The sequence below is a fragment of the Dama dama genome, chromosome 9, assembly GCF_033118175.1.
Source record: "Dama dama isolate Ldn47 chromosome 9, ASM3311817v1, whole genome shotgun sequence".
NCBI lineage: Eukaryota > Metazoa > Chordata > Mammalia > Artiodactyla > Cervidae > Dama > Dama dama.
The window spans coordinates 23,465,972-23,519,010 of record NC_083689.1 but is presented as its reverse complement, the minus strand read 5'-3'; the positions used below and the strand labels follow the sequence as shown (position 1 = coordinate 23,519,010).

General features: G+C 53.4%; 3 protein-coding genes and 1 non-coding gene across 5 annotated transcripts; 1 reads left to right on the top strand and 3 right to left on the bottom strand.

The window, feature by feature from the left end:
* The first annotated feature begins 3,938 nt into the window (after positions 1 to 3,938).
* Positions 3,939 to 8,423, top strand: NMRK2 (nicotinamide riboside kinase 2). Its single transcript, XM_061149299.1, has 7 exons — positions 3,939 to 4,126; positions 5,923 to 6,013; positions 6,520 to 6,568; positions 6,656 to 6,812; positions 7,329 to 7,400; positions 7,754 to 7,860; positions 8,128 to 8,423. The coding sequence occupies exons 1-7, from the start codon at positions 4,101 to 4,103 to the stop codon at positions 8,211 to 8,213; spliced, it is 588 nt and encodes a 195-aa protein (XP_061005282.1). The 5' UTR covers positions 3,939 to 4,100; the 3' UTR covers positions 8,214 to 8,423.
* Positions 8,424 to 19,147: 10,724 nt separating this feature from the next.
* DAPK3 (death associated protein kinase 3) lies at positions 19,148 to 32,310 on the bottom strand. Of its 2 annotated transcripts, none has more exons than XM_061150675.1 (9): positions 32,211 to 32,310; positions 31,044 to 31,198; positions 24,866 to 25,226; positions 24,487 to 24,616; positions 24,185 to 24,233; positions 23,568 to 23,594; positions 22,321 to 22,473; positions 21,567 to 21,612; positions 19,148 to 21,098 (listed from the first exon to the last, which is right to left on the bottom strand). In XM_061150675.1, the coding sequence occupies exons 2-9, from the start codon at positions 31,103 to 31,105 to the stop codon at positions 20,562 to 20,564; spliced, it is 1,365 nt and encodes a 454-aa protein (XP_061006658.1). In that variant the 5' UTR covers positions 31,106 to 31,198; positions 32,211 to 32,310; the 3' UTR covers positions 19,148 to 20,561. The 2 variants fall into 2 exon arrangements, with proteins under 2 accessions (XP_061006658.1, XP_061006657.1); XM_061150674.1 differs by having other exon boundaries at positions 32,190 to 32,286.
* A 2,121-nt stretch (positions 32,311 to 34,431) lies between these two features.
* EEF2 (eukaryotic translation elongation factor 2) lies at positions 34,432 to 43,360 on the bottom strand. The gene is made up of 15 exons (XM_061150673.1): positions 43,239 to 43,360; positions 41,985 to 42,199; positions 40,962 to 41,143; positions 40,659 to 40,870; positions 40,030 to 40,208; positions 39,825 to 39,930; positions 39,198 to 39,311; positions 38,954 to 39,092; positions 38,639 to 38,834; positions 37,750 to 38,008; positions 37,300 to 37,407; positions 36,190 to 36,543; positions 35,857 to 36,039; positions 35,636 to 35,768; positions 34,432 to 35,157 (listed from the first exon to the last, which is right to left on the bottom strand). The coding sequence occupies exons 1-15, from the start codon at positions 43,239 to 43,241 to the stop codon at positions 34,964 to 34,966; spliced, it is 2,577 nt and encodes an 858-aa protein (XP_061006656.1). The 5' UTR covers positions 43,242 to 43,360; the 3' UTR covers positions 34,432 to 34,963.
* Positions 40,284 to 40,348, bottom strand: LOC133063021 (small nucleolar RNA SNORD37). Its single transcript, XR_009694331.1, has one exon. It is a non-coding gene; the product is annotated as a small nucleolar RNA SNORD37 (small nucleolar RNA).
* Positions 43,361 to 53,039: the final 9,679 nt, after the last annotated feature.

Genomic DNA, 53,039 nt, shown 5'->3' with positions numbered 1-53,039 from the left:
ACCATTTAACAAAAACAAGAGAAGAAACAAAGTGCAAAGATAGACCAATGACCTTTAATGGAGCAGAGAGTGAAAAAGAACAGTCCACCTTCATAAACCTCCTTCCATCCTGTTCAGGTGTAGGACAAAGAAAACTACCCATGATGACCTAAAACAGGCTAAAAATCCTCCTTTATCTGTGGGTAAAGCTAGATTTTTCTTCCTGTGAGTACATGCTAAGTCACTTCAGTCATGTCTGACTCTTTGTGACCCAACGGACTGTAGCCTGCCAGGCTCCTCTGTCCATGGGATTCTGCAGGCAAGAAGATTGGCGTGGGTTGCCATGCCCTCCTCCAGGGGACCTTCCCAACCCAGGGACGGAACCCACGTCTCTTATGGCTCCTGCATTGGCAGATAGATTCTTTACCACTAGCGCCACCTGGGAAGCCCTTTCTCCTGTATATCGACCAAAACAACTATGGAAACCGGCTGAACCACAAGCAGATGCGAGAATCCTTCTAAACCAGACATTAAAGTGATTTGGGCCCTAAAATCACTGTGGATGGTGACTGCTATCATGAAATTAGAAGACGATTGCTTTTTGGCAAGAAAACTATGGCAAATCTAGGCAAAGTGTTAAAAAGCAAAGACATCACTTTGCCAACAAAGGTCCATACAGTCAAAGCAAAGGTTTTTCCAGTAGTTACATATAGATGTGAGAATTGGGCCATAAAGAAGGTAGAGCACCGAAGAATTGATGCATTTGAACTCTGGTGCTGGAGAAGACTTTTGAGAGTCCCTTGGACTGCAAGGAGATCAAAGCAATCCATCCTAAAGGAAATCAACCCTGAATACTCATTGGAAGGACTGATGCTGAAGCTGAAGCTCCAATACTTTGGCGACCTGATGTAAAGCGCTGACTCACTGGAAAAAACACTGATGTTGGGAAAGATTGAAGACAGGAGGAGAAGGGGGCGACAGAGGATGAAGTGGTTGGATGGCATCACTGACTCAATGAACATGAACTTGGCAAACTCCGGGAAATAATGAAGGACAGGAAGGCCTGGCATGCTGAAGTTCATGGCGTTGCAAAGAATCGGACACGACTTGGCAACTGAACACACACAGAGAGAATATCACTCTTTAACCTAAAAAAAAGTTTTTTATTTAAACAATATAAATTTATTCTCTGACAGTTCTGGAGGTGAGGAGTCTGACACAGGTCTCACAGAGCTAAGATCAAGATAGGGGCAGGACTGGTCCCACAGGAGGCTCCAGGGAAGAACTGACTCCTGCCTTTTCTGGCTTCTAGAGCTGCCACATCCCTGGCTCATGGTTCCTCCTCCATCTTCACAGACAGCAGCAGGTTATCTTTCTGACCCTCCTGCTGTAGCAATGTGTCCTATCTCTCTGACTGTAGCTGGAAAGGTTCTCAGCTTTTTTGTTGTTGTCAACTGAGGCGAAAGTCACATAATATGCAGCTAACCGTTATTGTAAAGTATACCATTAGGTGACACTTAGTGCGTTCACAGTGCTCTGAAAATATCACCTCTATCTAATTCCAGAACATTCTCCTCACCTCAGAAGAACACCCTACAAGTAATCACCCATCATTTGCCCTCTCCCAGGCCCTGGTAACCACTAGTGGCGTCTCTGTGGATCGGCCTGTTCTGGACGTTTCCCATCAGTGGAATCACACCCTGTGTGTCCTTCTGTGTCTGCTTCTCTTACTGAGCATCATGTCCTCAGGGTCCGTCCACGTGGTAGCAAGTGTCAGGGCTTCTCCCCTTCTCATAGCAGAATAATAGTCCGTGGGAGAATGGATCAGTGTGTATATCCATTTATCTGCTAATAGACAGTTATTTCCACCTTTTGGCTCCTATGAGTCATGTTGCTATAAACATTCATGGACAAGCATCTGTGGAGACATGTGTTTTCATTTCTCTTGGGTTGACACTTTGAAGTGAAATTGGGTCCAAAAAAACTGCCAACTGTTTTCCACAGAGACTGCCCCACTTCCCATGCCCACCAGCAACACGCAAGACTGACATCTCTGTCCATCCTCACTGACATACACATAGTCCATCTCTTTGACTATGGCCATCCTAGTGGGTGTGAGTGGTATCTCACTGTGGGTTATTGATTCATTTTTTGGGTTGCGGGTTGCAGCTTGCAGCGTCTTAGTCCCCTGACCTGCAGTTGACCCGCACCCTTGGCAGTGAAACCCAGAGTCCAGACCACTGGCCCACCAAGGAATTCCCTCACTGTGGTTTCCATTTGCATCTCCCTGGTAAGCAGTGATGCCGAGCATCTTTTCATGTGCTTGTTGGCCATGAGTATATCTTCTTTGAAGAAATGTCTATTCAGAGTCTGCCCATTTTTAAATTGGGTCATTTGTCTTTTTGTTGCTGACTTGTAAGAGTTCTCTATATATTCTAATAACCCCTTACCATATGTATGACTTGTAAATATTTTCTCCCATCCCCTGCATTGTCTTTTCACTTTCTTAATAATGTCATTCAATACAAAAAAGTTTTAAATTTTATCTAGCCCCCTCCCTGAATTTTTAAAAAACTATTATTTTTCATTAAAAATATCATATTTGTGGACTTCCCTGATGACTCAGTGGATAAGAATCCACCTGCCAGTGGAAGGGACACAGGTTCCTCCCTGGTCTGGGAAGATCCCACATTTCTTGGAGCAACTAAGCCTGTGTGCCACGACTAAAGTCCAGGCACTCCAGAGCCCAAAGGCCACAACTACTGAGCCCACGTGCTGCAACTACGGATGCCTGCGAGCCTAGAGCCTGTGCTCTGAAACAAGAGAAGCCACACACCATAACCAAGAGTAGCCCCTGCTGCTCACGGCAACTACAGAAAGTCCAAGAAAAGCAACAAAGGCAGCCCCAAATCAACAAAATTATAAATATATATGTATATTACATTTATGTGACCATGTAGTTTTATCATTTTTAAAAGTTAAAAAGGCTTTAATCTTTCTCAGTTTTAAGTTACAGTGTGGTAAATATTATCCATGACAATAACTCATTTATTTATTTCTTTACTGAGGCCACACCTTGAGTGGCTTGCGAGATCCTAGCTCCCGGACCAGGGATCAAACTCATGCCCCCTTCACTGGAAGGACAGAGTCTTAACCACTGGACCACCAGGGAAGACCCAACAGTAATCCATTTAAACCAAAGCTCCCTGGGATCCTCAGTAGTTCTCAAGAGTGAGAAAGGGGGTCCTGAAAGCAAAAGGTCTCCTCTGGTGGGGAGTCAGGGTCTGGGATACAGTCCCAGCTGGTCAGTAAGGTATGTGTGTTGTGGGGTGGGGGGGATCCACAGACCCATGCCTCCCCCACCCTACCCCGGCCAGCTTCTGAGAGGCCAGAGGCTAAACCCAATGACGCCAGGCTTCACGTGGGCCCCCATAGAACGGGCCCCTGGTGTCACGCTGAGATTTTCCCGTGGCCAGGGTCACCTGAACGAAGCTATCTTGGGATTCACCGCTCTGGACCTTAAGCCCATCTTGGCAGCAACCCCCTTAGAAAAGGAAGTCCCCTGCTGTGTGGAGCCCCTGCGGCTGGCTGGCCGGCTGCTGTGGCTGGAGACCGGGCCCAGGGGGGAGGTATGAGTTCCTTTCTTGAGCCACCAGAACGGGCCTTAATGTCAGGGTCAGGCGAGGGGACACACCGGCCTGGATATTTTTAGGGAGGGAAGGTGTGTGGCCCGTTATCTGTCCCCTGGGCAGCCTGGCCAGGAAGGGGAGGAGGGAAGGAGTAGGAGGAGGGGAGAGGGAGCGGGGTGACATCCACCCGCACCCCCCTGCCTGGCCGACCCGTGACTAATTTAGGCAAAAGGCAACGTGGAGCTATTTCCATCCAGAGGGAACAGGTGCAGCGCCCAACCCCCACCCTGCCCGCCCACTTCACCGCGCAGCCGCGCTCCCCGTAGGCGCTGGGCCGCCTCCCTCCGGGCGGCCTCCGGGCTGCCCCAGCCTATAAAGGCCCGGGGTTTTCTCAATGAAGCCGGGACGCACTGCGGGGTCGGGCCCAGCCGGGCACCCGGGAGTCAGGAGTCAGCTTGCCAACCGCGGTCCCCGCCGCCCCTCCGCGCCGAGATGAAGTACATCGTGGGCATCGGAGGGTGAGCGGCCCGGGAGCGCGCGGAGGAGGGAGAGGCCGGCTGGGCGCGCCCCTGTGCGGTCCGAGCCGGCGGCCTGGGCAGGAGGCCAGGGGAATGAATGGAGGGCTGCCTGGCGCCTGGTGTCGCAGGGACCAGATGCCCAAGGTCGAAGTGCTGGGAGGGGGTTTCTGCCCTCTATTGGGAAATTCCCCACTGTAAGTCCCTTCCCCACCCCGCACCCAGACTGGGCTAGACTCCCTGGGGATAGAAGACTTTATAAAGCTTAGGCAGGTCTTCCGTGAAGCGCTGGGGGAGTGGGGATGGGGAGACGCCAACCCCAGAGGCTCCTGGGCCGGTGGGGTGGGGGCCTCAGAGTGGTACTCTACTGTGTGGCACCTGCCTCTAGAAGCTCCTTCTGCTGACCTCAGGCAGGGACCTTGCTTTCCTGGGGGTTGTGGCCTTTTAGGACTACGCCTGGGAAGCATTTAGCAGAAGCCAGGCTGGCTTGGAGCTCCAATCTGGGAGGTTGCCCTGGATCCACCCTGCGTTTGCTTTAGTGCTCCATTACGCTCTTGAAATCCCTAACAGAATAAGACAAGGGTCCCCCTTTCTGTAGCCGGCCCTGAGGGCATGGTGAGCCTGTCAGCAACAACTCAGATTAACCTCAGGCATGTTCTAACCTGTTCCCCTTCATGTATGGAGGTCTCCTTTCCCACCAGCTCTTTTAAAAGCTGCAACTCCCTCCTTCCACACTCAGCTTTCCACTCCTGATTCCTGGGGCAGGGACAGCCAGGTCAAAGGGACACTCACGTCCAGGAAGGCCTGACAGGCACCCTTCTGTGTCCTTTGACAGCCCCAGTCTGGAGTCCTTAGGGTGACCATCGTCCTGCTTTTCCTGGGACTGAAGGATCCCGAGGATTTGGGACTTTGGGCACTAAAACCAGAGATAGCCCGGGCAGATGAGATTGAGCAGGTCACCCTGCTTTGCCCATTGTTTTTTGAGGATTTTATTTTATTTTTGCCACACCACATGGCTTGTGGGATATTAGTTCTCCACCCAGGGATCAAACTAAGGCTCTCAGCAGAGAAAGCATGGAGTCCTAACCACCAGGGAATTCCCACCCATTGTCCTAAGGTGACTGCCTCTTCCCAGGTTTGCAGTTTTCCACTTAGCACTTGCTTTAATAGTCTGGCTTTTTTTTAAAAGGCCTGCAGAGGCTAGGTCACACGTGGGCCTCAGTTTCCTGGTCTGTAAGACCAGCTCCCAGCCCCACCTCCTGGGTTTGCGGTCACACTGAATGAGTCCGAACACAGAAAGCAGTGCTTCCATGACCCCAGCTGAGACTGCGTGTTAACCTGTCAGCTTGTTTTCACATCCTCTGCGCTTTTCTCTGTTTCTCCCCACCGGCAAGTGCAGGCCTGTGCCTGGCCCAAGTGGGCAGTGGGCAGCAGGCTGCGGGGCGGCCCAGGTTGGCCACTCAGAACCCCTCCCCTGACTTTCTGTTGCTGTTGGTCAGCTGCTCGGTTGTGTCCTGTTCTTTTCAACCCCACGGACTGCAGCATGCCAGCCTTCCTTGTCCTTCACTGTCTTCCGGAGTTTGCTCAAACCCATCGAGCAATCTGAGTCAGTTCACTGAGTCAGTGATGCTATCCAACCCTCTCATCCCCTGACTTTAGATGAATAGAACTTTAGATGAATACCCTCTTAGCACTACAGCCTTGTGCTTTAGGTTTTAGTCTGATCCTGGGGGCCCCTCAGACCCAGACAGGCCCACAGAAGGGACCCAGGCAACCTCACAAGTATGCTCTGCCCACAGCATGACCAACGGCGGCAAGACTACCCTGACCAACAACCTCCTCAAGGCGCTGCCCAACTGCTGTGTGATCCACCAGGATGACTTCTTCAAGGTGGCTGCCCTGGCCAGGGGCAGGGGAGGGAGGCGGCCTGAGAAGGAGCCTCAGGGCAGGCAGACCGCTCAGGGGCGCCCTGAGGCTGACGTTCTCAATTACTGACACCTACTATGTGCCTGGCACGTTCTCAGGGCACAGATGGGGAAACTGCAATTCCCAGAGGGGATGTGTCACCTGGGCGGTGCCCTTTATCCTCTGCACCTCCACTTTCCTGTCTGCAAAATGGGCTCTGAGCCCACCCTCGTTGCTTTGTGGAGGGTGAGGGGCAACTTTACTATGGATGTAACTGGTCCCCACTCCTGATCCCAGTAGTCATGAAGTTGGGGAGGGGGTTCTGAGTGCCTTGCCTGGGACCTCAGAGCCTGTGACTCTCAGCTGCAGGGGGACGGGGCAAGCAGGTGCCCCCGGACCCTCATAGGGGGCTCTCCGGGCGCTGTTCCCCCAGGGTGGGGTGAGGTGGGAAGGCGGGCACTGAGCCCGCGGCTTGGGCTCCTCTGTTTCAGCCCCAAGACCAAATAGCAGTTGGGGAGGACGGCTTCAAACAGTGGGACGGTAAGAATGGACGGCGGCAGCCCTGCGCCCCTGCCCACAGTACCCCCCGGCCCCCACCCCACCAACTCCCTGTCTCCCACCCCCCAGTGCTGGAGTCCCTGGACATGGAGGCCATGCTGAGCACCGTGCAGGCCTGGGTGAGCAGCCCCCAGAAGTTTGCCCGCGCCCACGGGGTCAGCGTCCGACTGGATGCCTCAGACACCCACATCCTCATTCTGGAAGGCTTCCTGCTTTACAGCTACAAGTGAGCATCTCTGGATATGGGCCCCAGGCAATGCAGGCCCTCCTAGGTCACCGGGTCTCTATTTCGACAGACAGAACACTAAGGCCTGGGGGTGTGGAAGGCTTGGGATCGGGGCAGTGGGAGTAGGGGGGCGGGGGCAGGCCTCAGAGTCGGACCCAAGGGTCTAGGGGCAAAAACCCATACCTCCTGGGGGAACTGAGTCTTCTGTCTTGTACCTCAGCTTCCTCAGACAGAGCAGGCTGGGCGGGATCCCCAACCTTGCTGGGTGGCCCTGGGCAAGACACTGTACCTCTCTGGGCCCCCGAATTGGGAGAAAGGGATGACTCCACCCTCAGAGTAGGGGGGTGCAGTGGGCATAGCAGGAGACTGGCCACTGCTGGTCCCCCCGCTCATCCCTAACTTAATCAGCCCAGACCCCTCTCCCCACCCAACCTTTGTCACCCAGGAACATCCCTGGAGGCTCTGGGGTTGTGTGCTCTGGCCCACGGGCGCTGACCATATCCTCCCCCCTGCCAGGCCCCTGCTGGACTTGTACAGCCGAAGGTACTTCCTGACCGTCCCCTATGAAGAGTGCAAGTGGAGGAGAAGGTGAGCCTGGGGGGCCCTGTCTGCGTCCCCGGGGGGACCAGGAAATGGGTTATGCCCACCAGATACACGGCCACCCTGAAGCTGCAGACTGCTTGGCAGCAGGCACTTGGGTGGCCGATGCTGGGTTCCAGAGGCCCACAGCCTGGGGTCTGGATAGCATGACCCATCCCTGCCCTGCCATGGGCATCTCCCAGGCCCACTGGGAAAAATGCTGGAAGTTGGAGCACCCAACACGGGGCCCCTGACTCCGTGGGGTCCCCGTTCCTGACCCAGTTCCCGCAGCCCAAGCTCTACACTGGCACCACCCTCAGGTGACCTGCGTGTCGCTCATTCTTGCCCATCTCCCTCCCCAGTACGCGAAGCTACGCGGTCCCTGATCCCCCTGGCCTCTTCGATGGCCACGTGTGGCCTATGTACCAGAAATATAAGCGGGAGATGGAGGCCAACGGTGTGGAAGTGGGTAAGTCCCTGAGTGAGATGAGGCCGGCCCCTCCCCGCCGGGACCTGGTGGGAAACCTGGAAGGCCTTCCTCGAGTCTCGCCAGCAGTCTCTCTTGCTTTGGGGCCCAGAGGCTGGCCTGTCCCAGCTGCCTAACTCTGCGGGTCCGCTTCCTCCTGACCCAGCAGTCCGCCAGCCCTGCTGTGAGCTGGTTGGCAGCAGCCCCAGGGAGCTGGCCCTCCCTTGGCTGAGCCCCATGGGCCTCTGACTACGGCCTTTCCAACTGCAGTGTACCTGGATGGCATGAAACCCCGCGAGGAGCTTTTCCACCAGGTCCTGGAAGACATTCAGAACTCACTCCTGAACCGCTCCTAGCGAGGCCCAAGAGGAGGGGCCCAGCCCCCACTGCAGGGACCCACACACAGCTCCGGCCACAGCGCGGCCAGCGGGTGGCGCTGCAGCCGGACACCGCATGACCATTCCCGTCGGGAAGTCTTGTACATATGAGAGTGGACGCCCCGCTCACAGCCCAGCAGCTTGGGGCCCACGATGCATCCATCCGTAACCTCGACGGCGGCTTACTTATTAAACCTGATCCTGTTTTTTAGCCATTGGGGTCCAGCCTGTTGTGTTTGAGGTGCCGAGAGGGCCCCTCCCGGCCCTTCTGCTCAGTGCACTGGTGACCTCCGGGGGTGACGCTGAGAGCTCCGGGCAGTGGCAGTCTCCACCTGGTGGACCCACGGCAGCGTGGCCCTGGGTGGCTGCTTGAGGGTCTTTGGGCCTATTTTCCTCAAAAGGGAAATTTCCTGCCAGCTTTCAGCACATGGCACAGCGCGGCCCAGAGCAGCGTCTGGGAGGTCAGCCCAGCCTGAGGGTGCCCCTGGCTCTTGGCTGAGCCCCACCCTCACTGCACCCCGGCACCTCCCCCATGATGGGAGCTGATACTACTCATGATCCAGGAGGCTCCTAAGGACACTCTCCGTGTTCCTGAGCCATCCCTAGAAGGCTAGTGGTTCAGTTTATCGTGTACACCCATTTCACAGACGGGTCTGTGGAGATCCGCAGAAAGGGCTGGTTCACAGTGGGTCGGTCCTGTAAGTTCTGCCCTGCCCCATGTTTGGGGTCCCAGGCTCCTGGGAAATCGCTCACTTTCTGTATCCCAGCCGGAAGCCTCCTGCTCGGATGCTGCCCCTTCTCAACACAGTCTTCCTGCTAACAGAGATCACCCGGCATAGCGCTCACCACTGCCTTTTGCCCCTGCAGCCTCACGACCCAGCAGAGAGCAAGAGACAAAGAAGAGAGTGCTGAGCAGGTGGAAGGCAGCCCAGCTGGGGCGGGGGCTTCAGCTCAGGCCCAGTGCAGCCACTAGGAAGTTGACCAGCCATCCCCACGTACTGGGGACTTTCCTAGTGTTAGCACAGAAAGCCCTGTTTGCCCAGAAATCTCTCAGAACCGAGATGATTGGTCCCCGTACTTTTAGTCTTTCTAGGGGCAGTGCAGCAAAGGTGAAGGAGCCCACAGTTCGGGGGTCAGAAGGGCCTGGTGTCCGTCCCTCCCTGGCTGTCGGGCAACTGTGTACCTAGTGGCTCAGAACACCGAGTCCTGAGACATTTGAGCGGGATTTGAACCTGTTAAGTGTCTCCTCGCTTCAAATCATCAAAACCAAAGAGCAAATGACACTATTCTGGGCTGAATTGTGTACCCTCACATTCATATGTTGAAGCCCTGACCCTTAGGGCCGCAGAATGTGACTGGGTCATGAAGGTGGGTCTTAATCCAGTATGACTGGTGTCCATACAAGGAGAAGTTGGAGGACTTCCCTGGTGGTCCAGTGACTGAGACTCTGAGCACCCAATGCAGGGGGCCTGGGTTTGATCCCTGGTCAGGGAAATAAAACCCACGTGCCAAATACATACACAGCCAAATATATACATAAATACAAATTTAAAAATAAAGTCTTCTAGGGACTTCCCTGGTGGTCCAGTGGTGAAGACTCTGTGCTTCCACTGCAGGGGGCGTGGGTTCAATTCCTGGTTGGAGAACTAAGATCCTGCATGTCATAAATAATTTTTTTTTAATTCACCAGGTCTTGATAAGAAAAAAAATCACCCAAAGTAACTTTTTTTTTTTGGCTATGCCACACTGCTTATGAGATCTTATTTTCCGAACTAAGGATTGAAGTTGGGTTCCTTGCAGTTAGAGTACCGAGTCCTACCAAATGGACTATCAGGGAATTTCCCAATGTGACTTTTATTCAGTGGAATTTTCGACATTTGTGACTTTAATAACAAAATGCATTAATGTCGGACTTCCCTGATGGTCCAGTGGTTGGGACTCCACACTTCCAGTGCAGGTGAAGTGGGATTAATCCCTGGTCAGGGGTCCCATATGTCACAGGGCTTGGCATGACCAAAAAGAAAAATAGCATAAAAATATTATTTTAAAAAATGGCATCATTGACTCAATGGACATGAGTTTGAGCAAACTCTTGGAGATGGTGAAGGACTCCCTTCTGGGAGAAGGGAAGCTTGGCAAGCTGCAGTCCATGGAGTTGCAGAGAGTCGGACACGACTTAGCGACTGAACAAGATTTTAAAAATGCGTTAATACTCATAACTCGCTAACAGCACAAAACTGTCCTGCTAATAAGTCAGGTGCTCAGTGTAATGGGTTAGAGTTACTGGGTATGTAGTACTTGGGTCAGCAAAGGATGGCCCCTGGGTCCAATCCAGCCCACTGTAGGTTTTTGCACATCCTTCAAGCTGAGAATGGCTTCACATGTTTAAATGGTTGTGGGGAAAAAAGTTAAGAGAATTAAATTTCGTGACATGCGTATATCACATGTATTCAAATTTCAGCATCTATAAATAAGGCTTTTCTGGCCTGCAGTCATGCCTATTCACGTGTGTGTCAGCTGTGGCTTCTTTCACACCACGTGGCCCAGCTGAGTGGCTGTAGCGGACCCTCCAGTCTGCACAGCTGGAATCAGTTACCTCCTGCAGCGGCTGCCCACACTGCAGTGTATGCGAGGGCTGGGGTAGAGGGCCGGGGAGCGGTCACTGTGTCCTGGAGGGCAGCAGGGAGCTGGGGCAGGGCCAAGAGGGAGTTTCAGCGGGCCTGCCAAGTCCTGCCCTTTGCCACAGGCACGGAGCACAGCGACGCTGATCCACCGGTCACCAGGCCCAAAATAACCCAGGAGGGGACAGGGACACGGGAGAGGTGGCTCTGGGGCAGCCTGAGCCCTGCCCGGTCACCAGACACCTTGGTCGTTATTAAAACAGTAGAGGTGGGGTGGGGGACCATCTCGACCCAGTGTGCACAGAACTTTCCGTGTTTCAGCACTGAGGGTTCCCCATGCTGGGGAAGCCCAGGTCCAGGCAAACTGAGAGTCTGCCCCCTGATGGGGGCCAGCCACCTGAAGGGGTGGGTTATCCTATGACCCGCTTCCCTAGGGCTCAGAGAGGAAAGGGACCTGCCCATGGTCGATCAGCAGAGTTCAGATTTGAACTCCAGTCTGGAAATGCCCACCAGGGCCTTCTCCAGCTGGGGAAGTATGCCAGGCTGCTCACACTTGCCCCAGATGGCCCTCCCACCCAAACCCCTGGAAGAATCTCTCAGTCCTTCTACAACTGTCTGACGGGCCCAGCAGATCAGCCCCAGCACAGGAAGGCTCCAGGCTCATCGTGGGCCCGGCCAGGCTAACTTGTGCCTTCCCCAGACAGAACCCCAAGACTAACCCAACACTCCCCTCCCATGTCCACCAAGCACCCCCTGTGTCAGTGCCAGGCCCTAGGATGGGAGGCCCCAAGACCAGGCAGCCTGGAGCATGAGTGGGCAGCCCTAGAACCCAGCTGCCTCAGCCCATCCTGGAGAGAGGCCCTGGGCAGGTAACGTGCCCCCTGGGCCTCACCTCCTGCCCTAGGCTTGGGAAGCCCACTGCTGCTGGGTCTGTGGCAGGTCTTGCCACCCTCCGTGATGGAGCCTGAGGCCCGCCTCACCTGTGGGACACCTGTCTGGTACTTGGGGAGTCTGGGAGAGCTCTCCTGTACTCTGGCAACCAGAATAACCTAGTCTTGTTTTCCAGATGAGGAAACTGAGGCTCCCAAGGGAGGAGTCCCTTGGCCCCAGGCGACAGGCAGGGTTCCAGGCCAGGCAGATGGGCTTGGGACATGACTGTACCCACAGTCCTGCAGGACCCATCACCACCAGGCTCCCCCAACCCCAGGCCCAGAGGAGCCCTTCCCAGCTCCTGGTGTCCCCACTTTCTCCCTCTGAGGTCCCTTCTGTGGCCATTCATTCTCCACCTGCCCCCATCATGGGGCTGGAGCAGACTCCCCTACCAGTACTACTGTTTATGTATTAGTTCTCTTTACGAATCTCATGTCAGCAGAGCCGAGGGGAGGCAACCTGGACTAAAGGTAGAGAACTGGCTCAAACCTCCACTCCCCAGCTTGGGGTGCCCCGAGTGGGACTTGCTGTGTGGGCCAGGCTAAGCACCCAGGATGGGGCAGACCCTGACACGCACCCACGTGATGCACTCACACCCATGTGCCCTTCATCCGGTGGCTGACACCCTCCTGGGCCAAGTCACCCCCACCCCCAGGAACTTGGCCTGGCCTGCCTGCCACCCCACTTCTTGGATCCCTACAGGGCCCCAGGCGCCAGGCAGCTCACCTCCAAGGGGGGACAATGTGCGTCCTCAGGATTGGTGGGGGTTGAGGGGGATGGGAGGGATTCCAGGGACCCCTCACTGGAATCTGGCTTCTCTGAGGCCACCCTGATTAGGAAGTCCCTCTGGGGATACCCTATCCCACCCCAGCCCACCGCAGACATATACATGGGCGGGTGACCTTCCATGCAAAGCGTCCCCAGGCAAGCCTCTGGCCGGTCACCCCACCAGAGCTCTGCCTGGGGGACCCTTCCCGAATGTCCTAACAGCCCTGGGAGGAGGAAGACAGCAGCAGAGGCCCAGGATGTGGGTGCGAGGCTGCAGAGCCTGCTCCCTGCCCCCCACCTTCCTCGTTCTATTTCAGGACGCCCCCACCCCAAGCACTTGCCACTCACATCAAGTAGCACTCAGCCGGCCCTCTTAATCAGCAATAACTCTGCCCGCCCCACCCGAGTCCCATCAGGGTCAGAGTGGTTGCATCTGAAGGTGGCCCCCACCTCAGGCATCCTGTCTGCCAGGCCACTGAGGGGGTGTCCTTGGGGCACACCCCGGGGTGGGGGGACAGCCAGTGCCTAAGCGAGGAGCAGGCTGACTGGGAGAAACAGGCAGCCACAGGCCCTCCACGGTGGCCCAGGAGTGCCCCCCAAGTCCACCCAGATGCCCGCATGGCCACCCATGGTCCGGTTTAAGCTTCTCTCAGCCTTCGAAAAGCCAGGGAGGGGAGGGGGCGGCGGAGGGTGCAGAGGCAGCTTGCCATCATACAAACAGGGCACACCTGTAAGTCCTCCCATCTGGGGACTCTCAAAATACAAAACCCCAGGGAGTGGGGTTCAGCCACCAGCTTCCCTAGTGGCTCGGATGGTAAAGAATCTGCCTGCAACGCAGGAGACCCGGGTTCAATTCCTGGGTCGGGAAGATACCCTGGAGAAGGGAATGGCTCTCTATTCCAGTATTCTTGCCTGGAGAATCCCATGGACAGAGGGGCCTGGCTGACTACAGTCCATGGGGTTGCAAATAGTCAGACAGGACTGAATGACGAACACACACGCACTGGGGGTGAGGTGGAGGACACTGGGGAGTTAGGGGTGGGGGTGGGTAGGGGGGATGCCGTGGGCTCCCTGAGGGGAGACAGCACCCCAGCCATAACTGCAGAATGCAGGCATCCTGGGGTCAACTGGCCAGGGAGGGGGCCCCGGCTCTGTCCCCTCAGGACAAGGAGAGTCCAGGAGGAGAAGGCCCAGCCCCCTCCTCCTCCTCCTCCCCTCCCCCTCCCTTGCCCCCTCTTCCAGCCTGGGCCGGTGAAGTGCCCCCGAGGCGAGGCTGTGTTCACACGTCCTTTGCGTGGGGTATGTCTTTCACCATTGTTCTGTGTCTCACTTTTCGGGCCACCGAGTGGGGCTGGGCAGAGGGACAGGGGGATGGTTTCAGTACTTACTTTTCTTTTTCTCTCTGTACAACGGGGGGGCTAAAGGTCTCGGGGGCTGAAGGAGCCTCCTGACGCTGGCAGGGCTGGCTTTATAGGCCACCCTGTGCCCCGGGCAGCCGCGCTGGTTATTAATAGCAGCTGCCGCCTCTTGCCCGAGTATGGTCAGGAGCACGGCAGCTGCGGGCATGCGGCCACCGGGCCAGGGCAGGTGGCATGGACAGACAGCCCTCTGCCCCCCAAGAGGCGGGCAGGACCCGGCGTAGGCTGGTGACGCCTGGGCCAAGCCCCCCAATCTAACACTACCCGCTTAGTGAGGGGGTGCCCAGGATGTGCTGGGCCCTGACACACCCCTTCCTCCATCCCCTGCCACCATTCTGGGCACCACTGTCTCTAAGGACAAAGCTGGCACACCAGAGGTACCCTGCCTGCCAAGAGCCAGGTCAGGGGCCATGTGAACCTAGGCCCAGCTGACTCATTTTGCAAATAGCATGTGGTTAATGGAGATGCTGGTGGGTGGCCTCAGTTAAGGCCCAATCTGGGACTTCCCTGGTGGTCCAGGGGTTAAGACTCCATGCTTCTATGGCAGAGGGAGTGAGGGTTCCATCCCTGGTCAGGAAACTAAGACCCCACATGCTGTGTGGGCAAAGAAAGGCCCAATCTCATGTGCTGGGAAAACCGGGAGGGCCCCAGTCACCCCTGATGAGGTCCACTGGCCCAACACCCGCCTTCTCAAGGGATTGAGTGATCGAATGGGCTCCTGCTGTCACTGCCCCACCAGCCCTCAGAATTATTCAAGCAAGTCAGCAACACCCTCCCACCTAGTCCTCTCATCACGAAAGCCTGCCCCCCACAGCCCCGGGTTCACCCTGCCCAAGTGCACCCCAAGTGCCCCAGGGGCCTGCGGCATCCTTCTTCCCAGAGCTGTGAGTCCACATGACTAATAAGGAACCATCCACTCCTCTGCCCATGTCAGACGTCCTGTGTCTAGCCACCCTTGACCCTACAGTGGGACCCCTGCTTTCTCCAATGGGTGACAAGGAGGGGATTGAAACACAAGTCACTGGGAATTCCCTGGCAGTCCAGTGGTTAGGACTCTGCACTCTCATTGCTGTGGCCCCAAGTTCAGTCCCTGGATGGTGAACTAAGATCCCCCAAGACACATGGCAAAAAAAAAAAAGAAAGGAGAAAAAGGAGTCACTCCTCCTGAAACCCAGGAGCCCCCAGGTGAGCAGCCCAGCCACAACCCACAGTTCTGTCCGTGCCCCACCTGGTCCACACTGGGGTGTGAACCCTGCCACCCCACCACCCTGGAGGGTCCACATTGCCTCAACTCCCTGCCCAATAGGTGGGCAGGAAGGTACACGGACGGGGCGGGCAACCACAGGACATTGCTGGATCCCCCTGTGCCAAGTCCTTGTCCTGGGGTGGCCTTGAAATCATCTCCCCTCAAGGGGATCCCCAAGGCCCCCACCCCTCCCCTGTCTTCCCCTAGGTCCAGCCCCTCCTGACCCTTCTCTGCTGGCCTCTGGTAGTGCCAGGAGGCTTCCTGACCTTTGGAGAACTTCTCTGCAGGGCCAGCTGTCAACCCTCCCCCGAAAGATGGAAGCCATGGGCCAGATTCAGGGAACAGTGAGAAAGCTCAGCCCAGGGCTGGAAATCGCCCCAGTGATGTGCCCACCCCAGCCCGAGGGAGCCAACGGAAGCAGATAGGGTAGGGGGGCTGAAGAAACGAACCAGGCACTGCTTTCTTGACATGAGAGAAGCCATTTCTGGTCTTAGTCGTTTCAGGATCTAAGCCTGGCCATGATGTTCATCCCAGAACAGGTCTCAATAATTAACGAGCTTAAAGAAATAAAGGGCTTCCCTGTTGGCTCAGACAGTAAAGAATCCGTCTGAAAAGGGAGAGACCTGGGTTTGATCCCTGGGTCCAGAAGATCCCCTAGAGAAGGGAAAGGCTACCCACTCCAGTATTCTTGACTAGAGAATTTCATGGACAGAGGAATATAGTGGGCTACAGTCCATGGGGTGGCAAAGAGTTGGACATGACTGAGTGACTAACACTTTCACTTAGGAACCAAAAGAATGCAGAGATGAAGGACTGTTTATCAAGCAAGAGAAGCAACAATGGCAAAGATCAGTCAAATGGCAAAGACACCTACCTCAGTTCTGGTAGTAAAGGTAAAGTTTAGCCTGAAGCACTTTTTTATTCACATTTTTACCTTTTTGGGGGGCACCTTACAGCACACAGGATCTTAGTTCTCTGACCAGTGATTGAACCTGGGCCCCTTGCAGTGGAAGTGCAGGACCCTAACCACTGGACTGCCAGGGAAATCCCCTGAAGCACCCTCTTGAGCTGTTTGGCCAAATTTAAACCACCCTTGAGGGCTAAACCATCAGATCAACTGGGACCTAAGGGGCGACAACACTGACCTTTTCTGACTTTTGTGACTTAAATCAAATAAAGCTTGGTCTCTGTCTAAGGCCCCAAATCGGAGCCCTCCCAGTCCCTCTCCCAGTGTGGCTCTAGAGGCACAATCATGACCCCTGTGCCTGCCACCATCTCTCTCTGCAGCTGGTGTCATGACATCTACTTGGAGAATTTGACCTGCCCGGGGACCACTCTGCTGGCCTGAGTTCTCGTGTACTCTGAGTTGCTCTGATTTAATTTGTTTCCACGGGGCGCTAGAAGTTCCCGCCCCCTCTCCTAGCGTCTCTGGTGGGAGCAGCCATCGCCATGGTGGTGCGGTAGGCGGTGAAGGGGATCTCTGGAGTTCAGGGTGCAGCCAGCAGCAGAACCCTAGCCTCCCTCACTTGCCATCCTCTGCACAAGCTTGGCTCTGAGATAAACACGGGCTTTCAGTGGCTTCCTTGCAACAAGCTTCACACACATGAGCCAACCGCTGGGCAGGTCCATTCTGAGGCCACCAGCTGAAGGGATGGGACTCACTACTCCCATGGTTTATACTCCCCATCCCCTCCCCGCCCCCACCTGCCCTGCTCAAGAAGCAGCATGGGTGTGTGCTAAGCCTCTTCAGTCATGTCCAGCTCTTTTCAGTACTATGGACTAGTCCACCAGGCTCCTCTGTCCATGGGATTCTCCAGGCAAGAAAACTGGAGTGGGTTGTCATTTCCTCCTCCAGGGGATCTTCCCAACCCAGGGATTGAACCCATGTCTCTTCTCCGGCATCGCAGGCAGATTCTTTACCACTGAGCCACCAGGGAAGCCCCTCAAAAAGCAGGCAAGAAGACAAAGCCAGACACAGGGAGCCCTGGTTCTGCAGACCTACTGGGAGCACGCTCCTTGTAGCACTCTGCACTAGCTTGCACCCTCCCCACCCCCCAGTCACACTCCTGGAAGAAAAGGGGCTGAGTGCATGGCAGAGGGACGGGGTGCTCAAAGAGGGGAAGTGAGAGTTGAGTTGCTCAGTGAACCAGTGGGAGGGGTGGGGGTTACTGTGCGCCTTCATCAGTGTGAGTCTGCTACCACAGACCTAGTGCCTTAAATCAACAGGTGTTGTCATCTCACAGTTGTGGGCCAGGAGTCTTGATTGGCCTACCTGGGTCCTCTGCTGAGGGTCCCTCAAGAGGCTGCAACCCAGGTGCCAGCCCAGGCTGGGCTTTATTCGAAGGCTGGACTGGGGAAGGACCCACGGCTAGGACCCCTCACACGGTTGGTGGGCTTCGCTGCCCGCTGGCTGTTACTTGCCACATGGGCCTGTCCAACACATGGACAAAGCTCACCACGTCAGTCAGCGATGAAGTCAGCTGGACGTCAGTCTGTGCAGCCTACCCACCAACGTGACCTCCAGCACCTCCACAGCGTCCTGTCGTCAGAAACCGCCAGGAGGCCAGCCTGCTCTCAAGGGAGTAGGGAGCAGGAGTGGGGGCTCCTTGGGGGCCCGCCTGCCAGACAAGGTAAATCACAGCAGGTCGGTCTGCAGGCTCTGCCGAGGGTCAGTGCTATCAGTGGATGACTGTGGGGACAGACACTGGCAGGTGCTTTGTGAACAGTGGTTCCCTGTGCCGTTGGCCAACAGATTGAGAGAGCAACTCAAGATGACCTGGGTCAGGGGGTAGAGGTCATCTCCAGAGCAAGGACCCTGAAGACGCTGGGGAATTTGCCCTCAGCACAGAAGTGCTCTGGATTCTGAAAGGGCAGGTGTGAGTCCAAAGGGGGCTGTGCATTCTATCCGGAAGCCTTAATCAGAAAGACTGGGACCATTATCTCCCTGACAGCCTAACTGGGTAAAGGTTGGCTAGCTGAATGCTATTCACTGGTGCCCCGGAGCCTGCAGGGGGCCTCTGGCTCGTCCCTCTTGGGGTCTGGAGGCCCTCCAGCACTGCATGAAAGCCCATTTCTTTTCCAGGTGGCACCCGCACTGGGAGCCCCTTTCCTGCCACAGGCTGACTGCATTTTGCAATGAATCACAGGGGGATGTGCTGCTCAGAGTCCTGTCTCAAAGGGCTAACACCAGGTGCCCGCTGTGGAGGACAATCACGGACCGACTGGAGAACCCTGAGTGGGTTCGACCATGCCACAGGCTGAAATCTACTGAGACTCTCAAAGTGGAAGTTGTTGATCAAAGACAAGTAATTCCCTGGTGGTCCAGTGGTTAGGGTCCTGTGCTTCCACTGCAGGGGACACGGGTTCAATCCCTGGTTGGGGAACTAAGATCTCCTATGCTGTGCTTCATGGCCACAAAAAAAGCAACACCCCCAAATAAAAAAAGGATGAAAAATAAATTTTACATAGTCTTCTCAATTTTTCTAAAATTGGTTTAAAAGAGGGGGAATAGGGAGATGCATGGAACAGAATGCTGACCAGGCCACTGGGAAGGAGGAAGTGGGTCAGAAGGACCCTCTTCGGAGCCACATTCCAGACCCAGAGTCTGGGTGACTGGGGGCAGGAGTGGCAAGGATACCTCCTCCACGCAGGCCCAGAGCAGGCAGGAGGCCCACGTGTGACCTGACAGCCTCTCAGGAGAAGCAGAGGGACAGGAAACCCCTCCAAGCCAACTCCAGTTGCCTGGATGCCTCCAGCTCTTCAGAAACATCCCCAGCTGAGCCCCAAAATAGGGGCAGCCTCCAAGACCCCCCAGGGCTGTGGGGGCCAGCAACGACAGAGGAAAGAAGACACAAGAGGCCACAGAGGCCGTGGTGCCAGCTAACTGCCAGGCAGGCCACCCCCATCCCAGCCAAGCAGAGAAGAGCAGGAGCCAGGGAAGCGGGTTTTATTTCCTTAAGGCTGGCAGCAGGCACATGCTCAGAGGCGTGTGTGTCATACAATGGTGCCTGTGAGAGGCACACAGTGGGCCCGCCCCGCCCCTTTATGCCAGCCCCACAGCCAGGCTCCAATGCCCTCCTCGGCCCCGCAGGTCTTGTGGCCTGAGCCCCACCGGGGCCACGACTGGAGTGCCACCCACCTTCTCACCCACTCCTCCCTGCATGTGTCCTTGGCTGGCCTCTGTTGCGAGGACTCCTCTAGGACTAAGGGCGGGGGGCTGCATAAGGGCCCCTGGATTAACACAACGGCAGCAGGGAGCTCCACGGGAGCTCAGCATGGCCACAGCTGGGGACCCAGGTTTTGCTGAAGCCTGGTTCTTAGGGTACATTCTCTAAACCGCGCTGCAGGGCAGCACCTAGTGGCACAGAGCAGCACTGCCACGGAGACGACCTAAGGACGCCTTCTCCAGCAGCTGCACGGAGCACAGCAAGGTGGGGCAGGCTGTAAGGGACCCTGGGGCTCCCCAGGCAGGCGATGCTGGAAACAAGGCCCCGAGCAGTTACTCCAGGGTGCCCACTAGACAGCTGCTGGTGCAAAGGCAGCACTGGCGAAGGGAGTATGATGGGGTGGGGCTGGGGATGAGGCGGGGTTGGGACCCTGCTGAAGGCTCTAAGCGTTGTCAGGGAACTGGAGAGAAGGGGAGGCCTCCAGAGAAGGCCTCGGCAAGAAGTGGAGATTCGGCCTTGTAGATACTTCCTTTACTGCACCCAGGCCCTGTGCCCACCACCACCACCCCCAATACAACCCCCAGACTGACATCTCCTCAAGGGCTGGGGGCACCGAGAAGGGCTGGAGGATCTGGAGAGCTGGATCAGAGGCCCTTCCACCACTGACTCTGGAGGAGTAGCTTCTCTTCTCCAGAGTGGAGGAGCCAGGGTGTCGAGCAGAGGCTCCCCCTCAGTTCTGAGCCCCATGCCATTCACAGACACCCCCCATGTCCCCACACCAAGATTCCACACACTTGGACCACATGGACAGCCTGAGGCTGCTGACCAGGCTCCGAACATGAAGGCTGCCAGCCCAACCCTGGGCAGGTGTGAGGCATGTGTGTCCACCATGGCCAGTTCCATCATGGATGTGCTGCCCCCTCCCAGAGGCCCTGAGCTGATGTTGCCATGGATGCCCCCAGAGTGGAGCTGCAAGAGGGAGGGAGGGGCTGGGCTGGGGGCACTCGGGCGCTGCAGAGAAGGCCCAGACCAGCCACCTCCTCTGGGGCAAAGCCGGGCCAAGCCCTCCCTAGGCCATGGATTCCAGGGCCCCATGGAGTACATCCTGCCTCCAGCTCCTGGGCCACATCAGGGTGACAGGGCCTCCCAGGGCCAAGGATGCCGCACCCTGGGCGGCCCTAGCGGAGGCTGCACTCCCCCTCCTGCAGCTTCTCCTGCTCCATGGCGCGCACCAGATCCTGCACGAACCGCATCTCGGAGGCCACTTGCTTGGCCAGTGCCTCGTAGCGGTTCTCCAGGCGGCTAAAGCGGCGCTTGAGCCCACTGGCCCCGAGCAGGGCACCCTTGGCCTCCTCCTGTGCCTGCCGCTGTAGCGCCTCCGTCTTGTGCAGCTCCTGGCGCAGCCGCCGCAGGTCCTGGCCTAGGCTCTCGTTCTCCTCACGGTACCAGGCCTCCTTCTCCTCGTAGATGGCTGTCAGCGCCTCTAGGTCCTCATGGAACAGGCGCCGGCTGTGCTCCAGCCCGCGCAGGCCCTCCTCAGCCGCCGCCACCTCCTCCAGCACCTTGGAGAAGCGCTCGAAGTTGATGTAGGTGTTGTTGGGGGGCATGCTCGAGTGCGACTTGATGGTGTATTCCTTGAGGCGTGCCGTCTTCAGGCGCCGCCGCTCTGGCTTCCGGCCGCTGTCCTCCCGCCGCACATTCCGCCGCCGGATGGCCTGCGGTGGGAGAGGAGGGGAGGAAAGGGCACCTTGGACTAGGGCCAGCAGGGCAGCCCCCCAGGGCCATGTCTGGCCCTCCGCTCACGTTATATTGACCCACAGCCCGGCCCATCTAACTACACATGGTCCTGGCGCTTTCCCACTGGTTGAGCTGAGACTTGATGGCAGACCACAAGGTAACACCAGAGACCACAGAGCCAAAAGTATTCACTCTCTGACCCTTGACTGAGGCTGCCAAACCTGACCTCGGCCTGGAGGTGAACACTTTGAGTTCTGGGGAGGGCACCCTGCTGTGTGCAGAGGAGCCATGGACTCCAGCCAACAGTTCAATGAGACAACTCTGACACTACATTGACATACACCCTATGCCCACAGCATCTGGGCCCACTCCCGTGGGGACCCTCGCCCATGCTGGGGGCTGGTCCCAACTGCCATGCCTATGTGGGGGCAGCCCCACCACCTCACCTTGATCCAGGAATGCTCCAGGCTCTGGGCGATGGTCATTCTCCTCCTGGAAGAGCCCCCAGAACTGGTTAGTTGCATGTGTGCCGCCTTCACTGTCCTCCCCACACAGAGCAGGAAGGGGTGGTCCACATGCTCCCCGCTGGGCTCTGGCTCTCAGCCCCACCTATGGCTGACTCAGGGCACCTCCCCTGGGCCACTAGCCTGAAACCTGGTCCCTGAAGTCACTGTGCAGCCCAGCAGCAAGTTCCTGAAATAACCGTGCCAGTAGAGGCACAATTAAGGTCTCCCACTCTGTTTGGCTGGCCATAAGGAGCCCATCAAGGGGCTTGGGAATGTGGACTCCAGGGTTTCCATGTTTTCTGCTGACAGCATTGACACCTAATGTTGGGGTCTCATAACTGAGACACCCAGATGAGGAGCCTGGGGAAGACTAGCCCACGGAAGCACCTCTGGGCGAATGAAAGCTCTGTGCTGCCAGCATATTTAGCTTTTTCTAGAGAAAAAACCAAACATTAATTTAGAATTTTATATGAAACCTCCTATCCTAAACACTGGCAACAAATGAAAAGCTTTGTAAGCAGCAGCTTCGAAAGAGGGCCAGCCTAGGCCTCCCTGTGCTATCTCCGCCCAGAACAGGAGCCACGGCCGACTCCCAGGTACAAGAGTGGCATCTCAGACACGTTACTTGTCCTCGGCCACAGTGCCCATTCTGGGGGACTTGCCTGGCCCACCCTGCCCGGCCCAGTGCTCCTACTTGGGGTCTTTAACAAGTAGCCGGCGGATGAAGTCCTTGGCCAGCTCGCTGGTGTTGCTGAAGTACTCCTCGTCAAAGTCGTAGTTCACAGCCGAGATGTTGGTCAGGGTCTCCTGCTTGGTTTCACCCAGGAACGGGGACGCGCCACTCAGGCTAGGAGACAGACACCAGGCTCAGGGGGGCAGACGGGCCTGCGGTCACTCCATGACCAGGTTGCTGCCCAGGCCAGCACCCAGCTCCGCTATGCCCATGGAGGGGGCAGATGGGAAGGAAGGCTGATGCCAGGCCCCCAGCCACCCTGCACAAATGCGCCCAGCCGCCAACCAGAGGCAGTGAAAATCCATTGCCCGGCCAGTGACGGGTGCTGAAATGAGTCAGCAAAATCTCTGCAAAACCTCAAAGTATCCCCATAAACTTAGTCTTAGGGGCTTGGTCTCAAAGCCCCTTCCCTGAAGCCCTTAGCAGTTAGAGGCAAAATGGCTAACTGGGGGTGGGGTGGGGGGGTTGCTGGGGGGTCCTGGCCGACACCGCAGACGTCAGGTGTCTTTCCAGCGTGCTGCGCTGAAGCCACACCACCAACCTGCACAGATCTGGGCGTGTGATGCTGTGACTTTTTAGGTGAGAAATATGTATAGCTGGTTTTCACTCCCAACTGCAGGCACACAAAACCCTTGTAACTTCCTAAAACCCAAGGCAGGAGCATCTATTGCTATATTTGGTCTTTGTTTCATTTCCTAACACAACTCCAGAGAATAGAGATAAAAGAAGTGTCTTTTCTTGCTCATGACAAGCCCCTTCCAGCCACACCTGAGTTGATAGCAATGAGGTGACTGTGGAAAGGCCCTAAGGAGAGGGCTGCCAGTTGGGGCAGAGCAGTGGGGTCAGAGGGATAAACTTTCATCCTGCCTCCAACCTCCAGAAAGTGGAGGGGCTGGAGGCTGAGTCCATCTCCGAAGGCCTGTGATTAACTCCACCACACCGAGGAGCTGCCAGCCCAAGGACGAGGGGACAACAGTCCCGGCCCAGAGCCTCGCATGGTTACTTCACACGGTGAGGCCCTGTCTTTGGAACTCTCCTGAACACACTCTCTCCTGCACACTCTCACGCAGCTGTCCATCCATCCAGAGTCCCTGAGCACTGCAACAGGTTAGCGCACTGAGGGTCCTGCATTCCACTTGTGACCCCTGCACAGAAGCCTCCCGACCCTCCTCCTGACCCAGCAAAGCCCTGGGAGGGCAGGTACTCACAGGATATAGGTGATGACGCCAATGCTCCTGGAGGAGAACACATAGAAGAGATGGGGTCAGCTCAGCCGCAGGCTCAGCACCCCAACCCCCAGAGTCCAAGACTGTCTAGCCAGGTGGGGGGCAGGCCTGTCCAGCCCCAGGGACCCTCTCCCTCCAGGGTCTGAACAGCCTCCACCAAGTCCCGCCTTCTGCTCCAAGGGTCTCAGGACTGAACACAGGCACCTCTGGCCATGGCTGCCTGTCCAGACTCAAAGTGGCCGGGGTGTGGGCAAGGTAGACACAGCACAAAGGCACCACAGACCATGCAGATGTGGAGCCTCTTGAGGCCTCCGTGGCTGAGGGCAGACCTGGCAAACTCTTTCTATTAATGTAATGGGTGAGACGGTGAGTGTTTCAGGCTTTTCAGGCTACAAACAGTCTCCGTCACACATTCATCTGTTTTTAACAACCCTTCAAAGATCTGAGAACCCTTCCTAGCTCACAGGCCTGGAGAGGTCAGCAACCCCTGTCCTAAGACAACAGTCTGTGCTGCCCCTGCCCCATGGCTCCAAGACCAGGAGGAGGTTTCCCTGAGGAGAAGCAACAAAGGCGGCCCTGGACCCACCACCCTCACTCACCACATGTCTGCTTCCAGACCCAGGGGCTCATAGTTGACGATTTCAGGAGCTGCAGAGACAGGGAGACAGGGTCAAGTGCCGGATGTGCCCAAGGGGGCACCCTGGACACGGCCCAGAGGAGTAGCAGAGGCCACAGACAGGGCCGGCTCTTGGCAGGGAAAGCCAAGGTGGTGACTGCCCCAGGCCTTGAGTCCTCGATGCTCAGCGCTAGGGCACGATGGGAAACCTGAGGTCTGGGGGGCCTGCCTCCCCCTAAGCCAGCTGGAAATGCTCCAGTGCCCCCAGGCCCACCCGATCCTCACCCACGAACTCTGGGGTCCCAAAGATGTTCTTGAACTCGTTCCCTGCCTCGATCTTGTGGGCAATGCCGAAGTCAATGAGCTTGATCCGTGGATTGGGCACATTCTTGTCCAGGAGCATGATGTTTTCTGGCTGGTGGGGGGAGAAGGCAGGGGGCTCTGCTGCTGCTGGCCCCATGTCTCAGGGAACAGCACTGGCCCGGCCCAGCATGTGGGGTGTATGCAGGCTGACCCCTCCACAGGTCCAGCCCAGAGCCATCCATCTCCTCAACGCCCCCAGCAGGGACACCCTGGGAGAAGGGAAGTGGACCTTCTCAGCCCCGTCCTCACCCACGCTGGCCAGGCCCCTCCCTGACTCTGTGCTGCGGGCCCAGTGGGCTACCTTGAGGTCAAAGTGGGCAATGCGCTTAGAGTGCAGATAGTGGACACCGTCCAGGATCTGCTTGAGGAACTGGGTGGCCTCGTCCTCGGTCAGCGACTCCTTCTCGGCCAGGAAGTCGAAGAGCTCGCCGCCTGAGACCAGCTCAAGGATGAGCACCACATCCGTCCTGTTCTCAAAGATGTCGTGAAGTGTGATGATGTTGGGGTGCCGGATCTCCCGCAGGATGTTCACCTCCCGCTCGATCTCCTCTCGGCTCACTCCCCGGCGGCTAGATGACAGGCGGCGCTTCTTGATGAACTTGGCTGCGTACTCCTTCCCGGTGCCCTTCTGCCGGCATTTCCGCACAATTGCAAACTGTCCGCTGCAGGGACGGAAGGGACAGGAGGAGGGAGCAGGCACTGAGAGAGACGCAGGACTCTGGGGACCTGGGCCACTTCCCAGGACAGTGCGTCCCAACCACCTCAAGAATGCACCCCTGGCAGCAGTGCTCCACGTGAGCACAAACTGGCACTGAACACAGGGGCTGCCCAGAGTGTGAGCAGCAGTGAGAGAACCAAAATGGTTCCATGTTTACCAAAGTGAAGCTGGACCCTATCATGGCAAGTCAGGTGGAATTTTATGCAGTCTTGAAAGACGATTCTTTAGGCGCTGAGAGGACAGACCCCCATGAAGACCTGCTCAGTGAAGACAGCAGCAGAGGAACACAAGGAATGAGGTTATCCTGGGTAAAACAGAAAGGTACAGGATTTCCCTGATGGTCCAGTGGTTGAGAATTCGCCTGTCAATACAGGGGTCAGAGGTTCAGTTACTGGTCCGGGAAGATCTCACGTGCCATGGGGCAACTAAGCTCAAGTGCCACAACTACTGAGCCCAGGTACCCTAGAGCCAGTGCTCCTCAACAAAAGAAGCCACTGCAATGAGAAGCCTATGCACCACAATTAGAGAGTAGCCCCAACTCACTACAACTAAAGAAAGCCTGAACAGCAACCCCAGCTCAGACAAAAATTAATTAATTAATCAAAAAAAAGAAAGGTACATGTTATCCCACATATAGAGGTATGCTGACATGTAAGAGGTTGCCACGGGTAAGAGGTCTGAAGGACACATGCCCGGCTGTGAGCAGCAGATATCTCTGAAGAGCGGGACTGAGGGCAGTGAAGAGGGGTTTTTTTCTTTTTATTAATATTTGATACGATTCTATATGATTCAACTCCTCACAGCACATTTCATCACAGTTTAAAATCTAAGAAAAGATAAAAAGCCACTGAGTTCAAAACGGCTTCAGAGTGAAAGAAGCACACACGTTTTCACAACAAGAGAGGAGGGAGGCTATGGAGAAACTGGAAGCCTGGTGCATGGTTAGGGGGAAAGCCAGATGGGGAGGCTGTGGTGAAAACTGTCTGCAGGTTCCTTAAAAGGCAAAACATGGAATTACCTTCAGACCCAGGAATTCCACTCTACAAAAACTTGTACACAAACGTTCACAGCACCATCACTCACAGCAGTCATAAGGTAGAGATAAATGCCGATCAGGGGATAGAGCATACACAAAATGTGGTCCCTCCACACACAGGAGCATCACTCAGTCCTGAAAAGGGGTGAAGCCCTGACACTTGCTACAATGTGGATGGACCCTGAGAGTATGATGCTCAGTGAGAGAAACAGATGCCGAAGGACACTCAGTGTATAATCAGTGTATACATCCCAGAGAGTGGGTTTCTGGTTGTCAGGGGCTGAGGAGGCGATGAGGGTGACTGACCATGGGGACTGGGCTCCTTTTGGGATGATGAAAACGTTCTGAGATTATTTAATGGTGATGGTTGTAAAACTGTGAATATATGGAAGATCGTAAAGTTGTACAGTTTAATAGAGTAAACAGTATGGTGTGTGAATTATATCTCAAGACAGCTGTTATTTGAAGAGAAAGAGAGAAACTATTTACTGTCCTCCAGGGAGCTGTCCAATGTCCAAATTCTTTTGCTGTCTAGGAACTTAGCTATGTTAACTTGCTTTCAGTCAGGAGTTGAGTGAAAAAGGCCAGAGGATAATTATTTTAAGCTTTACAGGCCATATGGTCTCTGTCACAATTTGTGTGTGTTTTTACAACCCTTTAAAAAAGTAAAAAACTATCCTACGTTCATGAGTGGACCATACTGAACTAGGCGAGGGCTGGATGTGGCCCACTGGCTATGGGTCACTGGGTCACGTGAAAGTAAAGACTAAGTCTAAGACAGAAGGCACACAAGAGACCTCAACCAGGTACCCCCAGGGGTCAAGAGAAAGGAGACAAGGTGACTATGTGACAACTCACAGAAATGGGACCAAGTGTGTAGAGGAAGGAGCAGCAGAGATGGGCCCTGGGGACAGGGGGTCTCCTCAGCTGGTGATAGCACAGACCGGACAGGCAGAACAAGAGACAGATGAGTGAGGGTTTCTTTGCCCAGCCAGTTGGGTCTTCAGAAAACCCAAGGAACCCAGTAAGCGGACCTTACTAGGACACTCAGTACCAGGTGCAGCTGGCAAGCATCTAAAGCCGCTATACACGTGAGCATCAAGGCACAAAGGCACCACAGCAGGCTGCTGCAGACATGCTCTGTGCCCACTCAGGCAGGTAAGGTCAATGTAGGCAGGTGGGAAGTGCAAATTATCACCAATCAAGGTGAGCTAAATAATGGTCCACATCTGAATCCCCGGGACCTATGGGCATGTCACCTCATGGGGCAGAGGGGCTCTGAAGACAGAATTAAGGCCCCTGAGATGGGGACGACCCTGGACTCCCCAGTGGTCCCAGTGTCATCACAGGGTCCTCATAAGAGGGAGGCAGGAGGGTCAGAGGCAGAGAGAGACGGGAGATGCTGCGCTGTTGGCTGTGAGGATGGAAGGAGGGGCCGCGAGCCAGGGGTGCGGCACCTCTAGAAGCTGGAAGAGGCAGGAGCCTCCGGAGGGACCAGCCTAACAGATTCATTTTAGACTCCTGACTCCCAGACCTTGACATAAAACATGGGTATTCTTCTCAGCCACTAAATTGTGGTAATTTGTTATAGCAGCAACAGGAAACTCATACACTAGTTTAAAAGCCAAGAGCACAGTCAGATGAGAAATGTCAAGTGTCCCTGATCAGGCCTCCCCCCAATCCCTTAAATCCACCGCAACGGTCCCCTGGGTACGTTGTGCTCCTGCCCCCATCAACATCTTAGCTAACACTCCTCACTCCTGAAATGTCTTTCCTTCTCCCCTCTGCCTACATCAACCAAGCAAATTCTTCCAGGTCCACCTCCCACCCCACAATGACACTCCGACAGTAATGACATCGAATGCCGAGTGTTTGCTGCCTATTAGGAACACTCTAGGCCTGAATGTGTGTCCTAATTCTCAAATACAAGGATTTCTTCCCCTCTAGTTTTATTCTAAGATGAACCAAAAAACTAACAAAGAGTTCATGGCAGGGGGGAGGTGAAATCTTCCTGGTCGTCTAGTGGCTAAGACTCTGCACTCCCAACGCAGGGAGCCCTGGTCTAAGAACTAGATCCCACATGCTGCAATGAGGTTCAAGGATCCCACGTGCTGCAACTGTAACTAAGACCCGGCAGAGCCAAATAAATAATATATTCTCTTTAAAAATAAAAAGTTCATGGGAAGGGAAACAAAGACACTATTAGTGCTAAACTGTGTCCCCCAAAATCCTAATCCCTAGGACCCCCAAATCTGACTATTGTGATTTAGGGCCTTTGAAGAGGTAATTTAGTAAAAATGAGGTCACTGGCGCTCAGTTGCTCAGTTGTGTCTGACTCTCTGCGACCCCATAAACTGTAGCCCGCCAGGCTCCTCTTGTCCATGAGATTCTCCAGGCAATACTGGAGCAGGTTGCCATTTCCTCCTCCAGGGAATCTTCCCAACCCAGGGATGAAACCTGCATCTTCGGCACTGGCAGGCAGATTCTTTACCACTGAGCCACCAACGAAGCCCGAGGTCACTGGGGTGGATCCTAAACCAACAGGGTTAGGTGTCCGTATAAGAGGAGGAGGTTAGGACACAAATGCGCACAGAGGGAGACCATGTGAGGACACAGGGAGAAAAGTGGGCATCTACACACCAGTGAGAAAGGCCTCAGAAGGAACCAAGCCTGCGACACCTTGATCGTTGACGTCCAGCCTCCAGCAGCCCGAGGAGACGAATGCAGACACACTCCATGACACAGAAACCAGGCTGACGTCCACACTGACCAACCGCAGACTAATTTATCTCCCAAGATTGCCCAAGTGAGTTGACTTGGGAGAACCCTCCATACACATCCACACAAAAATACTCACTCCCATTTTATTCAGCCCATGACTCCCAGGACAAGGAAACTAGGCTGGGCTTAACTCAAAGCAGAAGCCAGATGTCCACCTCTGGCTCCAACACACCTGTGCTTTGCGATCAGCAGGGCTTAGTCTCAAGGCCTGAGTCCTGCCTGGCCACCTTCAGTCTACATGGCCTTGGGCAAGCTGATTTCCTGCTCTGAGCCTCAGTTTCTTCATCCACAAAATGGGGATGATAAGGGTCCTGCCTGGTAGAGCCTTTCACAGATGAATGGGAGTGTAACAAAAAACAGCCCAGGACTCAGATGGCCAAACAACATCTACAAGTTCTACAGTTGCAGTACAGTATGCACTGTGTTCCGGGGCATTAATCCTTTACCTCGTGTGTCTCTAAGAATGTTCTGGATCATTACATAGGGCAGCACTGTCCATGATGACAGCCACTGGCCACACAGAAGCTGTCCAGCCCATTCAAACTGAGGTGTGCTGAGAGCATACAAGACACACCTGAATTCAAAGGCTTCACATCAAAAACAGGTAGTAAACTATTTCACTGAAAATTTTTATAGGAACTTCCCTGGTGGTCCAGTGGCCAAGACTCCACGCTCCCAATCCAGGGGGTCTGGGTTCCATCCCTGGTCAGGAAACTAGATCTTGCACGCCACAACTAAAAAAAATCCCGAGTGCTGCCACTAAGACCTGGAGCAGCCAAATAAATAAATATTTTTTAAATAATAATAATAATTTTTATAATGAATGACAACCAAAATGATAATAATTTGACCTAACAGGTTAAATAAAACACATTATAATAAAATTATTAAAGTTGACAGCTACTAGAGAATTTCAATAAAATGTCTTTATATAAGTTGCCATGCTCTTTTTAATGGCTGCATAATATTCTGTTGACAAGGTAGTGGTGCTGTGATGGTCACTGAAAAGACCCCATCTTCTGCTCACATAAAGTCCTTACAGTGACTCTCCCCATCCCTAGATCTTAGGTCTACGTATATGCTATACCCACAGAATTAACTCCTATGAGTGAAATCAATGGGTTAAACAGAACATATATGATAGTTTTACTGACTATTGCCCAGCTACTCTCAGCAGAAGGCCCTAACATTTTCAATAATAGAGTCTGAGATTTCCGTGGGGGTGGAGGAGATGGTCTGCATTCCCTGCCGCTCTACCAGAGGAAATTCCTAAAGGAGGGACTTCAGAATCCCAAATGAGCCCCACAGGCTCTCTCAGCAAAGGCCTGATGAACAGCTCAGTTATTTACATTCCCTTCTGGTGATATCATCGGGCCGGCCAAGGCGGCTCCGGGAAGGCCAGCCAGCAACAAACTCACCAAATAAGGGTTGAGGCTCGACAGAAAAAAGGATGGTGGCTGGCAGGTCTGAGGCTGGAGAGCTCCCAGGGGACGCTCCCAGGCCTGGCCTGGCAGGAAATCAGCTGCCCGGCTGGACTGGGAAACCTCTGCTCTTTCCCACAAGAATGCTAACAATGGGCCAGGGTGTGGGCCGGGACAGGAGGCCCGGGAGGCTCCACCGCCTCCCACAAGAGAGGTTTAAAGACACAGACAGACCTTTACCAACATCTACTGCTCTCATGCCATAGGCCAGGCACTATATTAGGTGCTGTTTGGACTTGATCATGTTTTTATTCCCAAAGGAAGTGCACAGGGGATGTCGGAACAAGAATTCCAGGCCCAGACTGGCTGCCTCCAAAGCCCAAACTCATCCCACAGTGCATACTGACTAATCCCTGCTTGGGGAGAGCAGGAGAAAGGACAGGAGGAGAGGACATACCCCAGAAGACCCCACAGTGGATCGGGTCTCCCCCTCCTCAGGGCCCCATCAGAGGTGACTGCTCACCTTCCCAGCTCCTCTCCCATCTCATAGTGGTCTTCCACATCCTCCTGCCTGAATGTTGACATGGTGGTCGGTCTGCCTTCCAGCGTCTTCCACTCCAGTACAAACCTGGTCAGTGGTCCGGGAATAGTATCTCACGGAGTCCTCTCGCAGTGACTCTGGAGGAGACAGAGAAATAGCAAAGGACTGAGATGCCAGTCATTACTTCTGGGTCAAAGGATCGATCAGCATCCCCGAAATAGGTTTCAGATCCACCATGCTGAAATTCCACCTTCCGGGTGGAAGGCACTTGCATTTGGTGGGCGGGGCACTTTCATGTGTCATCTCATTTAGATACCACACTGCCCCAAGGGTCAGTGTTAGCCCAGCTTGTGCCACTTACACCCCCGTAACTCCCAGGAGCCATAGATCTGCGGTTCTGCACACAACACCCCAGTCTTTTTCTGCCTCTTCCTTCTAGGCTTCTCCCAATCTCATCCATAGCCCCCAAATTCCTATAAGTTCTCCCACACTCTTCATACCCCAAACCCTGGGACACCCTGATTGCCACATTTCCAACACACTTCCATCTCCCTGTCCCTCAGCAAGCTTAACCCCTCCTCCTCTTACCCACTGCCCCCACATGCCCTCCCCTCCTCGGCTGGTCTCTAAGACCCTCTGTGGCGCTGGGCTTACCCCATCTCTTACCCCCGCCTTCCTGAATTTCCCAGGAACTGGACAATGGCTTCCAAGCTCCTCCAAGGCCCTAACCCATTCTTGCTCCCTCTGACCTCCGCCGTGCTAGCAAAGTTAACTTCCTCCTCCCCCTTCCTCGAAGACACCTCTTTCAAGTTTCAAAGGCCCCCGCCCCAAGCTCCACACCCTCAACGGAACCCCGCAAAGGGTCACATCTGAGTCTCCTCCATCCTTCGCCCCCAACCTTCTCACAAGCTCCAAGGCAGACCCCTACGGCTTCCTTCAGAGACGCCGCCAAGATTCCCCCAACCCCTAACGTCCCGGCTCCAGCGTCCCAGAGGCCGCCACGCCCCTCACAGGCCCCGGCCCAGATCCTTCTCCCGTCCAGTCATCCCACGGGTCCCCAAACGTCCCCCCTACTAAGTCCCCCAGGATCCCGTCCCCCGGCACCCTCGGACCAAGTCCGCTCCGCACCCTCGGCCCCGCACCGCGGACCTGTCCCTCAGCCGCGCTGGCGGGCGCCGCGTCCTCAGGCACCGCCGCCTCGGCCGCCGCGACGCGCAGACCTTTGCGTCGTCACCGCGCCCGCCAGAGCCCGCCCCCGAGAGGTGGATCCCACTGCCCATTGGTCAGCACACACACCGCTCGTGAATTCCCGCCCACCGCCTCCTTTCAGGCCCCCGCACACGGGCGTCCGGCCCTCCTCACCAAAATGAGGCCTCACGTTTAGTACAGGCTCGCCTCCCACAGCTGATTGGCTGTAAAGAACGTCGGTCAAATTTACGGAAGTCGGCCTCCCGACTTCCGGTCCCTGAACCGCCCCGCCCCTTCTCCTCTGACCGGGGTCCTGAAGCTGGGAAGTAGGATGCTGAAGTCCTGCATCCCTATTCCTGACTTCCTTGGGCGTGAAATACGCGAATCCTATGCCCAAGTTCTCTCATGACAGCTCCTGAGGCGGACCCTGGGGCTGCTTCAGTCCCATAAGTTTTCTCCTCTGTAAAATGCTAGGGGTGCTAAGTTGCTTCAGTTGTGTTCGATTCTGCATAGCTCGCCAGTCCCCACTGTCCATGGGATACTCCAGGCAAGACTACTGGAGTGGGTTGCCATTTTCTTCTCCGGGGGACCTTCCCGACCCAAGGATCAAACCTCAAGTCACCTTCCATTGGCAGGTGGGTTCTTTACCACCAGCGCTACCTGGGAAGCTGTTAGCCATATTGCAAATACATAAAGATGCAAACTAGGATAGGTGTTGCCATTAAATGCTTGAGGATTGTTTTGACTCCTTTTAGGCTTAAGATACATAAGAACTAGCATTGATTGAGCCTTCTGCATACCAATCAACAACGTGAAGTAAAATATTTTACTAGTTCTATACTTAGGGAAACAGACCCAGAGATGTTAAAGTAACCCACCCAGAGTCACACAGCCAGTAAAGGCATTAACTGAGATTCCTTCCCAGAGAGGCCTGAACCCAAAGCCCACACTGAACCACTTCAGATACCGTCTGACACAGGCCATCCTCTGGTCGTGATAGTCCCAACCTCATGCAATTCCACTTCACTTCACCACGACTTCCCTTCTTCGCCTCACACCTCATCCTCGCTTAAGCGCTGACACTAAAACTCTTCTTCTTGCCTGGGGACCACCTTCCTCCACTAAACCCAAAGCACACTTCACAGCTAAAGCAGCACTTTCTCATTCATTCACTTTTCCCTATTATTTTCTCATTAATCTGGTACATTTGTCCCCACTAAAGAACCAACAGTGACACATTATTAACCACTCCCTACTAGACTCTCCCATCTTTTCTTGTCCCAGTATCACGTCACATTTGTCTCCTTAGATTCCTCTGTGCTTTTTGAGTCTCATTTACAGGGGTTTTGATGACTGGGTTTTGAAGATTGATCTGTTCCCTCAATGTGAACTTGTCTTGATGTTTTTCTCAGTTAAACTGAAGGGATGAGTTTTCAGACCATGTAGTGCCCATACCATCATGGGGACCTACCACTGATGTTGACCTTGGTCACCTGGTCCTAGGCAATATTCACCAGGTTTCTACTCTTCCTCCCTCTTCATACTTAACACCAGGAGGCTCAATGGTAAGGAATCCACCTGCTACACAGGAGACTAAGGTTCCATTCCTGGGTCAAAAAGACCCCCTGGAGAAGGAAATGGCTACCTACTCCAGTATTCTTGCCTGGGAAATCCCATGGACCGAAGAGCCTGGGGGGCTACAGTCCATGTGGTTGCAAGAGTCAGACGCGCAACTTAGCAACAAACAGCATAAAAGTAACCACAAGGGATGGTTTGGATGGGTCCAAAGTGAGCACACAGGCAATCTTCCAAGCCTGCACTGCCTGCTACTGCACCACCAGTGTCAACTATGTAAACATTGGATTTGCCAAAAAGTTCCTTCAGGTTTTTTCCCTGACATGTTACAGAAAAATCCAAATAAGCTTTCTTGCCAACCCAATATTTAAACACTCAGTTCTTGAGGCACACTGCTCTCATTTCTAATGCTTATAGGACCCATGGGCAAAGTGGCTGCCCCTTTCTGGGGCACAGATGTCTGACTGGCTGGCTGTGTGACAGATGGACTCCTGGACTGCCACTTGGATGTGACACTGTACTGGAATATCACCGATGGCCTTGCTCACTGGCCCAGGGAGTCCACTGGAGCCTGAGCAGATGGAGAAAGACCACACACACACACACACCCAGTCTCCACCATGTCAAGTTTATTATTCCAATGGCACTAATACAGCTGGAGGTGCTCAGTGACACTGTGTGGGAGGGGTTTCCTGCCTTCTAGCTTCTGTCCAAAGAGAACATCTACCCGCTTGTTTCTTCCCCCTTTCTGGAGGAAAATCCACTATGGGCCATTTACCCAAATAAACCTCTTAATGCGTTTATTTTTAACTTTTTTTTGACATTATGTTTCCCTCTCAACAAAAAAGTATTGGTTGTCCCATCCCCTCCCCCATCCCCACCGGCCAGATAAGTCCCTGCTGCAAGGGCACTTCTGCTGCCCCTGAAATCTGGAAATAAATATCGAAAGAAACGGCATCAAGTGTTCATGTTGAGCGATGGCACGAAGTGGGCCCCAGAAACCTGTCAGGCAGAGCATTACTGGGTCTGGACAGCCTCGAGGTGTTGTGGAGAATGTGGGGGCTTGTTGCTGTGGTCACTGTCCCTGGGCGCGAGGGCCGCACCAAGTCCCACCCGATGGCGGGCTGAGCAGAGGCCGCCTACAACTTGTCCAGGAAGTTGTCCAGGGCTGGGATGCCTTCTTTCAGGCCTTTGCGCTTGCGCGTCTCCGCCACCACTTGACTGGGGCGGCTGGTGTTGTCAAAGGGGTCACCGGGCAGGATCTGCCAGTGGTCAAACACACACTGGGGGAAGGCCTGGCCGCCCGTGTTGGACCTCAGGTCAGCAGTGAAGCCTGCAGAAGGGGCAAACAAGTACTCACTGGGAAGCTCAGGTATGTGCCTCACGGTCCCCTGGCCGAGACCAGAAACACAGACTCACACCAGAGGGTCCCAGAGTCATGTTAGATGTTAACCCCATTACCCTACACCTCACCCAAAGCTTCCCTCAAGGGCTACTGATTAAAGAGGGAGGCAGGGCTGGCCGTTCCTGGGCCCCACGCCTTTATCTGCACCTTCTGAGGATGAGCCAGATCTCCAACACAGCTGCTCTGTGGCTGTGCTGAGATCCACAGGCTGAGGCCTCTCCACTAAATCAACAGTCCTGAGACCCACATGTGAGAGAAATAGGTCACCCCCTCCTCAAGTGTGCTGCAGAAAACTGCAGTAGGCAGCTCCCATCAAGATAAGAAAGGATGGGCCATGGCTGTATGTCTGCTGGGCTCCATCCTGAAGGCAGTGGTCATCTGAGGACCACACCAGACTGGTACTCACCGAAGGACTCATTGACAGGAAGGTAGGCCTTCACAACAAACATAGGCGTGCCGGCCACCTGGGTCTCCTCAAAGACATGACCCCGCTTCCTGTTCAAGACACCGTAGATGCCACCAACCACTTGTTCCGGACACTGTCGGGCAAAAAAGAGCTCTTGAGTGGCTGCTGGGCAGGATGGAACCCAAAATAGCAGCTGGAGGTTCCCGGCCCAGCCCCCTTACCTGGATCTCCACAAGATAGATGGGCTCCATGAGCCGGGGCTGAGCAGTCAGCACACTGGCATACAGGCAGCGCCGAGCCGTGGGGATGATCTGGCCACCCCCACGGTGGATGGCATCAGCGTGCAGCGTCACATCATGGACATCAAAGCGCACGCCCCGCATGTTCTCCTCGCACAGCGCCCCCTAAGGAAGAAGGAGGACCACCATCTTAAGAACCCACCTCCACAGCAGCTGAGGGACAGGCTGGCCACAGCTGTCTGTTCCCAAGACCACACACAATCCCACCTCACCCGCTCCCTGGCCCTGCAGTGCTGTACCTGAGCACCCCCTCACCTCCTTGGTGGCCCACTGGAAGCCAGCCACCACGCTGTCCTTGATCTCATTGAGGTACTGCACACCCTTGGTGATGTCCGTGAGGATGTTGGGGCCTGTGCCATCAGGGCCGAAGCACCAGATCTTACGGGCCTCGGCCACGTCCCACTCGTACTTCTCAGCCAGGTAGCGGGCCCGCTGCTTGAGCTCCTGGCGGGCGGACACCTCGCCCTTGTCGATGTCCTCAGCCAGGCCGTCAGGGAAGGGCCGTGCCTTCATGTAAAGCCTATTGTGCTTGTTGGGGGACTTGGACAGGCAGAGCACGTTCGACTCCTCACTGACAGTCTCCCGGTATGAGACAACTGGGTCAGATTTCTGGAAGAGGAACGTGCAGGGTCAGGTCTGCCCCAGGAAGCAGACACCCCAGAGAAGCATCTTCCTAATGATGCCCACTTCACACTGGCAGAGGGTAGAGAGCAGAGCAGGCTTCACCTGACTTCATGTAAACAAGTGTGCAGCTACTCCCTAAACGCCCACTGCCAACAGGGCTGGCTAAACAAACACTTGTGGTAAAACTGTATGTGCAGTATTAATTGAAAAGGGTAAACATACAAGTGCAAGATCCCGTTTCAGTATAGTTTCCTCATTCAAAAAAAGAGTATGAAAAAACTGTCAATTCCCTGAAGAATGGAAACTCTCATTCCCATAACTAGAGAGGCTTAACAAGGAAAAACAGCATGTAAAGAAACCCAAAACCTCGGCTAAGCAGACATAGACCTGAGCTCATTTCTGTGAAAAAGCAGAAAATGGAAACCAGAGTGCACCAGCTGGGGGTGGTGGGCCACCTACAGAAACTTAAGAGTCTGCCCTTTTCACAAGTTTTTTTTTTTTTTGTAAACTTATGTTAGCAGAAGTTAGGAGACCCCTCACACTCCAACCCTGCCTGTGCATCTCAACAGCTGATATCACAACAGCACATATTATCTGGTAAGAAGGGGCAGAAAGAAGCAGAACCGAGCGACCCCCACCAGCGGGCCCCTCAGAGCCCACCCAGGTCGTGCTCTCCATCAGCCCTCTTGGTATAGGGGATGCAGGCCTCCAGCTGTCACTGTGTGGCAGCGCCAGCCTCACCTTGATGGGGATGCAGGCGTGATCCTCCTCCAGATCCTTGAGGCAGATCTCCAAGTGCAGCTCCCCAGCCCCTGCGATGATGTGCTCCCCAGATTCCTCGATGATGCACTGCAGAAGGCAAAGCGTCAGCCCAACACTGACCCCAGGACCATGTGGTAACCCAAGGGATTCCAGGGGGCACGTGGAAAGCCAGCTCCAGCTGGACAAGGTGGACTCCCAATACAGGGTTTAGGCGGAAGGTATCAGGGCCCATTTTACTAGTTTTCAACATTAACCTTCTAACAAGGGCCTCAGGGTCCAACCTGTCTGGTAGTGTATCAAAGTTGGATTCCTGGGTGGAAAACCACCATTTAAATGGGAAGGAGTTCTGCCAGGTCAGCCCAGTCACACCACATCAACAAGTCAACAAGCCACCGTGGCAGGTGTCACCTCTGGCCAAGGGCCACCCACCTGCACCATGGGGTCCGACTTGGCCAGCCGCTTCAGACCTTCCACCAGCTTGGGCAGGTCGGCTGGGTTCTTGGCCTCCACAGCAACCCTGACAACAGGGCTCACACTGAACTTCATCACTCGCATGTTGTGGGCATGCTCGAAGGTGGTGATGGTGCCAGTCTTCACCAGGAACTGGTCCACACCCACCAGGCCCACAATGTTGCCACAAGGCACATCCTCGATGGGCTCCACGTAACGGCCCATCATCAGGATTGTCCTGGGGGGGAGCGGGGGGAACGACACAAATGGTGTCAACACACTAGCACTTGTGTGCCACATCGCCAAGTCACCAGACAAGCCTCCCTTGTTTTTTTGGTAGTACCACACTGCATGTACCAGCGATTGAACCCAAGCCCCCTGCAGTGGAAGCACAAAGTTCCCTCCTTTGAGCCTATGGCTATCTTCATGTCTAGAGGGACAGAACCAGCTCACCAAGGGCCAGTAACCCAGTGACATTTCAGTGAGGGTTCTGGCTCTTATCACCCCAAGACCAGGCAACGTGCTGCTGTGCCTTGTGCAAGCCTCTGCATCCTAGTGCAGTCAGGGCCTCAGAGAGTCCCACACCTGCAGCAGTGACTGGGGGGCACCACCCTCAGCTGAGGTCTTTGGGATCAGGGCCTGCTCTCGAGGTACCTTAACTATCCTATCACTCTAATTTCCTACCTGCTTCCCAGCTGAGGACTGTGTCACACTGGGAATCCTCAGTTAGAGGAAGGATACTAGTTCCTGGTGCTTCCCTGCCCCCGGCAGGTCTCTCACATTCAGATGACCCCACCCTCCCCCTTTCACTGGATGGAGGAGGAGCAGGAGGCTGTTGGGGCCCCCTCTAACTCCCTGAGTACCTCACCTCTGGATTGGCTTCAGGTACAGGTCCTCCTTCTTCCCAGGAGTATAGTTGGGTCCCATGATGCGGACCTTCAGTCCAGTGGACACCAGCCCTGAGAAGACCCGGCCGAAAGCATAGAACCGACCTTTGTCAGAGGTCGGCACCATTTTGGAAATGTACATCATGAGAGGGCCTTTGGGATCACAGCTTTTAATGCCTGAGAAGAGAAATGAAACCCCCAAAGGGGAAAACGTGATTCCATGGCAGCTCAGCTTTCCAGACTCCTGAGGCTCTGTCCACCATCAGGCACTCAGGGTGCAGGCAGGCCCCACATACCCATGGCTGCCTCATCGTCTGGGGGCCCCTCGTACAGGAGCTCACAGCGGTACTTCTGGGCCGTCACAGGGGAAGGCAGGTGGATGGTGATCATCTGCAGCAGGGCGTCCCCAGCAGGCAGCCAGCGGCGCATCACAGCCTAGAGTGGAGGATGTGAGAGGGAAACGTCAGCAAGAGACCACAAAGAAAACCGACACCAGCAGCTCCAAGAAAGTGGGACTCCCGGGAGAGTCTCTCCGCTCACCTTCAGAAGTGGTTTGCCCTCTTTGTCCTTATCTTCACTGTCCAACTTGATGTCCAGTTTTTCAATTAGTTTTGCCGTCTCCTCTTTCTTGAAGTTCATGATTGCATCAAACACCTAACATGCAAGAAAGATGGCAAAGTGGGTTTGGGAACATACTTGAAGTCTGCAATTACGTCCTAGAGCCTGAAGGGCATGGATGGAGCAGGGCCAAAGCTGCAAAAAAAGTCCTCACTCACCATCAAACGTCTGAGTTAATCTAGCAAATAACAAGGAAATCTCTCAACAGACTTAAAACCCACCCTATGTAAGTGGGCACACACTCACTGAAAACTCACTGGCTTACAATAGTCAGCCCTTTCTGCCACACCTCACCTGCTGTCCAGTCAGGGAGACTGATTGACCCCAAGATGCAGCCCAAGAGTGTCGGAGACCTGCTAGCCAGGGTTGAACTGAGGGCCTTTTGACCTCATGTGGTCTCATCCTTGTTCCAGGAGCTGACCATGCAGCCTGGCCCTGCCTTGCCTTGTGGCATCTTGCCATTGGTTGCAGCAGGCTGGGTACCAGACTGTCTGGGGAGCCCAAGGACAACTCTGGGAATGGGTATCTACCAAGCTTACACTGGCTCACCTTGAAGATTGGGTCCAGGATGAGCTGGCAGAACGTCCGTGGCAGCTTCTTGCCATCAGGGCTGTTGGCTGACTTGCTGAACTTGCCGGTGGCTGGATCAAAGTATCTGTTCAGAGAACACCCAACCCAAGAGTTAGAGAAATCAGCGGTGGGGAAGGGGGGGGAAGACCCCCCTAGACACCTGAGCTGTGTCTCTAACACTCACCGGTCTCCCCACAGCTTTTTCATCATGTCCTCCACCTTCTTGGCCCGCTCAGCAGGCCCCAGTTGCCCCTCGCCCTTGGCGGCAAACTTGGCCACATACATCTCTGCAAACTGCTTCAGGGTAAAGGCCCAACCGTGGAGACCAGACCCGAAGCCAACAGTACCAAGGACAGGGTCAATCTGCAAGAACAGGAGACAGTTTAGCTGGAATAGTTGGACAGAAACCACAGTTACAAAATCCCCGGGCACCCCCCGCCTCAGACCTTAGATTTCTTCAATAGCCATCAGGTCAAAGTGAAGAAATTTTAGTCATCATGTACAAGGTGCCCAACCCCCAGAGGGGGTGTATGTGCAAAGATCCCACAGGGACTGCCCCATGCACCTGTCAGCAAGCAGGGCGAGCCACTACTTCACCTCCCCAGAAGTCCCGCTTTCCTGTCACTCTAAGGTTCCTTGGAACCCCAGCTCCACCTCCCAAGAATCCCCAGGAAGTCATTGATTCAGAAGCAGTTCCCCAGGGGCAGTCCAAGACCACAGCCCTTCCAGTCTGTCCCGCGGGAGAAGTGGAAGGGGGTACTAGGAACACAGCAGAGGGAAGTACCCCTAAACCCAACAGTCAGGCTGTCCTACCATGATGTTGCCCATGGGGCCGCTCTCGCCCTCGCCATAGGTGGAGATGATGACATTGACGTTCTCCACGATGCGCTGGAAGGTTTGGTAGAGCTCCTCAGGCTCCAGCTGCAGCTCAAGCAGGGCCCGGTCCATCTTGTTCATCATCAGCACCGGCTTGATGCGCTCAGCGATGGCCTGGCGCAGCACCGTCTCTGTCTGCACACACACACCTGCAGACCAGCAAGGGATGAGGCGGCTCTTGCAGCCAGAGAGGGGACAGCCCCAGATTCCAAGTCATCCTAAGGGGTGCCCACTGCTTACCCGACACGCAGTCGACCACCACCAAGGCACCATCAGTGACACGGAGCGCGGCTGTCACCTCTGAAGAAAAGTCGACGTGCCCAGGGGAGTCGATGAGGTTGATGAGGAAGCCAGAGCCATCCTTGCTCTGCTTGATGAAATTCAAGTCGTTCTCTGAAAGCTCGTAGAAAAGGGAGATGGCCCTGAAAAGATAGGGACAGGTGAGCCAGGTGGAAGCCACACCTTAGCCTGGCCTGTGGTCAATCAGGTTCCCACCGAGGGGGAGTCACGATGGACACCCTTCATTCCTAAGTGAGGCTGGGATCCAATAAAAAGCCAGGCAACCTGTGCTGCAACCTGTCCCCTCCCCCTGCATTACTCATCCCTAGAGATGAACTTAAGACTTTCCACACAAGAGCCACCGCATCTGGGGACATTTACCTTTGCAGCACCCTCTGCCAGGGACAGCCACTTCCCTGGCACCAGAGTCCACCTGGGTCCTCCCAGGCTCGACACATCTGTTGTCAAAAAGCAGCTACTACACAGGAGCTAGACATCCCAAAGGCTACTCTTCACCCTTCCCTGCCCTGCAGGGAAGTGAGTCTCAGAGCAACGACCAAGGACAAACAACTAAATGAAGACAACTGTTTTTTCTTTGGGGTGGGGGAGGTTCTCACCCTGACATCTGGGGTCAGAAAACTCACAGGGGGCTGCCGTGGGCACAGCAGGACTTTGGCATTGACCCCGAATGCCAATAGCATCCTCAGACTTTTCCAGACATTGCCAAGAGCCCCCAGCTCCCTTCCCCTCCAACCTCCTTAACTCTACCACCCATCACTGTGCCTCTTCCCCTGGAGGCAAAGGTGCCCATCCCACTAGATGAAGCTCTATCACCCCTCCTAGTTCAGAAGCCCAGCTCCAAAGTGCTCCTCTCCCCAGAATCCTGTGGGAAAAAGCCTGTCTATCCTTCCTGCCCACTACCAAGGACTCAGAGCAAGCAGCAACCCCTTTCCCTGTGGAGATGACACCAGGGGACTTGCTCACGTTGACTTGATGGTGATGCAACGCTCCTGCTCGTCCTTCCGGGTGTCAGTGAAGCGGGTCTCCCCAGCCCGGGCAGAGGCGATGATACCCGCCTTGCACACCAGGGAGTCCGTCAGAGTGGACTTGCCATGGTCCACGTGGGCAATGACAGACATGTTCCGGATGTTGGCCTTCTTGTCCATGATGGCCCGGATCTGGTCTACTGTGAAGTTCACCTGGGCAGGGTGGGGGAGGGGAGGGTCATGACAGGCCAGCACTCCAGGAAAGACCCTTGGCACAGAGACTTTGATCAATAGAGGCTGGAATGCCCTAGCCAAAAGGGGCTGGTCCCCAGTGCTGCCAACTCCGACCTAAATCCCCCTTTTTTTGTTAACACCCCTTTAAAGACGTCCAACTCATCCTGTCCCTGAAAAGCCTGATCCTGGCTGTCACAACAAAGTGACAACTCAGAACGGAAATTGGGGACTAAGTCCCAAAGAGTGACAACAGATTTCCTTTATACTACGTAGAAACTGGGGTTTCTCGGCTGAACCGCAAGTGTCCCACTGTGTGGCCACCGGTATACCCCGAGGTTTCCCAACCAAAGGGGCTCTCCGAACTCCAAGGTCACCCCTCTCTGGAGTTGTGGGGGTCAGTTAGAGCCACCCACCCCACCTTTGATTAGTAAATATGCCACCCCCGGTTGGGGGGGGGGGGGGTTGCGCAGCCCTAACAGGCGCAAGCCTCCACCTCGTGGCTCTAGGATCAGGTGTTCACAATTGGGAGGTTCACGAAAGACAAGAGACCAGGCCAAAATTACACAGCGGGAGAAGATCGGACGCTTCTAAAAGTCTTACTCTTCTCTCCTTCAGCCATTTCCAAGACGCCCACGGCTCCCAACAGAAAATCGGACTGAAACTACCGGCCCGCGAGTTACATAAGGCGGCTCCCCTCTCCCGGCTCGCGCTGCGGCGCCCGCCATTACAGCGTCTGCCACATCATCATACCCCCCCCCGCCCCGCCTCCGCCCCAGCTTCAGCCGGGCCCGAGACCCCGCGAGGCGGCGGCGCCCCCGGAAGCAGAGGTCGGCGAGCAGTGCCGCGCGCAGACATGGCGGCAGCCCCTTCACCTGCCCCGGCCCCGCCGGCCCCGCCGGCCCCGCCGGCGCCATGTCTCCTCCCAGTCAGGGAGGCCACAGGTTTCCAGGCTTGGCAGCGCCAGCCCTGCCGAGGCCTCGCTGCCGTTTCAGGCCCCCGGTTGAACAGCGTTGCTCACCATGGTGGCGGATGGCGGTGGATTCTCCCAGACAGATCCGAGGAAGCTAGGTCGCGCCGAGAATGGCGGCGACGGCGGCGGAAGAGAACGCTGACGTCAACACCCGAGACTTTATAGGCCGACGCCGGTTGGGCGGGTCATCTGACCGCGCTTCGGGGGCGGAGCGAAGCGGCGCCGCGCGCAAGCGCAGGAACACCCTCCCCCCCACCACCACCACCACCCCACCCGGGTAACCCCTTAGGCGGCGGCGCGGCTGCTTTAATACCAAGGGTCTGCATTCCAAGCTTGGATTTTCCCGGGGGCGTGGTTGCCTTGAGCTGGGTGCACGCCTCCAGGATGCAATACTTAGGTGCAAAAAGCGAAGGGTGGCATTTTAGCTGAAACTATTAACCATATCTTAGCAACTATGTCATTTTGCAAAGTGCCAAGCACTTCTATGAAAAGGATATTATGATGTGAATGGGGTCTGTGGATTGTACTAAGATTAAGGTTTGATATGATGTAAGATGACAGTGACAGTACTAGGTCCGGGACTGGGAGTAGAGTACTTGGGCCCTCTGTACTATTTCTGCAATCACCTGTTTATAATTATTTCTTAAAAAAAAAAAAAAAAAAAAAACCTTTTCAAAAGCAGATGTTAATCACCCACTTTTCCCACAAATTCAGCGTCTACTACGCCAGGCATTGCTATAGGCTTTGTGGATAAAACAGTAAATAAAACACCTTATCAGCCCCATCACTTTAAGTGTTCTTACACTAGATATGCAGGTTTTCTATGCTTCAATTTCTTTATCTGCGCAATGGGATGATCAATACTACTTATTTGAGGGAGAGTAAAATTCACTAAATACATGTAGAGGGATTAGCACCAAGTCTGACACAGTCCTCAATACACCTCAGTTATTTCTAATTAGTTACATTAGAACACGTTTCAGGGACTGGTTTGCTGCGTCGCAAGCGTGGGAGCTAGGCACTTTTCTACATGCGCAATCTCATTTTCTACTTCATTTTCTCTCCAGCGGGAGGCGCAGGAACACTATTTTGTATTCGTGTCCTGATATGACCCTAAGAAACCGTTGTATATCAGATCTTCGACTCGAGAGAATTGGCATTTAATTCAGGATCTTTATTCTTTATAAAGAACCCAGCTCAATGCCTGGTACACAGTAGGCGCTCATAAGTATATCTTGCATCAGGTAATCATATTCTCATTAGCGTAAATAAATCCCCTTCAACAAATCTTCCTCTAAATTCACTCTGTCAAAAGAAGGGAGCCTGCAGTGATTTCCCTGCGCTGGGAAGAGAAGAGACAGTTGTGCCTCTGTAAAAAACTATGCAAGTTCGGATATGGAGTCTAAAATAAGATTGTCTTCTCCTATCCCTACAAAGGGTTTACGCATTTTGCTTTGTAAAGCGTGGTCACAGCCCTGATTTCATTTAATCAAAGATTACTATCACTATCCCACGTTTAACCCAGGAGGAAACTGAGGCAGTAAGGCGCTGCTCCCTAAATATCTATTGAACGACCGAGACGCAGAGCTGCAGGCAGCTAAAGTCAATGCCCTAGCTCAATTCCGGGTGTTCAAACACGTGCGCCTGTGTTCGTGTCAGAAACGTTTTATATTAATTTTGCAAGGCAAGCGCATGCGCCCTTCGGGGGACGCGTTTTCAGCAGATGGGTATCCAGCTTCCCATTCTTAATAAATGTTTTATCTTAAATTTTTTTAATGTTTAAAGTGCTCTCAGCATACAACGTGTGCTAGGCTCCGTCTTAGGCACTTGACCACCACCTCCTTGCAAAATAGAACATTTCAGAGATGAAAAGCAAAGGTTTTCATTAATAGGGTTGAATTTGCTCTTAAGTGAATAGATCGTTTATTGAGAAATTTTAACTTAGTCTAAGTTAAAGAAGCTGGGGAGAGGAGGATGGCGAAATTTAAGACATCCCTCCTCATACAGGGCTTCCCTGGTTGCTCAGATGGTAAAGAGCCTGCCTGCAGTGCGGGAGATCTGGGTTCAATCCCTGGATCAGAAGATTCCCTGGCGAAGGAAATGGCAACCCACTCCAGTATTCTTGTCTGGAAAATCCCATGGACGCAGGAGCCTGGTCAGCTACAGTCCATGGGTTCGCAAAGAGTCGGACACGACTGAGCGACTGCTCTTTCTACACTCTAACCCCCTTGGGGAGGAGTTCCATCTCGAAGCTGTAGGGATGGGGCCAGGTGTTGGCAGAAGACAACTCCTCACCAGACCCATAAGCCTGGGGGAGAAGCAGAGCTTCAGCACAGAGAAAAAGCAGCCACAGCCAGGCTCCGGGTCTGCAGTAATAAATACCTGCGGGGGTAAAGGGCGGGGAGGAACCGAGAGAAAAAAATAACCTCTGCAGGGAGGCTCTGCTGCGCATGCGCATGCTGCGGCGCGGGGAAGACAGGAAGGCCCCCCGGAGGCCCTGGCAGCGGCCCCTGCTGACCAAAGGCCGCCACTGCACGCCCCTTGCATCTGCCTTTGATGCTGTTGAGGGGCTTATTTGATGCCCATCACCACCTTTTAAATTTATTCATTCATATAAGCTTCCCCACACCCCGGGTTTTGTGTGGGCTATTTTATGCAGGAGCAAACTGAGACTCAGAGAATAAACTTCCCCAAGGTCACACAGCTAATAAGGGCGGAACCAAGTGACTTAAAAATGTACAGTTTAATGGAATATTGCTGCTGCTGCTGCTGCTAAGTCGCATCAGTCGTGTCCGACTCTGTGCGGCCCCATAGACGGCAGCCCACCAGGCTCCTCCGTCCCTGGGATTCTCCAGGCAAGAATACTGGAGTGGGTTGCCATTTCCTTCTCCAAATGGACTATTCCTCAACCTTAAAAAGGAAAGAAATTCTGACCCAGGCTACAACATAGATAAGACAACATTATGTCCAGTGAAATAAGCTGGAAGCAAAAGGACAAATATTGTATAATTCTACCTATTGTCACTGTTTAGTCACTAAGTCTTGTCCACGACCCCATGAACTGTAGCCCACCAGGCTCCTCTGTCTATGCGATTTTCCAGGCAAGAATACTGGAGTGGGTTGCCATTTCCTTCTCCAGAGATCTTCCCCACCCAGGGTTCAAACCCTTATCTGCCTGGTTGCCAGGTGGATTCTTTACCACTGTGCCACCTGTGAAGCCTAAATTGTACCTATACTCCTTAAAGGAGTCAAATGAAAAAGACAAAGCAAAGTAGTGGGTGCCAGGAGCTGAGGGAGGGGGGACGGGAGTCAGTGTTTAAAGGGGACAGAGTTTCAGTTTGGAAAAATGGAAAAGTCATGGAGATGGGTGATGCAGGTGGCTGCACAACAATGTGAATGTACTGAACACACTAAACTGCACACTCAAAAATGATTTAAAAGGTCAATTTTACGTCATGTCTATTTTGCCACAATAAAAAAGGCATGGTTTAGTCAGGAAGCAACTCTGCCCCACTACTACTTCCTAGACGGATTTCAGATTTGGCTGACATTAAGACAGATATTGTGAATTTAGATTCAGCCCTCACTGTCTGTGTGATCTTGGGCAAGTTACATAACTTCTCTGAGCCTCAAATTCTTCTTCATGTAAAATGTTGAATAATAACAGAATCTGTTGAATTTTGGGGATCTTGTGAACCTTAAAGAAGTTAATATAAATAAAGCACCTAGGGACTTCCCTGGTGGTCCAGTGGCTAAGACTCTGTGCTCCCAATGCAGGGACATGGGTTCCACCCCTGGTCAGGGAACTAGATTTCACGTGCCACAACAAAAGATCCCACACACTACAACTAAGATGGGACACAGCCAAATAAATAAATTAAAAAACAAAAAAAAGCTCCTAGCACATTAAGCCCCATTGAAGAGTTTGCTCCTCTTATGGGCTAAAGTGTGTCTGCTCCTCAACTCACATATTAAAGACCTAACACCCCAAGATCTCAGAATGTGAGTTTATTTGGAGACAGGGTTTGGAAGAGCCAATTAAGTTAAAATGAGGTCTTTAGGTCCTAACTTAATGTGACAGCAGTCATATTGGTGAGATTGTGGAAAGACAGGCCCAGAGGGAGACTGTGTGGAGGCACAGAAGGAAGGCAGCCGTCTGCTAGCCAAGGATGGAGGCCTTGGGAGAAACCAACCTTGCCAACATACCTCGATCTGGGACTTCTGACCTCCACAACTGTGAGATGATAAATTTCTGCTGTGTAAGCCACCCAGTCTGTGGCATTTTGTTGTGACTGCCCCAGCAAACTGAAACAGCCCTCATTGTGGAATAAACACTAGATTTTATATATTGCAACCATTCCTTCTAGGAGCATTTATTAACACTTACTACATGCTGTATTGAAGAGAGCAAGGAACTCTCTTAAATTTTGAGGCACAAAATTTAAACGGGGGGTGGGTGCTCCAAAAAACTCAGTCCCAAAGGTCATTATTATTATTTTTGACTGCACCATGTTGCATGTGGGGGTCTTATTGTTCCCCAACCAGGGATTGAACCCATGCTCCCCTACATTTGAAGTACAGAATCTTAACCAACTGGCCTGCCAGGGAATCTCCCTGATGATGTTATTGTTGTTTAGTCTCTAGGTCATGTCCGACTCTTTGCGACCCCATGGACTGTAGCCCACCAGACTCCCCTATCCGTGAGATTCTCCAGACAAGAATACTGGAGTGGGTAGCCATTTCCTCCTCCAGGGGATCCTCCTGATCCAGGGATAGAATGGACGTCTCCTGCATTTGCAGGTGGATTCTTTACTACTGGGCCACCAGGAAATGGCCCTGATGATTAAATTAAGAAAAAAAAATTTTTTTTTGGCCATACTGTGTAGAAGGTGGGATCTCAGTTCCCTAACCAGGATCGAACCTGTGTCCCCTGCATTAGAAGCATGGAATCTTAATCACAGGACCATCAGGGAAGCCCCCTGATGATTATATTTTAATATCACTTTTAAAAATTCAAATAAATGCAAAAACAGACCATGATGACGAGGAAAGTATCCAACTTCTTCTTTTTATTTTTTAATATTTATGTATTTGACTGCACCAGGTCTGAGTTGCCACACACGGGATCTTCAATCTTTGTTGCAGTATGTAGGGTCTTTTTAGTTGTGGCATGAGGGTTCTTTAGTTGCACACACAAACTCTTAGTTGGGGCATGTGGGATCTAATTCCCTGACCACCCTACATTGGGAGTATGTTGGAGAAGGCAATGGCACCCCACTCCAGTACTCTTGCCTGGAAAACCCCATGGATGGAGGAGCCTGGTAGGCTGCAGTCCATGGGGTCCCTAAGAGCGGGACACGACTGAGAGACTTCACTTTCACTTTTTACTTTCACACATTGGAGAAGGAAATGGCAACCCACTCCAGTGCTCTCGCCTGGAGAATCCCAGGGATGGCAGAACCTGGTGGGCTGCCGTCTATGGGGTTGCACAGAGTTGGACATGACTGAAGCGACTTAGCAGCAGCAGCAGCAGCAGCAATCTTAGACACTGCACCACCAGGGAAGTCCCAGCATCCGACTTTTTAAAGATAGGACCAGTTATTGTCGATTTCTCCTTTTGTCTCAGAGTCCAGGATTACTGCAAACAGCTGAGGGTTAGGTAGTCCAGCTACACGCAGCAGGGATATTCTGTTGCATGGAATTTTCTGGAATAGCTTTAGGAAGGGGTGTATCGCTTCTCGGAATGATTGGACGGCTGAGTATACGGAGGTCTGGCAGGCTGCATGGTGGGAATGGGCGGGCCAGCGCTGGTGCCTAGGATCACTGAACTGTGTCTAGGTCTCAGGGAGGAGCTTGGCCCCTTCTGGAGGTTCTGTTCAGATCCAGTTTACAGAAGTTAAAACTGAGACTCCTGGAGGGTAAGCGAAGGTGGGTCTGTTCTGGACTCCGCCTTTCCTGAGGGTTCCAGAGGGCCCTTAGGGACTTAATTAGAGACCTGCTTGAACTGTTTTGCATTTCTTTGTTCGTAAACTGGCCCCTGGGACCTCCGGGGCTGCGGGACTTTCCACCCGCCCCGCCCTTCTCAGCCTGCAAACACACCCATCAGCTTGCAGCCAGGCTCAACCTTTTTGCCGGGAATCACTGACATCCCTCTAGGCTCGCTGCTCTTGGTGTAAGCAGATATTTTCCTGGGAGCCTGCGAAGAAGTGAAGTAAAGTGAAAGTCGCTCAGTAGTGTCCCACTCTTTGCGACCCCATGGACTATACAGTCCATGGAATTCTCCAGGCCAGAATACTGGAGTGGGTGACCTTTACCTTCTCCAGGGGATCTTCCCAACCCAGGGATCTGACCCCAGGCCTCACACATTGTGGGCGGATTCCTTACCAACTGCGCCACCAGGGAAGCCCTGGGAGCCTGCGGTTGGGGGAAAAAATGTCCCTGCCCTCTGGGGAGCTGAGCCTCTGGAGAAGGAAATAGCCAATCAGATATTTGCACAAATGGAAACTTTCAAATTGTGCCAGGAAGGAGGGAGAATGAGAAATGGGGATCGAACAGAGGGTGGTGATCTAGCCTGGGGGAATCTCAGAGGGCTGCCTGGTGGAGGTGACTTCTGAAAGATGAGAAAGCTCTACTGAACTAAAGTGGAGCGGGCAGGGCTCTGGTGGTCTAGGGGTTAGGACTCTGAGGGAGGGAAGGGGAAGGGTGGCAAGGTTTGATGGGGGTGGGGACTAAGATCCTGCATGCTTCCCAGAGTGGCCAAAAATTAAAAAAAAAAAAAACTTAAAAATAGAGTGAACAAAAATAAGACTTAAAAAAAAAAAAAAGAAAAGAAAAATAGTATAGAGGGCATTCTGGGGAGAGGGAACAGAGCAGACGGTCCTGCTTTAGAAGGACCAGTCAAAACATGACTCTGAGACAAAGGTTGGCTAACTTTTTCTAAAAGGACCAAATAGAAAACAGTCTGGCCTTTCCAGCCACACAGTTTTTTGGTCACAGCCACTCAACTCTGTACATAAGCATCAACAGGTGACACATACTCAAATAGGCATGGTTGTGGTCCAATAAAACTTTATTTATGGGTTCTAAAATTTCAATTTCATATCACTTTCACATGACATGAACTATGATTCTTCTTTTGATTCCCCTCCTTAACCATTTAAAAATGTAAAAACCATTCTTAGCTCATGAGGTATACAAACACAGGCACTGAGGGGGATATGGCCCCTGGACCATAGTTTGAGACCTTCTCCTGCCCCTACAGGATAAGGATGTCCCTATCATTTATCATCTAAATAAGAACACTTTACATTTGCCAAGTTGTGACTGAATTTTTAAATTATAGTTGATTTACAATGTTGTGTTAGACTCTGTTATACATATTTATGTGTGTGTATATATATATATATATATATATTGTATAAAATATGATACTATGTTGTTGTTTAGCCTCTAAGTTGTGACTGATTCTTTTGCAACCCCCATGGACTGTCTTCTCTGGTGGCTCAGTCACTAGAGTCTGCCTGCAATGCAGGAGACCTGGGATCAATTCCTGGGTCGAGAAGATCCCCTGCAGAAGGAAATGGCAACCCACTCCAGTATCCTTGCCTGGGAATTCCAATGAACAGAGGACCCTGGTGGGCTACAGTCCATAGGGTCACAAAGAGTCAGATATAACCAAGTAACTAACACACATGGACTATAGCCCACCAGGCTCCTCTGTCCATTGTAATTCCCAGGCAAGGATACTGGAGTGGGTTGCCATTTCCTTCTCCAGAGGATCTTCCAGACACAGGGATTGAACTCTCGTCTCCTAAATTGGCAGGTGAATCCTTGACCGCTGAGCTTCTAGGGAAGCCTTATACATAGTATATATATATATGTGTTATATATGTGTATATATATATTGTATATATGAGTTCTTTTAAAGGTTGTCTTCCACTCCAGGTTATTAAAAATACTGAATAGAGTTCCCTGTGTTCTACAGTAGGTCCTTGTTGTTCATCTATGTTGTACATACTCGTGTGGATCTGTTAACGTCAAATTCCCGATTTATCCCTTCCCTCCCCCTTTCATAACTGTAAGTTTGCTTTCTTTTTATTTAGTTATTTGGCTGCACTGGCACGAGGGATCCTTAGTTGCTTCATGTGGGATCCAGTTCCCTGACCAGGGACGGAAACCGGGCCCTCTGCATTGGGAGCACAGAGCCTTAGCCACTGGACCACCAGAGAAGTCCCCATAAATTTGTTTTCTGTCTGAAGTTATGATTGAAGTTTAACCAATATACATACATGGCATAAATCAAATATATGAAATCCAATGCCTTTCACAAAGTAAAACACACACTAGTAACCCAATATGAAAATCAAGACACAATGACCAGCCCTCAGAAACCCAAGAAATTCCCTTGTGTCTCTTCTGGCCACTGCTGTCCAAAGATTCCCACCATCATGTCCTCCAGTCACACAGATCTGGGATTGTTCTTGAGTTGCTAAGTCGTGTCCTTCTCTTTGTGACACCATGGACTGTAGCACGCCAGGCTTCCCTGTCCTTCACTATCTCCCAGAGCTTGCTCAAACTCATGTCCATCGAGTTGGTGATGCCATCCAACCATCTCATCCTCTGTCACCTGCTTCTCCTCCTGCCCTCAACCTTTCCCAGCATCAGGGTCTTTGCCAATGAGTCAGTTCTTCCCATTAGGTGGCCAAAGTCTAGCCTCCAACTGATTGGATGAGGCCCACCCATATTAGGGAGGGGAATCTGCTTTCCTTAATAATCCACTAACTTAAATACCAAAATCATAGAGAGGGAAATGGCAATCCACTCCAATATTCTTGACTGGGAAATCCCATGGACAGAGGAGCCTGGCGGGCTACCATCCATGGGGTCTCAAAGAGTCAGACACAACTTCAACAATAACAACAAACACACAATCAGGCAGATTTTGATTTGGGAAAATATCTTTGATGGAAATGTGGCATAAAATGGGGGGTGAAGTGATCTAATGATATGGAATGTATCACATCAGGTGGCCAAAGTATTGGAGTTTCAGCTTCAGCATCAGTCCTTCTAGTGAGTATTCAGGGTTGATTTCCTTTAGGATTGACTGGTTTGATCTTGCTGTGCAAGGAACTCTCAAGAGTCTTCTCCAGCACTGCAGTTACAAAGCATCAGTTCTTTGGCGATCAAACTCCTTATGGTCCAATTCTCACATCCATACATGACTACTGGAAAAACCATAGCTTTGTCTATATGGGCCTTTGTCAGCAAAGTGATGTCTCTGCTTTTTAACATGCTGTCAGATCTGGAGAGGGGGGAAATTTTTGAATTTCATACATGTTGAATCATGCAGCATGACCTCTTTGGAATCTGGCTTCTTGCACTTGAAATTCATATGAAGCTTTGTCCACGTTTTGGAGGGCTGGACTTTGCCTAACCTGTTCTCTTTCTGAGACCCCAGCATAATTTCCTTATCTGTTTCACTGTTGGGTCGTTTCCAGCTTGGGGTGGTTATGACTAACTCAGTTATGGAACATTCTAGCACGTGTCCCGACAGCGTTTCTGCTGGGTACACACCTAGGAGTGGGATTGCTGAGTCATGCATGGTGCCTGATTGCAGTTTGAGTGGATATATCCATTCACCAAAGTGCAAACCAGGACAGTTTTGAAAGCAAAAGGGATACTCATTTATTTACACCAGGATAAAAATGATAATGCCTGGTTTACAGGAGGGTTGTAAATCAGACTTATCCCAGACCCCTGGGATGTGTGGTTACCCCAGGGTGTAAGGGAGCATCTGAGTGAAGACCCCAGTGAGCAGAACCCTGATACTTCCCATGTCTGATGTAAGCC

Coding starts and splice junctions, on each gene's coding strand:
- NMRK2 (XM_061149299.1), top strand. CDS start 4,101: ATGAAGTACATCGTGGGCATCGGAGG. Junction 6,569..6,655: donor CGGCTTCAAACAGTGGGACG/GTAAGAATGGAC, acceptor CCCACCCCCCAG/TGCTGGAGTCCCTGGACATG. Junction 6,813..7,328: donor TTCCTGCTTTACAGCTACAA/GTGAGCATCTCT, acceptor CCCCCCTGCCAG/GCCCCTGCTGGACTTGTACA.
- DAPK3 (XM_061150675.1), bottom strand. CDS start 31,105: ATGTCAACATTCAGGCAGGAGGATGTGGAAGACCACTATGAGATGGGA. Junction 25,227..31,043: donor ATGGGAGAGGAGCTGGGAAG/GTGAGCAGTCAC, acceptor CCGTCCCTGCAG/CGGACAGTTTGCAATTGTGC. Junction 24,234..24,486: donor TGGGACCCCAGAGTTCGTGG/GTGAGGATCGGG, acceptor CTGTCTCTGCAG/CTCCTGAAATCGTCAACTAT.
- EEF2 (XM_061150673.1), bottom strand. Junction 39,312..39,824: donor TCCTGGACCCAATCTTCAAG/GTGAGCCAGTGT, acceptor CTTGCATGTTAG/GTGTTTGATGCAATCATGAA. Junction 36,544..37,299: donor ACGCCTGCATCCCCATCAAG/GTGAGGCTGGCG, acceptor TTCCTCTTCCAG/AAATCTGACCCAGTTGTCTC.